The 72,089-nt window shown below is 48.2% G+C and overlaps 1 protein-coding gene across 1 annotated transcript; it reads right to left on the reverse strand.

Moving 5' to 3' along the window:
* Nucleotides 1-5,177: 5,177 nt before the first annotated feature.
* ptgir (prostaglandin I2 receptor) lies at nt 5,178-59,066 on the reverse strand. The gene is made up of 2 exons (XM_078533085.1): nt 58,227-59,066; nt 5,178-5,416 (listed from the first exon to the last, which is right to left on the reverse strand). Exons 1-2 carry the CDS (start codon nt 59,064-59,066, stop codon nt 5,189-5,191), a joined length of 1,068 nt encoding a protein of 355 aa, XP_078389211.1. The 3' UTR covers nt 5,178-5,188.
* Between the last annotated feature and the right edge of the window lie 13,023 nt (nt 59,067-72,089).

Genomic DNA, 72,089 nt, shown 5'->3' on the forward strand with positions numbered 1-72,089 from the left:
CCACCTGAGAGGGTAACAGGGGCTTCAAGTTAACGTCTCATCCAAAAGACGGCACTTCCAGTAGTGCAGCAGTCCCTCAGCACTGTACTGGAATGTCAGTCTAGATAACATGGTACAGCCTTTAATCATGTTTCCCCATTTTTTTTCCTCCTCCCTGCTGATACCCAAACGCTGGAATGTAGAACATAGGAAACATTGTTCAGTATGGAAGTTACGGTGATATAGGGAGGTTAGACAGTGGGGCAGCGATGGGAAAGCTAGTGTGTGTGTGAGGGACCTTCTGAATGTCAGTAGATGCCATCTGTGCATATCTCTCCCAGTGAGGGGTAGCGCTTGGCAGCAGTGCCCAGTTCCCAAAATTAACCCGACAAATATGGAGCATCGAATTGTCCAGGGGTCTCTAGGATGGAAAGACACATCCCCCAGGTTTTGCTCCCAGTAACTTGGGGACTTTGTGCCTCTGGCCTGTGCCTGGGGTTCTTGCCTGTGGGTTTTGCCCATCGTTTGTGTTACGCAATAAAACCCTCTAGAAACCTTCACAAGCTCTGGCAGCCTGGCATGTTTGGTTGATATGCTAAATTAACTCCACTGTGTTAATGAATTCAACCTGATCCAAAATTCAAGCCAAGGCCTTTCCATCCTTCTCCGCTGTGTGGTGATTGACCTACCCTGTCCCCAAACACTTCCATGGCAGAATTCTCCTTCCGCATTGAAATCCCTCCATGGCCCTGCCCCCTTCCTGTCTCCGTAACCTCCTCCAGCCCTACAACCCGCTGAGATTCCCATGTTCCTCCGATTCTGGCTTCCCGCCTCTTACCGATTTCCTTCACCGCACCTTTAGCTGCCTAGATCCCAAGCTCCGGAATTCCCTCCCTAAACCTCTCCGCCTCTTTCTCCTCCTTTTAAAAACCTATCTCATTGATGGAGCTGGTCCTAATGTCTGAGATAAAAGCAAAATACTGCAGATGCTGGAAATCTGAATGACAAACAGAAAATGATGGAAAAACTCAGCAGGTCACTGAGAGGCTAGACGCACAGTCACTGAGAGACCAGACACACAGTCACTGAGACACCAGACACAGAGTCACTGAGAGACCAGACACACAGTCACTGAGACACCTGACACACAGTCACTGAGAGACCAGACACACAGTCACTGAGACACCAGACACACAGTCACTGAGAGACTAGACATCACATCACAGTCACTGAGAGACCAGACGCACAGTTACTGAGAGACCAGACACACTGTCACTGAGAGACCAGACACACTGTCACTGAGAGACCAGACATGCATCACAGTCACTGAGAGACCAGACACACAGTCACTGAGAGACCAGACACACAGTCGCTGATAGACCAGACACACAGTCACTGAGAGACCAGACACACAGTCACTGAGAGACCAGACACACAGTCACTGAGAGACCAGACACATATCAATGCAGAGATGTCCACAGATGTTGCCAGACCTGCTGAGTTTTTCCAGCATTGTCTGTCCAATGTCTCCTATTTTGGCTTAGGGGTTGCCAACCCTCCAGGGTTGGTCTGGAGTCTCCAGGAATTGAAGATCAATCTCCAGCACTGGAGTGCTACCCTGGAGAAAAATCATGGGGACATTAAAAAAGATTGAATTTTTAATGTAATTTTCTTTGAACGTTTCTTTTTACCAGATATAAAAATATTGAAAATGGGGGAGAAAAAGCCTGTTTGGCTGACAGTCAAACATTTGGGTAATGAGTCTTTTTGCTTCCCAATTGGCGTAGGAAGGCCGTACGTCACAAGGATGGACGTGTTGGCCGACTAATGGCTGGAGCGTGGGGGGCGAGTCATGTGATGGAACCTCCAGGAATACATTTAGCCGCAGTTGGCAACCCTACTTTGGCTTGGTGTCAATTTTTTTATCTGATTTCTGGGAAGTACTTTGGGGCATTTTAGTAAATGAAAGGCGCTGCAAGAACCACAGGTCACTGTAGGGTTTGGAGTTTGCTGTGGGATGACCTCCACGTACAGAATCTCGAGAAACAGTAGGGCCGCTGTCGTTTCTGCTTCGAATTTGGATTGAATTGCTCCTCTCTGACTCAGCTTCGATAAAGTGGACAGTGCCTTCTCAAATCACATCACATCGGGTACAAGAGCAGCCAGGTAACAATGTACACGCACTGTCTGCTACACAAACACAGGTAGGCCAAGGCCAAGAAATGACTGTACATTCACACCGTCCATTAACCTCGACTCTCTGCAAAGATGAGGGTAATGTTTCGGAAGAGCAGGTTGGAATGACTGCACATCTCTTCCGGTCCGTGCCAGCTCACTTTGCCTGTACAGAGTTAAGCATTTCCTGAACAGAAGGTTCAATAAATTGAGGGTTCAAACAATAGCAAAAAAACATTTTAACATTAATTTAAATATAAATAGTTCAAATTATTCCTCGACTTCTTAGCTTTTACTCCGGCGCGAGATAAAGGGAAGAAATCGATAGTTTTGACATCATTTTCTGTAAACGAGAAAGCACTTACTCCTCGTCCAACACAGATGACAATACATCACAGTCACTGATAGACCAGACACACAGTCACTGAGAGACCAGACATCATATCACAGTCACTGAGAGACCAGACACACAGTCACTGAGAGACCAGACACACGGTCACTGAGAGACCAGACACACAGTCACTGATAGACCAGACACACAGTCACTGACAGATTAGACACACAGTCACTGACAGACTAGACACACAGTCACTGAGACCAGACACACAGTCACTGAGAGACTAGACACACAGTGACTGAGAGACCAAACATCATATCACAGTCACTGACAGACTAGACACACAGTCACCGAGACCAGACACACAGTCATTGAGAGACTAGACACATAGTCACTGAGAGGCCAGACATCACATCACAGTCACTAAGAGGCTAGACACACAGTCACTGAGAGACCAGACACACAGTCACTGAGACACCAGACACACAGTCACTGAGAGACCAGACACACAGTGACTGACAGACCAGACACACAGTCACTGACAGACTAGACACAAAGTCACCGAGACCAGACACACAGTCACTGAGAGACTAGACACACAGTGACTGAGAGACCAGACACACAGTCACTGACAGACTAGACACAAAGTCACCGAGACCAGACACACAGTCACTGAGAGACCAGACACACAGTCACTGAGAGATCAGACAGTCACTGAGAGACCAGACACACAGTCACTGAGAGACCAGACACACAGTCACTGAGAGACGAGACATCACATACACTGCATGCAGCAATACATCTTTGGTGCCGCTGGATGGAGGTGCTGTTTTGCTCACTCACTGAGGCCCTCGAGTGCCAGGCATGATGGAAAAGGCTCTTCTCCAAAGCAGGAAATTACAAAGGAAGTGCAACAAAAAACATGCAATAAACTGTCAATATTTCAGAATCATTCCGATCATCATGCTGTTAAAGCTCAGACTTTAGAAAATTAAGCTCCTTGTGTCTTACATCTTGATAGGATACAATGGATCTAGTAAGCATATAGTCTAACACAAAGAGAGATGGTTGTCTTTATGGTAGTACAATCATTTCAGATCCAGGAGTTCCTCAGGGTAGTGTCTTAGGTCAAGGCACCTTCAGCTGTTTCATCAATGACCTTCTCTCCATCATACAGTCAAAAGTGGGGGTGCTCGCTAGCGACTGGAGTATTCAGCACCATTCATGACTCCTCAGATACTGAAGCAGTCTGTGTCCAAATGCAGCAAGACCTGGCAACATTCAGGCTTGGGTTGATAAGTGGCAAGTAACATTTGCGCCACACAAGTGCCAGGCAATGACCATCTCCAACAAAAGAGAATCTAACCATCTTCCCCATAACACTCAATGGCATTAACATTGCTGAATCCCTCACTATCAACATCCTGGAGGTTACAATTGACCAGAAACTGGACTGGACCAGCCATATAAATTCTGTGGCTACAAGAGCAGGTCAGAGGCTGGGAATTCTGCGGTGAGAAACTCACCTCCTGACTCCCCAAAGCCTGTCCACCATCTACAAGGCACAAGTCAGGAGTGTGATGGGATACTCTCCACTTGCCTGGATGAGTGCAGCTCCCACAACACTCAAGAAGCTTGATACCATCCAGGGCAAAGCAGCCTGCTTGATTGACACCCCATCCACCACATTAGACACTCACTCCCTCCACCACCGACGCACAGTGGCAGCAGTGTGTGTACCATCTACAAGATGCACTGCAGCAACTCACCAAGGCTCCTTCGACAGCACCTTCCAAACTTGTGAGCTCTAACACCTAGAAGGACAAGGGCAGCAGACAGATGGGGAACACCACCACTTGCAAGTTCCCCATCAAGCCACACACCATCCTGACTTGGAAATATATCGGCGTTCCTTCACTGTCGCTGGGTCAAAATCCTGGAACTCCATCCCGAAAAGCACTACAAGAGCGCCTTTGCAAGATGGACTGCAGCGGTTCAAGAAGGCAGCTCACCATCACCTTCTCAAGGGGCAATTAGGGATGGGCAATAAATGCTGGCCCAGCCAGCGACACCCACATCCCGTGAACAAATAAAAAAAAAAAAAATCTTTATAAGATAACAAAGCATCATAATATTTTCCAGCAAAAGTGCTCAGGACATCATTTTATATATATGTTATTAACAACACCTCCCCAGTCCAATTATAAATTAATTCACTCTGATCAGCGCTTAGTTCAATAGATTAATCCCAATTTTCGGGTTAAAACAAAAAGAAAAGACGCTGGAATCCATGGTGAGCCTGGGTTAATGCTGATCAATTTGTCTGAAAGGCTCACTCTGTGAGGCTAAGGGATGGAGTGAGGGGCCAGGTGAGGTGTCTATTGATGCATTCAGAATCCACCCTCCGCACCCCCCTTTTTTTTTAAAAAGAGGGTCAAAGTTCGTTCCTGTCAAGGCGGGAAGTGAAACAAAAGTCATAGGCGTCAGTGAATGCCGGGTGAAGCACTAATCTCCTTTCTTAACGGGGCTTTGTTGAATACCTGCCGTCTACCCCACCGCCAACTTAGCGACCACCACTGCCTTAGTGACAACGCTTGCTGGGCGCTGTGCCAGTCTCTTCGTCAGTCATCTGGACTGCCTGCACTGACCCCTTCCCCCTCCCCCGCCCCCCAACCCACCTCTCCAACCAGCCCTTAGTCAACATAAGGAGATGCTCTGCTGTTTTAATGGCTCTTGGAAGGCACTGTTGTTGAGCGACATGGAGAAACGGCAGCAAAGGACCTGCTGAATGTTCCGGAAGACGGACTTCCGCAGTATGATGAAGAGCCAGGGGTCGACGATGGGGTTGAAGGCGTACAAGCGGAAGGCCATGAGGTCCCCCTTGTCGTCGTTGTCAGGTGTGATGGCGTTGATGAATCCGCGAATCTGTGGCAAGGGGTGAGGGTGGGGGGAGAGAAACAGAGAGAGGTGAACAATAATTTTCAGCTCTACATCGCTGGCTGCAACAGAGATATATAAATCACATCAGAAGCGATGAATGGCAGATCGTTAAATTTTCAACGTGCACTCAGTCCTGAAGGGTATGGTAGCAGAGAGGTTATATGGGGAGCTGGACTGAGAATATGAGTTCAAAATCCCACTCAAGTATCTGGTGAATTAGCATTTTTTTTGTGGAGAATAGAAAACTATTATCAGCAATGACGATTGCCTAACTATTAGATTGTTGCAAAAACCACATCGGGTTCGCTCATGCCCTTTAGGGAAGGAAATCTGCCGTCTTTAGCTGGTCTGGCCTACATGTGACTCCAGACCCACAGCAATGTGGCTGACTCTTAACCCCCTTCCAGCAAGCCACTCAGATGTGCAATAAATGGTCAGAGCACGTGAATAGATTAAAAAAGAAGGTACCAGTCGGATGTCTCCAACATGGTGGGGGTCTGGACCCTGGGGTGCAGGCTCTTCCACTCCCTAGGCCGTGGAAATGTCTTCCTCAGTTCCAGTCTTTCTCTTAATTTACTTGACGTGGGGTGGCAAAATCAAAAATTTAGACCTAACCCAGCCCCCACTTTTAAAGCACACATTCCGGCTTTATTTCCCTGTGGTGCTTTGGCAGAACTTGAGGTAAGCAGGGAGTTAGTTCGCATGTATAATAATTTTCTCTGCAGTAAGGCTGGGGACCTCGGAGATGCGAACCAAGGTGCTACAATGCCCTCACTGGCTGGAGGATGTAACTGCAGTGTGACAATTTACATAGTGTCATGAGCACTGAACGTTACAAGATGGTTATATTCTAAAATGTCCCCTCAAACTTAAGGGGAAACAGATGGTTCTGAAAAGGTGGAGCTATGATAAAACACCTCTGCTTGGAGACGTGCCCATGTGATCTGGTTGCCATGAGCAAGAAACTCAATCAGAAACCTACAGAAATGCCAAGTGATGGTCTCAACACCTTTACATATTGTCTCAAAGAATAAGGACAGCTGCTTTTTGAGAGAGACAAAGAATATACTGCTGTGGAGAAGCACAGAAGGAGTGTTTTGTGTTAACAACCCAAGCAGGATGCTGGTGAGTGTTCATTTTATGTTCAAAAGGAAGGCAACAGAACAGTTGGGGGACTTTTGGTTGGAAATTTAAGGAACAGAGTCACCAAGGTGTCCCTTGCTGGTGATAATTGGATCCAGAAAACTTGGGCTGAGTGGAATGATTGTGGAAGTTTCAACCTAGTGTGGCAGGGTGAAGTGAGCCTTTTGGAGAGCTGGTTGGGACTGGGGACCATCTTTCCCACCCGCTGTGGAGGCTAGAACTAGGGGACACAGTTTAAGGATAAGAGACCTCTTTGCTAAGATGGAGATGAGGAGAATTTTTTCCTCTCACTGGGTGGTTCACCTGTGGAACTCTCTTCCCCAGGAAGCAGTGGAGGCTGGGCCATTAAACTTATTCAAGGCTGAGTTAGATAGACAAAGAGATCCAGAAGCGGGAAAAGTGGAGTTGAGGCCACAACCAGGTCTGCCATGATCTTATTGAATGGCGGAGCAGGCTCGAGGGGCCGAATGGCCTACTGCTGCTCATAACGAACATACATACGGACATGCAAAGCAAGGGTCCTAAGTCCTAAGTTCCTAAGCCCTATGTTCCTGTGTAACAATGCACACAAAGATTTAAGACAGGAAAAAGCAGAACTTTTAATATGTTATGTAGGCTTGTTCAGAAAAACCAGTTCCTCCCCTCTCTCCTCTGCAGTATTATATAACAGCTAACCATTACTGATTAGGAAGCATTATAATACATGGGGGTCCATGGTGGGGCTTGTTAGTTTACAGCTACAACAACAACAACTTGCACTTACATAAGGCCCTCAACACAGTAAAACTCACTCGGCTCTTCACAGGGACACAATCAGGCAAGAGTTGGCACTGGTCCAACGTGAGGAGAGGGTGGGGCTCAGGGTTTTAAGGAGGGTCACGAGGGAGGAGAGAGGGGTGGACAGGTTCAGAAGGGGGAGTCCCAGAGCTCGGGGGCCCCAGGCAGCTGAAGGCTCCCGGTCGCCACTGGTGGAGCGATTAAAACTGGGTTGTCTGAGAGGCCAGCATGGGAGAAGCGCCGGGATTTTTGGAGTGTTTTGGGAGTGGAAAGAAATTTTGAAAACAGGCTGAACTAAAACCTCCATAAAAAATCTCTCCCAACCTCCTCATAAAATACGCACATTGTATTTTTAGCCTTTATTTACAGCTTAGTGGTAATTTGAACACTCCATTAGAAGCTCCAAAAGGCTTTATTTCAGGTAAGTATTCATTCCTTCAACAGGAGTCAAAAGAACAATTGGTTTGAACATGAGAACAGCTTAAAAGCTGTTTATTTTTCCACACTAATAAAGCTAGCTCAAAGTATTATGGGCCAATTACGTCTAATAAAAATGGGTTTCTTTAACTGTTATTTCCTATTTATGTCGCTGCTTGTCAAAGATAATATTGTTATGAGGCATCCTGAACAGTCTCTGTCAAATGAGATGAGCCCTTATCTCTGTTTTGCTTCTCTGTGAACTCTGCGCATTACAAGTGAGAAATGCTAATATTGATTAATCAAACGGTTTCCTAATTCACATATCAAATATCAGCATCAGACACTTAGCAGTTTTTTAAAATATTCACAGAGTGTGGGCGTTGCTGGCTGAGGCAACATTTATTACCCATCCTGTTAGTGAGGAAGTTCCAGCATTTTGACCCAACAACAGTAAAGCAACGGTGATACAGTTCCAAGGGGAGCGGCTTGGAGGGGAACTTCCAGGTGGTGGTGTTCCCATGTGTCTGCTGCCCTTGTCCCTCTAGATGGTAGATAGTAGTACAGGGTTAGATACAGAGTAAAACTCCCTTTACACTGTCCCCATCAAACACTCCCAGGGCAGGTACAGCACGGGGTTAGATACAGAGTAAAGCTCCCTCTACACTGTCCCCATCAAACACTCCCAGGGCAGGTACAGCACGGGGTTAGATACAGAGTAAAGCTCCCTCTACACTGTCCCCATCAAACACTCCCGGGGCAGGTACAGCACAGAGTTAGATACAGAGTAAAACTCCCTTTACACTGTCCCCATCAAACACTCCCAGGGCAGGTACAGCACGGGGTTAGATACAGAGTAAAACTCCCTTTACACTGTCCCCATCAAACACTCCCAGGACAGGTACAGCACGGGGTTAGATACAGAGTAAAGCTCCCTCCACACTGTCCCCATCAAACACTCCCAGTGCAGGTACAGCACGGGGTTAGATACAGAGTAAAGCTCCCTCCACACTGTCCCCATCAAACACTCCCAGGACAGGTACAGCACGGGGTTAGATACAGAGTAAAGCTCCCTCTACACTGTCCCCATCAAACACTCCCAGGAAAGGTACAGCACGGTGTTAGATACAGAGTAAAGCTCCCTCTACACTGTCCCCATCAAACACTCCCAGGGCAGGTACAGCACGGGGTTAGATACAGAGTAAAGCTCCCTCTACACTGTCCCCATCAAACACTCCCAGGAAAGGTACAGCACGGTGTTAGATACAGAGTAAAGCTCCCTCTACACTGTCCCCATCAAACACTCCCAGGGCAGGTACAGCACGGGGTTAGATACAGAATAAAGCTCCCTCTACACTGTCCCCATCAAACACTCCCGGGGCAGGTACAGCACAGAGTTAGATACAGAGTAAAATTCCCTTTACACTGTCCCCATCAAACACTCCCAGGGCAGGTACAGCACGGGGTTAGATACAGAGTAAAGCTCCCTCTACACTGTCCCCATCAAACACTCCCAGTGCAGGTACAGCACGGGGTTAGATACAGAGTAAAGCTCCCTCCACACTGTCCCCATCAAACACTCCCAGGACAGGTACAGCACGGGGTTAGATACAGAGTAAAGCTCCCTCTACACTGTCCCCATCAAACACTCCCAGGAAAGGTACAGCACGGTGTTAGATACAGAGTAAAGCTCCCTCTACACTGTCCCCATCAAACACTCCCAGTGCAGGTACAGCACAGAGTTAGATACAGAGTAAAGCTCCCTCCACACTGTCCCCATCAAACACTCCCAGGACAGGTACAGCACGGGGTTAGATACAGAGTAAAGCTCCCTCTACACTGTCCCCATCAAACACTCCCAGGAAAGGTACAGCACGGTGTTAGATACAGAGTAAAGCTCCCTCTACACTGTCCCCATCAAACACTCCCAGTGCAGGTACAGCACGGGGTTAGATACAGAGTAAAGCTCCCTCCACACTGTCCCCATCAAACACTCCCAGGGCAGGTACAGCACGGGGTTAGATACAGAGTAAAACTCCCTTTACACTGTCCCCATCAAACACTCCCAGGACAGGTACAGCACGGGGTTAGATACAGAGTAAAGCTCCCTCTACACTGTCCCCATCAAACACTCCCAGTGCAGGTACAGCACGGGGTTAGATACAGAGTAAAGCTCCCTCTACACTGTCCCCATCAAACACTCCCAGGACAGGTACAGCACGGGGTTAGATACAGAGTAAAGCTCCCTCTACACTGTCCCCATCAAACACTCCCAGGAAAGGTACAGCACGGTGTTAGATACAGAGTAAAGCTCCCTCTACACTGTCCCCATCAAACACTCCCAGGGCAGGTACAGCACGGGGTTAGATACAGAGTAAAGCTCCCTCTACACTGTCCCCATCAAACACTCCCAGGAAAGGTACAGCACGGTGTTAGATACAGAGTAAATCTCCCTCTACACTGTCCCCATCAAACACTCCCAGGACAGGTACAGCACGGGGTTAGATACAGAGTAAAGCTGCCTCTACATTGTCCCAACTCTTCTTGGAGGGGTCTGCTGTGCGGCCCTGAATTGGGGCTGGATTGGGAGACGGATCCTCTTTGGACACCGTTTCTGAAGAAATGTGAAGAAAGTAAAAATTACTTCAAGATTTCAGTCTGGGACAATCTTGGCCATCCAGCTACCAGGACAGGGTTCCAGAATTTTAATGCTGTTCTGAAGTTTTATCTTAGTCCAAACATGAGATGTCTGTGTCCCCGGGCAATGGAATATTGAGGGCACAACATAACATTTCACTTTGCTTTTTATGCTAAACTCACATGCCACAACATCTGATAAATATTATTCTGACCAAATAATTCAGAGACACTCTCCCAATATTAGAACCATATGCTAATCATCGCAGCTCTGAAACAACATGTTTCTGGAGGTGTTTACATTGTTTCTCGGCAATAGGTGTCTTGATGTTCATTTAAAGTTTGTTTTTTACTCCAGCCGCATTTTATTAGCACTCTCATGGGCTGGCAAAGGGCAGGGATAAGACCCGATGTTGCTGATCTTACTGAGCACCGTGTCCAGCTCCGGTCACCATATTATAAGAACCAAAAAGAGGCACTGGAGAGGGGTGCGGAGAAGATTAATAAGGATGATCCCAGGAAGGTGAGGGTACACGTATCAGGAAAGGATTGACAGGCTGGGTCTCTTCTCTCTTGAAAAAAAGAGGGCTGAGGTGGTGACCTAATCGAGATCTTTAGAATGCTGCAAGGTTCGGATAGAGTGGATCCAGATGGAATGTTTCCTCTTGCGGGGAAGAGCAGAACGAGAGGCCGTCAGTATAAGATAGTCCCCAAGAAATCCAATTGGGAATTCTGAAGAAATTCCTTTACCCAGAGAGTGGTGAGAGTGGTGAAATCCTTTCTGCTTTCGTGGGATGTGGGCGTCGCTGGCAAGGCCAGCGTTTGTTGCCCATCCCTAATTACCCTTCAACTGTGTGGCTTGCTCGGCCATTTCAGGGGGCAGTTAAGAGTCAACCACATTGCGGTGTGGGTCTGGAGTCACATGTAGGCCAGACCCGGTGAAGTTGGCAGATTTCCTTCCCTAAAAGGACATTAGTGAACCGGATGGGTTTTTACAACAATCGATGATAAGTTTATGGTCACCGTTACTGACTCTTGCTTTCGATATAGGTTGGGCCTGTATAAAAGATACATGTGTTAAATGTATTTTTTTTTAAAAATCAATATATAAGACCCTGAGGAGACTTGACAGGGTGGATGCTGAGTGGATGTTTTCCCTCGCGGGCCAGTCTAGAACTAGGGGACACTGTTTAAAAATAAGGGGTCTCCCATTTAAGATAGAGACAAGGAGACGTTTTTTCTCTCTGGGGGCTGAGGGCCTGTGGGACTCTCTGCCCCAGCAGAGACGGGGTCATTGAACATCTTTAAGGCCAAGCCAGGCAATTATTGATGAACAAGGGAGTCAAAGGTTAACAGGGGTATGCTGTCACAATCAGATCAGCCATGATCTTATTGACTGGCACAGCAGGCTCGAGGGGCCGAATGGCCCACTTCTACTCCTAATTCACATATTTGTATTGTTAGTTAATTCAATTTAAAACCTACCGTGGTGGGATTTGAACCCATGTCCCCAGAGCATTAGCCTGGGCCCCAGAGTTATTAGTCCAGCAATGTTACCACTACACCACGGTGCCCCCGGGTGCCTAAAACTCTATGCCATGCTCAAAAGGAAGGAAGAGGGGAGCAACTCTTTCCTTCCCGTTATAAACTCTTCCCCCTGGGGCAGGGCAATTCAGATTGGGGTTGATGTCAGCCGATGGGCCCAACTTTTCCTGCAGCCCCCAATGGGCGAGAGGTAGTGTGGAGTTGACGGGTGAAGAGGGAAGAAGAAATAGAAGATCTTGCATTTATATAGCACCTTGCATGTCCTCAGGAAGTTCCAAAGGTCTTTACAGCCAATAACATCCTTCTAAAGTGTAGTGTAAATAAGCCAACCAATTTGTAGAAGCAAAGCGAGTTCTCCCTGTGGGAACACCGCCACCTGGAAGTTCCCCTCCAAGCCACACACCACCCTGACTTGGAAATATATCTCCGTTCCTTCACTGTCGCTGGGTCAAAAATCCTGGAACTCCCTCCCTAACAGCACAGTGGGTGTACCTACACCACACGGACTGCAGTGGTTCAAGGTGGTGGCTCACCCCCACCTTCTCAAGGGGCAATTAGGGATGGGCAATAAATGCTGGCCCAGCCAGCGACGCCCACACCCCAGAAACAAATGAATAAAAGGCCCCTCAAACAGCTGTGAGATAAATGACCAGTTAATCTGTTTCGTGGTGGTCAAGATGAATGTTGGCCAAGGCAACTCTTTGCTCTTTCATTCAAAAAATTGCCATGGGATCTTTAATGCCCACTTGAACAGGCAGATAGGAAGCCACTTCAAATGCCTCACTCAGCAAGCAGTACCTTTGACAAGGCTAGATTCAAGCCTTCAGTCCTGCACTAATGTCAGCCCTTACCCATTGCAGGCTAACAGCAGGGGTCTCTCGGCCTACCAACCCAGCCTCACTTGCTGTGGGAGGGGGAGCAAGCCTGGATCCAGTGCTGTTCTCAAGGAGAAGCGTCAGCACAGTCTCCGGATGAGGGACCCAGTTAGGGTTGCCAACTGTGATTAAATGTATTCCTGGAGGTCTCATCACATGACTCGCCCCCTCACGCTCCAGCCGTTAGTCGGCCAACACGTCCATCCTTGTGACGTACGGCCTTCCTACGCCAATCGGAAAGCAAAAAGACTCATTACCCAATTGGATGATGTTTGACTGTCAGTCAAACAGCCTTTTCCCCCCCTCATTTTCAATATTTTTATATCTGGTAGAGAGAAACGTTCAAAGAAAATGACATAAAAGAAACAATCTCTTTTAATGTCCCGATGATTTCTCTCCAGGGCTGCACACTGCAGTGTCCCGGAGATCGATCTTCAACCCGAGCCCCAGTGTAAGGAAGCCATCTGATGAAATGATTGCAGCTTCAAAGTCTTCTTCCTGCCAGGAAGACAACTGGCTCCCCACTTGGCCAAGGCAACCAATAAATAGGCCTGCGGGAGAGACCAGCCAAGCTGTCCAAACAAGACCAGATCTCTGCCCGCACGCTCTCCTGTAAACAACAGTCACCCGGACACCAGCAAGGGTCTTAACGTTTAAACACCAGGATTGCTTCTTGCAAGCGTTCTCAGGATCAGAGGGTGGAATTCCACGGCCTCTCCCGCCGTTGGGATCTTCTTGACCCGCCGAAACCCAACAGCTACATTTCAGTGGCGCCTTCAACGCATTTTTAAAAAAAAAATCCCAAGGCTTCACGGGAACAATTAGTAAATAAAATTTGACACCGAGCCACTTAAGGGGGTATCGGGATGGGTCAAAAGCTTAGACAAAGACATAGGGTTTAAGAAGCGTCTTAGACGAGGAAAGAGAGGGAGTGTCAGAGAGGCTTGGGAATAGAATTCCAAAGTTTTTAGCCCTCTCCGAGGTGCGCTGCATAGAACTGAATGAATGAAAGTGACAGTGTTCAGCTTTGAGCGATCTGTGCTCTTAAAAGGGTGTTGCTGTTTCCTTGATCCTATCTCAAGGTTAGCCACCTTTGAATCCTTGTTACTTCGTCATAAAGGCTAAAATAAACAAGGTTGGAGAATGATCGTGTGGCCGATCGCTGCCTGATGGCAACAAATAAGCCTGCGGCGAGTGTCCCCAGCCTCACACTCATTGATCATCCCAGTTGCGGCAATCTCATCGAAACTTTGACTGGTGACCCAGAAAGAGAGGGGTACTCTCTCCCCCTGCTCTGTGCAGCCAGAGCACCACCCAGAACACTGCAGATGTTCAGCTTCAAAAGTGGTCATAAAGGGGAAGTGACACCTCTTACTCAAACCGTTGCAACACGTCTGTACCAGCCCGAAGTCCGCCCTGATTTTAATCGCTCCACCAGTGGCCCTTGTCAGCCTAAACCCTAACCTCCCGGCTTCTCTCTCCTGCAAAAGAGAAAGACTCGCATTTATATAGCGCTCCTCACGACCACCAAATGTCTCAAGGTGCTTTACAGTCAATGAAATGAAGTGTAGTGACTGTTGTAATGTAGGAAACACAGCAGCCAATTTGCGCACAGCAAGCTCCCACAAACAGCAATGTGATTGTGACCAGGCCTTTTTTTTTATTGTCATGTTGATTAAGGGGTAAGTAGTGGGCCGAATGCCCCTGCTTGTCTTTGAACTATTGCCAGCAGATCTTCTACATCCACCCAAGGAGGCAGATGGGGACTTTGTTTAACGGCTCAGCCGAAAGATGGCACTTCTGACAGCGCAGCACTCCCCCAGCACTGCACGGGAGCGGCAACCCCAATTTTTATACTGAATTCCTGGAGTGGGGCTTGAATCCAGAACCTTATGATTCAGATCCTACCCACTGAGCCACAGGTGAGGCACACCAATGCCAACTTGCATTTATATAGCACCTTTAATGTAGTAAAACATCCCACCGTGCTTCACAGAAATGTCATCAGACAGAAGGAGATAGCAGGGCAGGTGGCAAAATGCTTGGCCAAAAAAATAGATTAAGACAATGGTCTTAAAAGAGGGCAGAGAGACAGATAGACAGACGGTTAGACAGACGGATAGACAGACAGACGGATAGACAGACAGACAGACAGATAGACAGACAGATGGATAGACAGACAGACAGACGGATAGACAGACAGACAGACAGTTAGACAGACAGACAGACAGATAGACAGACAGATGGATAGACAGACAGACAGACAGATAGACAGGCAGACGGATAGACAGACAGACAGACGGATAGACAGACAGACAGACAGATGGATAGACAGACAGACAGACAGATGGATAGACAGACAGACGGATAGATGGATAGATAAAAAGAAAGAGGGGGGTGGTTTAGAGAGGGAATTCAAGAGCTTAATATTAATATCTTATGAATTATATTATTAAGAGTCCTTAATGTTAATTACATTGTGAAGATTAAGAGAAACAGGTGATGGGCATTAGTTTTCTTTGAGTACATATAAATTGGCAATTGCCCCACCAGAGGCTGTCATCCCCATTAATTTGTTGTTTTATTGATTCACGGGCTTCTTAAAAAAACATATAAATAGGGGATAGCTGGGACACTGGGTTGAATGGGAAGAGAGATATGAGACAGAACAAGTCAATAAACTCTCTCGATTGAGAAAAGCTCTGTGTATTGCATTCAACTCCACCAACCAACTTGGATGCTATTCAACAGGTAAGACCCAAGAAAGGTGTAGGCACGTCTGTCAATAGTGGAACGATGAAGATCAGGAGGCCAGGATTGGCGGGTTGAAGCTTACAGAAGAAGCTCCAGAGAGCGGGAGAGGTGAGGCCACGGAGGGATTATAAAACATGGTGAGAATTTTAAAATTGAGGCTTTGCCGGACTGGGGAGCCTCAGAAGGTCAGCACTGGGTTGACGAGCGAACGGGATGTTATGCGAGGATGCGGCGGCAGAGTTTTGGGTGCATTTGGGTTTCTGGAGGATGCGAGGTGGTGGGGGCTGTCCAGGAGGGAGCTAATAAAGCAAGACAGCGACAGTAGAAAGTTGTACTTAAGTGGCACCTTCAACATCGAAAAATGTCAAAGTGAACGGCACAGGGATATGGTCAAAAAAGATGATGCGTTCAGCACAGAAAAAAGAAACATTTTCATTTATATAGCGCCTTTCATGATCACCGGGCCTCTCGAAGCACTTTGCAGTCAATGGAGTACTTTTGAAGTGATGTCACTGTTGTGAGAAACGCGGCAGCCAATTTGCACACAGCAAGCTCCCACAAACAGCGGTGACGATGGCCAGATTTAGTCTTTAGTCACGTTGATTAAGGGACACCGGGGAGAACTTCCCTCCCCTTCTTCGAAATACTGTTCAAGAGATTTTTTTACATCCACCCTAGCTGGCAGGTGGGGCCTCCGTCTGACATCTCATCCAAAAGACGGCGCCTCCAACAGAGCAGCACTCCCTCGGTACTGCACTTGAATGTCAGCCTGGATTCGTGCGCCCAAGCCCTGGAACCTTGGAACTCGGGGTGGGGGATGCCACCAGCGACCACGGCTGACAAGGAGGTGTCAATAAACACGACACAAAGCGATCGGCTTTATGGAGAGTCTTAAAGGAGGACAGGGGGTGGGGGTGGAGGGGCGGAGGTGTAATGGGAGGGAGTTCCAGAGCTTAGGTGGCTGACGAGCCGATCGTCAAATGTGGGGCAAAGAGAGGGGGCAAGAGTCAGTGGAAGGGGGTATTCGGGGGGAGGGGGGGAAGGGCTGGCGTAGCGCTGTGAGATGTTAAACAAGCCGGGAGAATGACAAAAGGGGCTTTTCCAAGCACAGCGCCCAATCTTAGGTTGCCTGCACCATTTCTAAGTGCGTGCATTGAAGCACCTCACTTAAGCTCAGCCCCCCTTCTCCGCTTTAAAGGGATGAGGAGGGAGACAGAGAGCCAAGCAGCAGCATTCCTTGTCGCTTTTTCCACAGGAAACGTCAGCTACCACGATACTTTGGCTGGGAAAGGCCAAGCACTGAATACCATGTTTGGAAATAGGGCAGATTGAATCTATTCAAGGGCATTCGGATGACCTCATCAGCCACAAGAGCGTGTGGCGGGGGGGTTCGTGTTGGTGGTGGTGGGGGGGGGGGATATTGGTGCCAGCAGATGAGTTTTGCTACTTCATTTAGACCGAATGATGTTGGACAGAGGATATGGAACTTTTAAGTACCGACGGGAGGATCGTGTTCTCTGGGTCTGTTCGACATCTCGATGGCTGTATCTGGCATGGTGCACGGGGGAAGGGAGTGAGGGTCACAAAACCCAAGGCAAGCTGACATTTACAATCACCGTCTGTCTCACCAGTTCGTTTGCTTATTGTCCCACTCACAAGCTTAGTAACGTCTTAGACAAAGACGAGCACCTTCAGATAAAACTGCCGGCAACTCCCCAGTTACAGAGAGTAACCCTGACCCTGCTGAACAAACAGAAACTCTACACAGTTACACAGCGAATAATCCTTACTCTGCTAAATAGCAGCAACTCTACATAGTCACACAGTGAGTAATCCTTACCCTGCTGAATACACATCGACACTGCAACTACACAGTGAATAATCCTTATTCTGCTAAACAGTAGCAACTCTGTACAGTTAAACAGTGAGTAATCGTTACCTTGCTAAATAAATATCAACACTGAAGAGTTATACAGAGAATCCTTATCCTGCTGCACTCCACACAGTTACACAGTGAGTAATATTTGCACTGCTGAATAAACAGTGACTCTGTATAGTTTATACAGTGAGTGATCCTTACCCTGTAGAATAAACTGAAACCCTACACAGTTACACAACGAATAATCCTTACCTGGCTGAATAAACAGTGACTCTTTACAATTACACAGTGAATGATCTTTACCCTGCTGAATAAACACTGACTCTATACAGTTACACTGCAAATAATCCTTACCCTGTTGAATAAACAGAGACTCTGTACAGTTACACAGTGACTAATCCTTACCCTGCTGAATAAACACTGACTCTGTACAGTTACACAGTGACTAATCCTTACCCTGCTGAATAAACACTGACTCTGTACAGCTACACAGTGACTAATCCTTACCCTGCTGAATAAACAGTGACTCTGTACAGTTACACAGTGAGTGATCCTTACACTGAATAAACACTGACTTTGTACAGTTACACAGTGACTAATCCTTACCCTGCTGAATAAACAGTGACTATACAGTTATATTACTGCAGCAATTATGCTTCCAAAGTACCTCACTGGCTGGAAGGCAATTGGAATGTCCTGAGGCGCTATATAAATGCAAGTTCTTCCTCTTTTCTTTAATTTCTGTGGATTTTAAGGGAAATGCTGAAGCAGTGTGAAAAACCAGCTGTTGCTTCCGGTCAATTCTTTAAATAAAACAAGGAAACCGCTGTTTGTTTTATCAGTTACTGGGCATAAATGGAAGAGAATCGTGTCCAAGAACAGATTAACCGGAGTTCAATCAGGCTTCTTTCCACAGAAGTCACATTTCTTTTCGCAATGAAATTTCTTTTTGAAACTGGTATGATATCCTTTGATGCTGTGAGGGATTGCTGTAAAACCACAGTATAAATATACCACTCAGTGTGAAACCCCTAAACTGTAGAGGCTAGGAAGGCCCAATCTGTGGTGAATAACCTAATTTCAGTCAGAGGAGGCGGCAAAGGTGTCATTGCCCTTGGGTTAGGCAGGGGAAAGAAGATGAAAATCCCATTAGACACTCCGGATTCCCAGTCACTGCTGTTGGATGTTGGATATTGGATTAGGCCATGTTTGAATAGGTGGCTGACTCTCTCTTGAGGAAGAGTGATGGACAATTTGCCATGCAAGCCCCCTTCAGCAGCACTTTCCAAACCCACAAACTCTACCACCCTAGAAGGGCAGAAACTGAACTGGACCAGCCATATAAATACAGTGGCCACAACAGCAGGTCAGAGGCTGGGAATTCTGCAGAGAGTAACTCACCTCCTCGCTCCCCAAAGCCTGTCCACCATCTACAAGGCACAAGTCCGGAGTGTGATGGAATACTCCCCACTTGCCTGGATGAGTGCAGCTCCCACAGCGCTCAAGGAGCTCAACACCGTCCAGGACAAAGCAGCCCTGCTTGATTGGCACCACATCCACAAACATTCACTCCCTCCACCACCGATGCACAGTAGCAGCAGTGTGTGTACCATCTACAAGATGCACCGCAGCAACTCACCAAGGCTCCTTTGACAGCACCTTCCAAACCCACGACCGCTACCATCTAGGAGGACAAGGGCAGCAGACACATGGGAACACCACCACCTGCAAGTTCCCCTCCAAGTCACTCACCATCCTGACTTGGAAATATATCGGCCGTTCCTTCACTGTCGCTGGGTCAAAATCCTGGAACTCCCTCCCTAACAGCGCTGTGCGTGTACCTACACCACATGTACTGCAGCGGTTCAAGAAGGCAGCTCACCCCCACCTTCTCAAGGGCAATTAGGGATGGGCAATAAATGCTGGCCCAGCCAGTGACACTCTCATCCCGTGAACCTTTGATCTTGTAGTAATATCACTTCATGGATTTACTACATTAACGAAAGGAGTTATATAACTGCAAGTTGTTATTTGTCAGTCAGAAACATGGAATAAATGCCCAGGGTAGATGTGGTGATAAAAATTCACTGATGTTGTTTAAGTTATGAATCTATGATAAGAGTTTTATGTCATTGTAATAATGAATATTTAACCAAGTATGTTTTGTCTAGATACAAGATTTTATTGTGTGTTCCTTTATGTTCTTAAGAGTGGGCGTTGTGTAATATTGTGCAAATCTTTTACAATCATTTTAAACAACGTGGAGCAGAACATTCCTGGTCAGATGACCTCTCCTTTCATGCTCCCACCATTGGTTGGTTACCAGGCCTATCCATGCAACTTTTTCTTTTATTTGTTCATGGGATGTCAGCGTCACTGGCTAGGCCAGCATTTATTGCCCATCCCTTGTTCGGAGGGCATTTTTAAGAGTCAACCACATTGCTGTGGGTCTAGGGTCACATTTAAGCCAGACCAGGTAAGGACAGCAGATTTCCTTCCCTAAAGGGGCATTATTGTGCCAGATGGGTTTCCATTGACAATGGTTTCATGGTCATCATTAGACTTTTTAATTGATATTGAATTCAAAATCCACCATCTGCAGTGGTGAGATTCGAACCCGGGTCCCCAGAGCATTACCCTAGGTCTCTGGATTACCAGCTCAGTGACAAGCCCACTACGCCACTGCCTCCCCACCCACAACCAAACTGATGATTTGATTGGATGATCCTTTACTCTTCATTAAACAACCTGTTTTTCCAACCACCAATATTTTTTCCATAATTACAGAATCACAGGGTTGTTATGGTGCTGAAGGAGGCCATTTGGCCCATCGTGGTCTGCGCCAGCTCTTCGAATGAGCAATTTACCGTGTACCATTTCCCCCACCTTCTCCCCATAACCCTGCACATTCCTCCTCTCCAGATGACAATCTGATTCCCTTCTGAATGCTTCGATTGACCCTGCCTCCACCACACCCTCAGGCCGTTCCAGATCCTAACCACTCGCTGCGTGAAAAAGTTTCTCCTCATATTACTTTTGCGTCTTTTACTAATTACTTTAAATCTGTGCCCTCTCGTTCTCGATCCTTTTACGAGTGGGAACAGTTTCTCTCTATCTACTCTCTCCAGACCCCTCACGGTTTTGAATACCTCTATCAAATCTCCTCCCAACCTTCTCTTCTCTGAGGAAAACAGTCACAACTTCTCCAATCTATCTAAGTAACTGAAGTTCCTCATCCCTGGAACCATTCTCATGAATATTTTCTGCACCCTCTCTAAAGCCTTCACATCTTTCCTAATCAATAATAGTAATAAACAACAGCAACCAGAGAAAATTATAACCCAACAATTTTATTTTTTATAAATTTCCCTATGATTTTGCTCCCTAAGTTTAATTGCAGCAACATCCAGAATTTTAATCTTAAATGGACGGCTCAGTTATCACTTCTATATGTTTGAAAGAGAGACTTGCATTTATATTGTTCTAAATAGAGGACGACTACAGAATTCCGAGGTGCAGAGGGATCTAGGTGTTCTAGTGCATGAGTCACAAAAAGTTAGTAAGCGGGTACAGTGAGTAATCAGGAAGGCTAATGGATGCTATTCTTTATTACGAGAGGAATTGAACATAAAAGTAAGGACTTTATGCTTCAGTTATACAGGGGCATTGGTGAGACCACATCTTGAATACCGCGTGCAATTTTGGTCTCCTTATTTAGGGAAGGATGTAAATGCGTTTGAGGTGGTTCAGAGGAGGTTTACCAGATTGATACCTGGAATGAGTGGGTTGTCTTATGAGGAAAGGTCGGACAGACTGGGCTTTGTTTCCACTGGAGTTTAGAAGAGTGAGGGGTGATTTGATTGAAGTTATACAAGATCCTGAACGGCCTTGACAAGGTGGACGTGAAAAGGATGTTTCCTCTTGTGGGTGAGTCCAGAACTAGGGGGCACTGGTTTAAAATTAGGGGTCACCCTTTTAGGACAGAGATGAGGAGAATTTTTTTCTCTCAGAGGGCTGTGCGATTTTGGAACTCTCTACCTCAGAAAGTGGTGGAATTGGTGCCACTGAATATTTTTAAGGCAGAGCTACATAGATTCTTGCTAGGCAAGGGAAACAAAGGTTATCGGGGGTAGAAGGGAATGTAGTAACACAGACAGATCAGTCATGATCTTATTGAATGGTGGAGCAGGCTCGAGGGGCCGAATGGCCTACTCCTGCTCCTATTTCGTATGGTTGTGTGTTTGTATGTTCATGGAGGCTGAAAGCACTTTACAACTAACTCAATGCTTTTCTGAAGTGTATTCCCTGTTGTAGTGTAGGAAGCATGGCAGCCAATTTGCACATAGCAAGCTCCCACAACGATGGCAATAATATGACAATGACCAGATAATCTGTTTTTCTGCAATGTTGATCACAGGATAAATATTGGCCAGGACACCGGGGAGAACTCCCCTGCTTTTTTTCCAACTGGGATCCCAATTAAGCTCTGGGAGAGCAGGCGGGGGCTCAGTTTGCCATCTCACCTGAAAGGCAACACCTTTGACAGTGCAGCACTCCCTCAGTACTGCACTGGCAATGTCCGCCTAGGTTTTTGCATTCCTGGTAACACAATCAGGGCACCGCTGCATGTAATAAGCTCCACACTTGGCACAAGACTAATATTTTATTAACTGCAAGCCTCCTTCACGCATAGTTCATATATTGCAAACCAGTCTCAACTTGCTTCTTACAAGAGAGGAAATGTTATACCTTATAAAACACAATACATTATTCCTTTGCTAAAATGTTTGGACTATCAAGCCTGCACTAAGCAAATTCATACAGAAGCCCACATGCATGGATCCTGGCCGAGATATTTTCTGGTTCTTAATATCTTCTTTGGAACTGAAGAGCTGCACCAGAGAATATGTGCAGCTAGACGTGTAATTTTCATAACATTTTTCAACATATAAAAACAAGAAAGACTTGCATTCTTATAGCACCTTTCATGAACTTCACATCCAATGAGCTACTTTTGGAGTATAGTAGCGTAGGCAAGCAGGAGGTCTTGTGGCACAGTGTCCCTGAGCTCTGGGTCTGAGTGCCACTCCAGGACGATCTGTGCAACTTGTTTTATTCATTCACAGGATTCGGGTGTCACTGGATAGGCCAGCATTTATTACCCATCCCTAATTGCCCTTGTTCAGAGTCAACCACATTGCTGTGGGTCTGGAGTTACATGTAGGCCAGATTGGGTAAGGATGGCAGATTTCCTTCCCTAAAGGGACATTAGTGAATCTGATGGGTTTTTACAACAATAGTTTCATCATTAGACTTTTAATTTCCATTGAATTTAAATTCCACCATCTGCCGTGGTGGGATTTGAACCCAGGTCCACAGAGCATCACCCTGGGTCTCTGGAATACTAGTCTGGTGACAATACCACTACATCATCGCCTTAAGGAAGATGCATTCATAACGCAGCCAAACAGGTTCAGTATCAACCTGCAAATCCTTCCAACACACACCAATGGCAGGTGGTAAGAGCGGGAGAGATTCCTGATCAACCATGTGATGGAAAGAGTTGCTGGAGCTTCTACCATCACTATCCATAGCTCCAGACTACAACATACATGTGAAGTGCACGTTGCCACAGCAACTTGGGATGGGTGGGGAGACCAGTTGGCTGGATGGTTGCTGTGGCCCAGATTGGTGCCAACAATCCCTGTTCATACTGGGGTAGATTCCTCTTTGCCCAGCCCGTGATGGCTCTGGATGAGACCTGCCTTAGTCTGAAGAAACGTAGGAAATGTGGCAGCCAATTTGTGCACAGCAAGCTCCCACAAACAGCGATGTGATAGTTATCAGATCATCTGTTTTAGCGATGTTGGTTGGTCGAGGGATAAGTATTGGCTTCGAAATATTGCCATGGGATCTTTTACGCCCACCAGAGAGGACACTTGATTAGCGTCTCATCTGAAAGACGGCACATCTGACAGCGTGGCACCCCCTCAGCACCGCATTGGAGCAGTTATTTTTTTTTTGTCAATTTTGTCTCTGGCGGGAGGCTTGATCCCACAATCTTCCAACTCAGATTGAGCGAGCTACTCATTGATTCACAGCTGACATGCGTACCGACGCTGATGGAGAAATAATTGGACGTCAATTATCTGGCCAAACATCCCTTGAAATCCGAATATTGGCGCAGTCCCTTGGCAGTTTGCCCCCATGTTTACGTGAACCGTCAATCTTACCATGAAGGAACGGGAGAGGCTGTGGCAAATTAGAAAGCTAAGGTTTCAAAGCAACTGTGGCCTCTTGGATTTGTCTTGCAAGAGCAAAGCTCGTAAAGGGCCAGGTATGTCTAGTGGCTGAATGTTTGCCTTTGAGATCCTTAAATTAATCATGATTAACAGCTCAGGCAGCACTTGTAAAAGTTCAGTTTCACTGGATTTTCTATAAAGTGGAGCTTTTGTGTCAACGTTTATTTTGTGACTGGGAGTCAGTTTATGGGGTTGGGAGATCTGTGTTGTTTATCACAAAAGAAACTGGGATTAACTCACACCTGAGACTGATTTACAAGCTGGTGGGTGTATTAATGGACTTCCCTCCTTTCCTCAATTTCCACTGTGCTCTTTGAGACAAGCATCGCTCTATTTCTAGATTTACAAACTTCCTGACAATCACATCCAGTGGGTGGCCCATTAGCCGTTTGAGAAGCAATAAAAGATCATTGCAGCACAATTAGTCAGTCACCATCCAAATAAAAAACCAAGGAGCCTTTTCTTGGAGGTCCACTCTGCCCAAATCGATTGGATGGGCGTTTCTCCTTGTGGGGAGGTCATAAATAAAGGATAGTCACTAATAAATGCAACAGGGAATTGAGGAAAATCTTTCTTTATCTAAAGGGTGGTTAGAATGTAGAACTGGCTGTAGCACAGAGTAGTTGGGATGGATAGCATGGCAGAGGGGAAGCGAGATAAGTACATGAGGGAGAAAGGAATAGAAAGTGCTGCGGATAGGGTTGGATGAAGCAGAGCGGGAGGAGGCTCGTGTGGGGCACAAGCACCAGCATCGGCCAGATGGGCCAAATGGCCTGTTTCTGTGCTGTAAAATTCACAGTATCTTTACAGTGCAGAGGGAGGCCATTCGGCCCATCGAGTCTGCACTGGCTCTCTGAAAGAGCATTCCACCTAGTCCCACTCCCCTACCCTATCCCCGTAACCTTGCACATTCTCTCTTTTCAGATAACAATCCAATTCCCTTTTGAATACCTCGATCGAACCTGCCTCCACCACCTTCTCAGGAAGTTCGTTCCAGGCTCCAACCACCCTCTGGGTGAAAAAAATTTCCCTCACATCACTTTTACTCCTTTTGCCCATTATTTTGAATTGATGTCCTCTTGAGTGGGAACATTTTCTCACTACTTACCCCGTCCATATCCCTCAGGACCTTATCAGGTCTCCTCTCAGCCTTCTTTTCTCCGAGGAAAACAGTCCCAACCTCTCCAATCTATCCCAATAGCTACAGTTCTTCATCCCTGGAATCATTCTTGTGAATCTCCTCTGTACTCTCTCCAATGATTCACACCCTTCCTCAAGTATGGCGCCCGGAACTGGATGCAGTACTCCAGATGAGGCCTAACTAGTGTCTTACACAAGTTCAACATGACCTCCTTACTCTTGTACTCAATGCCCCTATTAATAAAGCCTAAGATAACATATTAACTGCTCTCTCAAGTTGCCCTGCCATCTCCAATGACCTATGTACGTTTACACTGAGGTCCCTCTGTTCCTGCACCTCCTTTAGAAGCTCTCCCTTTATTTTATACTGTCTCGCCATATCTTTCCTGCCAAAATGAATTCTATACGATTGTGCAAATAAAACCTCTTCTCTGCTCCCCGTCCCCCACCAAGAACAGTGACCCACCCACTGATACAGAAGAACACCAACCCCAGTGAGCAACCCCCTACCCAAATCCCAGGCCCAACTGACTCCAAAAGACCAAGAACTAATTCCCTTTTAAGACGGAGGCGAGGGGAATTTTTTTTTCTCTCAGGGGGTCGTTATTCTGTGGAATTCCCTTCCCCAAAGACCAGTGGAGCCTGGGTCATCGAACTTATTCAAAGTTGAGTTGGACAGATGTTTTGATAGACGAGGGGGTCGAGGGTTACGGGGGGTGGGGGCAGATAGGAAAGTGGAGTTGAGGCCACAACCACATCAGCCATGATCTTATTGAGTGGTGGAGCAGGCTTGAGGGGCTGAATGGCCTACTCCAGCTCTACTATGTTCCCATGTCCTATGTTCTTACTTTCCCATATGCCTAAAGCTGCATTGAAAATACAGTCATGAAGAGGATCGTGAAAGTATCTCTGCATTTCCCAGTAAGTAACACTTATTTAAATGTCCGATGGTGCTATTATCTATATCTATAATACATTAGAACATCTATGGACACTTCCTGCCTACAAAACCATCTTTGCTGTTGTAAAGTTTCGGCCACACTCTTGTGTCAGTGTTTCTTATTATAAATTCCTGTCCACATTTATAAAAGGATTTTGCCTATGTCAACTTCTCATGCTGTAATTTCAACCTCCCAGCAGAGGTGGCACTCTAGCCCCCTCAGTTTTGGTACCTCTCAGTTACTTCATCAAATAGACTCCAATGAGCTTTACTTCTCTGCTTATCAAAATGGCGATGTTATTTGACTGTAAACAACGCAAACTCAAAGGATTAGTTAAAACCATGGGCAAAATGGTGACAGCCATAGAGCCACTTATGGAACAGAAGGAGGGGTTGTTAAGGGAGATCAGATCTGTAGGTGTAAATTATTGAGACAGAAAGATTGTCATGATGGATGTGTCACGATTTGCCACCAGTTCCTTGTTCCTGCAACCTCAACCACAGGAATTATATGCTTCAAACCCTAGTTTCCCACTGATGGATCAAGAATGACAGGGGGAAAAAAAACTGCCCTTTGGCCAAACGTTTCCTGAGCAGAGCCTAGCATAAGTGACCTTTGACCTTGCTCACGGTCAGCGATTGAGTGGGGTAGACTGGTTCAGGATGGGGTTGGTTGGCGAGATGGTAGAGTGTGGGGACAGCATGGATTCATTGAGATAAAAGCAAAATACTGCGGATGCTGTAAACCCGAAATAAAAGCAGAAAATGCCAGAAAAACTCAGCAGGTCTGGCAGCATCTCTGTGGAGAGAGAAACAGACTTAACGTTTCGAGTCCGTTTGACTCTTCTTCAGAGTTAAAAAAAGAATCATACAGACTGGGAACTTTAACTCTTTCTCTCTCCACAGATGCTGCCAGACCTGCTGAGTTTTTCCAGCATTTTCTGTTTCTGTTTTATATTAGTGCGGATTCATTCACTATAATGGCTGGGGTAGTTCTTGGAGCCTGACTCCCTCCCTTGCCCCATAGTGATATCACGGCTTGAGCTATAAGTAGCAACCATCAGACAATGAGGAGAGGAAAAGGGACTTGCAATTGTACAATGCCTTTCACAGCCAGCAGACATCTCAAAGAGATGCAGCCAATGCAGTAATTTTCGAAGTGTAGTCACTTATAATGTAGGAAACGTGGCAGGCAATGTGTGCACAGCAAGCTCCCACAGTCAACAATGTGATAATGACCAGATAATATGTTTTTGTGATGTTGATCGAGGGAGAAATATTGGCCAGGACACTGGGGAGAACTCACCTGCTCTTCTTTGAAATAATGCCATGGGATCTTTCACATCCACCTGTAGGCAGATGGGGTTTAATGTCTCATCCAAAAGACGGCACCTCCGACAGTGCAGCAGTCCCTCAGTACTGCATAGGAATGTCAACCTTGATTTTGGTGTGTGTGAGAGAGAGAGAGAGAGAAAGTGGGGGAAGAGAGAGAGGGAGAGAGGGAGGGGGGGAAGAGAGATCAAGATAAAAAGCGAGGGGGAGAGAGAGAAAGAGAAAGTGGGGGGGAAGAGAGGGGGGGGGAGGAAAGGGAGATCAAGATAGAGAGCGAGGGAGAGAGAGAGAGAGAAAGTGGGGGGAAGAGAGAGAGGGAGGGGGAGGAAAGGGAGATCAAGATAGAGAGTGAGAGGGAGAGAGAGAAAGAGAAAGTGGGGAGAAGAGAGAGTGGGGGGGAGGAAAGGGAGATCAAGATAGAGAGCGAGGGAGAGAGAGAGAAAGATAGAGAGAGAGGGAGGGAGAGACAGATAGAAGCAGAGAAAAAGAGGGGGAGAGTGAGATTGAGAGAGGCGGGGGAGAAGGAGCGATTGAGGGGGGGGTGAAGGAGAGAAGGGGGAGATAGAGAGGGAGAAAGACGGGGAGGGGGAGAGAGAGGGAGGAGGGGGAGGAGGGAGAGAGAGATGGGGGAGAGAGAGGGAGGAGGAGGGAAGAGGGGGACAGAGATCGAGAAAGACAGAGAGGGAAAGTGAGAGGGGAGAGAGAGAGAAAGAGAGAGCGAGGTGAAGGGGAGGAGGAGATTGCATGGAGGAAAGAGAGAGGGAGAGAGAGAGAGAGAGGGGGTAGAGTAGAGAGAAATTGAGAGAGAGCGATCAAGAGAGAGAGAGAGTCTCTTTAAGATGTTTGGGTCTATATTTGATACAATTCCTCTTTTGCTTTCTATCCAACTGTTTTTCAGCTGGACTCCACATGAAATGGAGATCTGAAAATTGTAAGGGTCAGCAGCTCCTCGGTGAATGGCCTTTCAAAGTTTGACATTCTCTATTCCACACATTTCTCAGGCCGGGATCTGCCTCCCTATCACTTCGGAATCTCGAACTTGCAGCCACCACAATCTCCGGATGCTGAATCGTACAATTTCCTAATTGATAAAATCCCTTATTTGTTCTGCTTCAGCGACTCACCAATTCAACTCGTGCCAAAGGAATTAGGCCTTTAGTACACCAAAAATAAAGGGCTGGCTAGGGGACGTGGTTATGACAGTGACCTTTCACCTTCTGACCAACACCCTGCCTCCCTCCCACCTCCCGCTTCATCCCCTCCCCCACCCACGCCCACACACATCAAATCCCAAACCCAGGCTGGGCTCAAAATGGGATTAAATTCTCCTCCCTCGAGAGGAAATGGGTTTGTGAGGTGATTAAACCCAACAGACAGGGACTATGGGGATGAGGCTGGTCTGTTGGACCCATCACTGTTTCCGGAGGACAATCAATAAAGTTGCTATTACTGAGCCCAGCTTCATGTTCCAGATATTTTATCAATTGGCCCTAGCAAGCCACGCAGTTCGAGGGCAATTAGGGATGGGCAACAAATGCTGGCCTTGCCAGTGATGCCCACATCCCATGAAAGAATAACAAAAAACAGAGACGGTTAAGGGGGATATTTGAAAAAGATGTTCAAAAGTATGGAGGGTCTGCAGAGAATGGATATTTCCAGTGGCAGGACAGTCAGTAAGCTAAGAATACAGGTTTAAGAAAATTAGCAAAAGAACCAAAGGGGCAGATGAGGAGATTTTTTTTTTTTAAGCACAGTGTTGTTGGAATCTGGAATAAAAACAGACAATGCTGGAAAAACTCAACAGCATTCCGCGGAGAGAGAAACAGTTAATATTTCGAGTCCATGTGACTCTCCTTCAGGGCTACAGAGAAAGTCGAAATGCGATGGATTTTGTACTGTTTAAGGCGGCGGGGGGGAGTGGAACGGGTGGGGCAAAACAGGAGTTCAGGGATAGGTGGGGGTTCAGGAGAAATTTGGCAAAGATGTCATGGACACAGGACAAAGGGAATGTTAATGGGTAGTGTTAAAGACCAAAGGAGGTGCTGATAGTGTCATGTTGTGATCTGGAACGTGCTGTCTGAAAGAGCGGTGGTAACAGATTCAATAGTAACTTTCAAAACGGCAATTGGGTAAATACTCGAAAAGGAGAATGGGCAAAACTAATTGGTTAGGTCTTTCAAAGAGACATGAGGGGCCAAATGGCCTCCTTCTGTGCTGTGGGATTCCATGTGTATCTAAGAACATAAGAAACAGCGTTAGGGGTGGGCCCCTGAACCTGCTCCACAATTCAATAAGATCTGGAAATATTTGAGAGGCCAATGTAGAACATGTTTGACTTGGTAGTTACTGGACCTCTGGACAATACTCTGGGTACAATCAGTGGGAAGGTGTTTCCTTGATGGCCAGTCTCTTCTTCAGCGAATGGGGTGTGGATGATCATTGAAAATGTCTCTCCATTCGAATAAAATAATATCTTTTATCTGTTAACTCGAGTGGCTGAGTCATGGGCTTCAGGACTGAGGGGCCCTTAAAATTCCAGAACTGGGCATGAGTTTCTACCCAACACTTTGACGGCCTAACAGATTGAGGCTGGCGGGACTTACCAGAAAGCTGCCTACGGAATCATCTCCAACGCTCGGCAGGCTTAAGAGAGGAAATGAAATGATCGGAAGGCACGGGTGGTAAATGGCGGGGGTGGGTTTGTACAGTTGGCTGGGCGGCTGGTTTGTGAGGCTGAGCGACGCCAACAGCGCGGGTTCGATTCCCGTCCCGGCTCAGGTCACCTACGAGGGCCTCGTCCCCTCACCTGAGCCGCGGTGACCCTCGGTTTAAACTCGCCACCAGGCCGTCTCCCCCTGACACTTGCACCCGGCCAACCAACAATGACTTGAAGCAACATCGCTGGCTGTGGCTTAACCACAGTTAATATGTCACGCAGCTGACAAACAGGATGTGCCGTGCATGTCTGTCTTGTATCTCCGAGAGTGAAACAAGTGGTACAAGCTTCCTTGTGGGTGGCAGAGTCATCAATTAGTGCCAGGACCCACCCATTCTGATTGCTTAGAGCTGATAGGTTTGCCCTTTGCTATCACTTGCATTTATCAATAGAGTTACTCAACAGGATGGCTATTATGGAGAAAAATTCACACGCACTGAATGCAACACAGGCCTGGGGTGGTATGTTGCTTTAGCAGCTTTCACTGGGATCCATGCCAAGCTTCCCTCCCTCCCCCACCGACCCCCATCTTCTGACTAATGGAAGTTTCCGTTTATTGCGGGATGGGATGGGATAGCGTTTGAGGTCAGTCGCTATCTATGGTTCAGCTCCAGAATCCAGGAGTTTTGTTCAGCCCGCCTCTCCGCCGATGGGGGAGACCTGATTCGTGAACGTTACCTCCAGTGATGTCACAACGCAGGGCAGGAGCAACTCTGCAACAACCCAGGGCCAACTCCCTGTTACACCCAGCATTTCAGAGAGAATGCAGAAAAGATTCATGAAAATAATTCTAGGGATGAGGAACTTCATTTTCATAGATTGGTAAAGTTCTCCTTTATTCATTCCTAGGATTCGGGTTTCACTGGCTAAGCCAGCATTTGTTGCCCATCCCTAATTGCCCCTTGAGAAGGTGGTGGTGAGCTGCCTTCTTGAACCACTGCAGTCCATGTGGTGTAGGTACGCCCACCGTGCTGTTAGGGAGGGAGTTCCAGGATTTTGACCCGGCACCAATGAGGGAATGCTGATATATTTCCAAGTCAGGATGGTGAGTGACTTGGAGGGGAACTTCCAGCTGGTGCTGTTCCTATGTGTCTGCTGCCCTTGTCCTTCTAGATGGTAGCGGTCGTGGGTTTGGAAGGTGCTGCGAATGGTAGATTGGTAAATTGCTGCAGTGAATCTTGTAAATGGTACACACTGCTGCTACTGTGGTGGAGGGAGTGAATGTTTGTGGATGGGGTGCCAATCAAGCGGACTGCTTTGTCCTGGATGGTGTCGAGCTTCTTAAGTGTTGTTGGAGCTGCACTCATCCAGACAAGTGGGGAGTATTCCATCACACTCCTGACTTGTGCCTTGTGGACAGGCTTTGGGGAGTCAGGAGGTGAGTTACTCATCGCAGGATTCCCAGCCTCTGGCCTGCTCTTGTAGCCACAGTATTTATAAGGCTCATCCTGTTGGGACTGTTCTCCTTGGCGAAGGAGAAGTTGAGAGAAGGTTTGATAGAGGTGTTCTGAATCATGAGGAGTCTGGACAGAGTACATGGGGAGAAACTGTTCCCATTGGTGGAAGGATCAAGAATGAGAAGGCACAGATTTAAGGCAATTGGCAAGAGAAGCAACGGTGACATGAGGAGAAACTTTTTCACGCAGCGAGTGGTTAGGATCTGGAAAGCATTGCTGGAGAGTGTAGTGGAAGAAGGTTCAATGGAGGTTTTCAAAAGAGAATTGGATTATTATCTGAAAAGGAAGAATGTGTAGGGTAACAGGGAGAAAGTGAGGAGTGGCACTGGTTAAATTGCTCCTTTGGAGAGCCATCACAGACACGACGGGCAGAATGGACTCTGTCTGTGCTGTTATGCCACAGCAGTTGGTGAATGTTGAGTTATTTAAATCCCAGAGGGAAACTGAACAACTGTCATTACCTATATTTTCAATTGGTATGTTTGAGATGCAGCTCTGAATCCAGGAATACGACCACCCAGCCTCAACAGGTTTTTTTAATATAAAACTAAATTAAACGTTTATTAATTTAACAACAAATTAAACACATACACATGTCTACAAATTACTAACATAATAAACTTTTACACAAATCCCCAAATGAATCAGTCCCAGGTAAATCTTCACCAAGCCAACAATAACCCATAGACTTTAAACAGACATCAGGCAAAGCACATTTGACCTTACGAATTCAAAATGAGGTTCCTTGCAATTTGGTCCCTTCGCAGACACAGTTGCAGGCTTAAAGGCTGGTTAGACCTTAAATGTCTCTGACTTCCACACACAAACTCCCTTCTGTTTATACCTAGCTTTTCCTTTGAATGCAAATTTTCATCGTATCCTGGGCTTTTAATGCCACATCTTCTAACAATAACATTTTCATCCCACTAATTTTATTAATAATATAAACACATGGCTTGGCATCTCCCGGCTAGGTATAAGATTTCACCCATTCTTTTGAATGGTTTATTTAAAAATGCAAATTGCCCTCTTGAGACCTATGTTTCTAAACTTCCCCATGTTTACCTAATTACCATTTCAAACCTACTTCTTTCTATGCATCAAAGCACCCAGACCAGCTGCCTTTAACCCAATTAAGACATACGCAGACAGGCACCAAACTACAATTCTATTTAAAAAATAATTTCCAATATCTTTATAGACATTAATATCTCTTCATGACACCATTTGGTGATTCTGTGGTCCCTTTACTCTTAAAAGACAACTTGTGCATAAATTGACATGCAGCCACTGGTGTTTGGAGGGGGTTATGTCATATCGGTGGAAGAGCGTAGAGGGAGCTTTACTCTGTATCTAACCCCGTGCTGTACCTGCCCTGGGAGTGTTTGATGGGGACGGTGTAGAGGGAGCTTTACTCTGTATCTAACCCCGTGCTGTACCTGTCCTGGGAGTGTTTGATGGGGACAGTGTAGAGGGAGCTTAACTCTGTATCTAACCCCGTGCTGTCCTTGCCCTGGGAGTGTTTGATGGGGACAGTGTAGAGGGAGATTTACTCTGTATCTAACCCGGTGCTGTACCAGTGCTGGGAGTGTTTGATGGGGACGGTGTAGAGGGAGCTTTATTCTGTATCTAACCCGGTGCTGTACCTGTCCTGGGAGTGTTTGATGGGGACAGTGTAGAGGGAGCTTTACTCTGTATCTAACCCCGGGCTGTATCTGCACTGGGAGTGTTTGATGGGACAATGTACAGAGAGATATAGTCTGCACTAAAAATGGTGGAAAAATAAAGCAGATTCTCCCTGTGGTTTCCAACATGTCAGATGTCATTAAACCCACAAAAATGTAGGGGGGATATTTTTGAACTGGGAGTGTAGATGTTCCAGAAGAGCCGAAGGACCAGTAACCACTGTAACGTCAGACACCGACTTTACACAATGGCTGATTCCAAAGAGCCCGAACTCTAATATTAAAAGCAAAAATGGGCCCTCTTGCCTGTGATGACTTTGGTGGGCATCCTCTGGACGGCTTTCCTTGGGTCTCCTGCTCAGAGGCAGGTGCACTGATGGGGTCACAGGCAGAGGCGATTGGGAATACCTTGACACACTTGGAGTGCCGTGGACGGATGTCCCGGGGTGTCCACCTGATGCTCCCCCTCCCTTAGGGTGCCCGAGGGCCCCTCCCTGACTCCTTGAGGGGAAGGGGCAACTGGAGGGAGGTCAAGGTGCCTCGTTCCCCTCTCGCCTAATGACAGCTGAAGCTCACCCATGGAGTGCAGGTCCGAGCGCACATCCAACAGGAACTGTGCGTTCTGCTGGACCTGTGTCTCCATGGCGTCTGCCATCCTCCCCATGGAGACTTCCAGGCGCTAATCTGCCAGAGCCACAACATCAGATGGCAGGCTCACCAAGATGACATGAAAATGGGCGGTGTGGTAAATAGCGAGGAGAACAGCCTTAGACTACAGGACGATACAGATGGGCTGGCCAGATGGGCAGAACAGTGGCAAATGGAGTTTAATCCTGAAAAGTGTGAGGTGTTGCATTTTGGGAGGACTAACAAGGCAAGGGAGTACACAATGAATGGTAAGACCCTAGGAAGTACAGAGGATCAGAGGGACCTTGGTTGATAAGGTGGTTAAGTAGGCATATGGGATACTTGCCTTTATTAGTTGAGGCACAGGATACAAGAGCAGGGAGGTTATGTTGGAGATGGATAAAACGCTAGTTAGGCTACAGCTGGAGTACTGTGTGCAGTTCTGGTCGCCACACTATAGGAAGGATGTGATTGCACTGGAGAGGGTGCAGAGGAGATTTACGAGAATGGTTCCAGGGATGAGGGATTTCGGTTACATGGATGGATTGGTGAAGCTGGGGCTGTTCTCCTTCAGAAAGGGAAAGTTGAGCGGAGATTTGAGAAGCGTGCAAAATCATGAGGGGTCTCGACAGAGTTAACAGGAAGAAGCTGTTCCTGTTGGTGTAAAGGTTGAGAACCAGAGGACACTGATTCAGGGTGATTGGCAAAGAGGTCGCGTGAGGAAAATCTTATTCACACAGCGAGCGGTTAGGATCTGCAGTGTGCTGCCTGAGGGTGTGGTGGAGGCAGATTCAATTGTGGCTTTCCAAAGGGAACTGGATGACTAGCGGAAGAGAAAAAAATTTCTAGGGCTATGGGGTAAAATGGCGGGCGAGTAGGACTACAGTTGGGTTTCTCTTACAGGGAGCTGGCATGGACACAATGGGCTGAATGGCCTCCTGTGCTCTAACCATTCCATGGTTCCAATCAATATGTCACCCTGCAATGTGTTAATTTGCTAAGGCTGCCTGCTGAACAATTGCATTGTATCTTTAAGATCTGGATTTTGTCAGGCCAGGGTAATCTTTTAACAAGATCTGCAAATCATGCCCAGCTAAATGTAGAGACAGCAGAAAACAATCTGTATTGAATTACGTATAATCCAAGTAGCTCTAATTCTGGTAGCTGTCAATCTTACTGCACAAAAGCCCAAACAGTTACATCCTCTTAAATCGTGCTAACAAGGAATGAGGTTTGTGAATCTGTTGACAGCACCTTCAACTCCAGAGTACAGTGTACCCGCAGGAGAATCGTTCACTTGTTTTACAATCTAAACTTGCCACACCAGGGTAAGAGGCAGGCTGAAACTGGGCGCGAGACTGCCCTCTCTGCCTTTCCATTAATGGGAAAATTCAAAGACGGGCTGGTGAGGGCAGTGGCGTTTGGGGTGGGTTTGGGCAGGAAGGGGCTCTCGCGGCACACTATACGGCATCAATACTTGGGCCCTGTTGGCAGGGCAACCCGTGCCCACAGGTCAGGCGGTCAGGTTCATTAACAGAGGTAAAAGCAAAATACTGCTGGGAATCCGAAATAAAACCAGAAAAATGCCGGAAAAACTGAGAGAGAGAAACAGAGGATAACATTTCAAGTCCGTATGACTCTTTCTCAGCTCCATTCCCACAATTACCTAGAGCCACTGGTGTATAGAATGGCAAGAAGCCTTTGCACAATAGCAGCTGGCCTATCTGCTAAAGCTTTTTCCAGACAACCTTTTTGCTCTCTCTTCTTTTTGGAGAAAAGAATAGTTTTCTTTCTCCCACCCTCCCCCCTCCCCCCCCACCCCATGCCCTTTTTTTTTGTGGTTGCCATGCAACAGCGGCCATCTTTATCAGGGAAGGCTTTTACCCATCATCTAGGCCCCTGGCAGAACCACAGGAAGAGGGAGAGGTCTTTCAGCACCCAAGCCTCTTCTATCAATTAGATCATGGTTAGCCTGTAACTCGACTCCATCTGCCCATCTTGGTTCGGTAGCCTTTATGACGCTTGCCTAATAAAGACCTGTCAATGTCGGTTTTGGAATTTTCAATTGACCCCCTCAGGCTTTTTGGGAGAGAGTTCCCGATTTCCACTATTACGTCTAAGATTAGCGGGTTTTTGTTAGCCAAAGGTATTAAAGGATATGGGGCAAAAGCGGGGATATGGAGTTAGGCATCACCCCCTGAATGGTCTAGTTCTAATTTTAATGTTATGTCCCCTGGTTCTGTGTTCCCCGTCCAGCGAAAACGGTTTCTCCCTGTCTACCCGACCAACTGCTTTCATCATCTTGAACATCGCAATCAGATCACCCTTCTGTACTCGAGGGAATACAATCTGCCCTCATAATTCAACAAATTCTTGAATGAAACCATTTGCTGTATAACAGAATTGTTACAGCACAGAAGGAGGCCATTCGGCCCATCGTGTCTGCGCCGGCTCTCCCGATGAGCAATGCGCCTGGTGCCACTCCCCCGCCTTCTCCCCCACATCCCGCACATCCTTCCTTTTCAGATAACAATCCAATTCCCTCTTGAATGCCTCAGTTGAGCCTGCCTCCACCACACCCTCAGGCAGCGCATCCCAGATCCTCACCGCTCGTTGAGTGAAAGCGTTTCTCTCCACCCTCTTCAAAATAGTGCAATGGAACCCACCTGTGAGGGCAGGCTTGGTTTAAACATCTCACCCAAACAAAGTCATCTCCAATGGTGCAGCACTCCCCCAGCCTAGTATTTTGCGCTTAAGGATCTGGAATAGGATTTAACCCCACAGCCTTCTGACTCAGGGTCAAGAGTGCTACCCTCTGAGCCACAGCAGACACTATCCTGATACTCCCCAACCAGCAGAAATAATTCCTCTCTATCTACCCATCAGTTCTCCCCCAATATCTTGAACCTTCAATCAAATCACACCTTCTTTAATCCAGGGAGCCCAACGCTCGGGTGTGTAATATGGAACATCGAGAATTTAAAGTCTCCACCTGTGACACAACCTGCACTTTTCTCAGCGGGTGTATTGCATTTCTGCAACGTTGCTTTATCAATGGCTCCTTTGTCATCATCAATCAATGAGCTGGCACCATAAACTGGCCAGGTTACACGTGGCAAGCTAGGTAAATGCCTCAGATAAGAAATGCCTCAGATTAGGTGAACTACCTAATGAACACATCAAGAAACAGAAGAAAAAAATGTACAGAGACGGACTGGCTGCCTTAACCTCAGGGTCACCACTCAGCAGGAATGTGGATTTTCCAGTCACTCCACCACACACGCCCTCCGGAAGCTTTCTTCAAAATTTTGGTTTCGTAGTTTTGCTTTCCTCCATCACCTTCTTTCATCCTTCCTTCCCTTTGGCCGTTTTTCTCGCCTTCAATCGTTCCCTCTCTTCCTTACATGACAGCGGACACTAAAGCGGTTCATTGGATGTGGGGTGCTTTGGGACGTGCTGAGAATGTGATACAATGTTAGATAATTGCAAACTTATTCTACCCTTCCATCTTCCCTCAACTTGTCTCTCTATCTGTATCTTGTAGCATTAAAAGGGTCAAAGTTAAATATGTAAATATACATTCTACATCATCAGTGACATAAGATCACATGACAATGGAGCATGGAGGGAGATAGTTCTATGTAGAGCCTCATGCTGAGTCTGTGTTGCAGAGTTACTATAATGCTCAATAAAAAGTACAGTTTGCCAACAGCCTTGCCTTCAGCAGTATCTATAAGTCAAGATCATGAACAACCCCATCTAAGACCCAGAACGATGATAAGAGATATCTTAGCTATCTGTGTGGACATGTGTGCTTGTCTGTTCTTCTCTCGCTGCCTTTTTCCATGTGTCTGTGTATCTCTCACTCTTCCTTTGGCTCTGTCTACCCCCCTGTCTTTCTCAGCATGTTGCCTCTTTCTTCTCTATGTCTGTGGGTGAATTTTTCCATGGTGTGTTTCCATCTCCATCTACCTGAACTAAGTCTCCCTGTCTTGTCTTCAATGTCTCTCTGTCAGTCTGTATCTCTCTCTCTCTATCTGTGCCGCTCAGTTTGACCGCAGTGCCCCTGTCTCTATAATCTGTGTCTGTCTCGTTCTCCGTATCCCTGCATGTATTTCAGCCTGTGTAACTCTGTCTGTCGCTCTGACCAGTCGACAGGGAGACGCAGGCAAAGTTGCCTGACTTATACTTAGCGTTTTTGACAATTGGGTAAAATACAGAGCAGGTTGCTCACTGGAAGAGGCTGGTATGTGCAAAGAGGCAGGGGAGGGGCAGAGATAACATGAACCTGAGCCAGAAGAAACAAGATATTGATTGATTTATATTTAAATTGAGGGTTAGCTAGTGAGAAAGGGATCAACAACTTCAGGCAATAAACAGTTTATCTTTAATTTAGATGATAAAGGAGCCACATCAGCAGTGGTGGGGAGAGGGGGTGGAGTTTGTAATTTGTGGTTTAAGGCTGAGCGATTCTGATCGATTTGACCCCAAGTTCCAACAACCAAGTTTCTTGAGGCTTGGCCTGGTGTCCCCAGCAATTGAGGATTCATCTCCAGGTCACTACAAACCCAGGAGAAAAGTCATAGAGAGCATCGAAGGCACTGTTTGTTATTTTTAAAATTTCATTGAATAATCTGGTTCAGCAGCTATAAAAATATTGCAGATGTGAAAAAATGCTGTTTGAACAGTGTGAGGTCAAATGATGAAATCTGCCGGAATAAATGCAGCCAGACTTGGCATCCCCTCCTGTCTTTATCTGGTATTTTGTGTGTATTTAATTACTGATGTTGCGCAATCTCCTTTTGTTGGATAAACTCAGAATTTGCTGTTCAACAGGGAGTGAGGGATTAATGTCAGTGCTGGATATTTCTATATGAGAAACTCCCAGGAGAGGGGCAACATGGGGTTTGACACAGAGTAAAGCTCCCTCTACACCGTCCCCATCAAACATCCCCAGGGCAGGTACAGCACGGGATTAGATACAGAGTAAAGCTCCCTCTACACCGTCTCCATCAAACACTCCCAGGATAGGTACAGCACGGGGTTAGATACAGAGTAAAGCACCCTCTACACCGTCCCCATCAAACACTCCCAGGACAGGTACAGCACAGGGTTAGATACAGAGTAAAGCTCCCTCTACAATGTCCCCATCAAACACTCCCAGGACAGGTACAGCACGGGGTTAGATACAGAGTAAAGCTCCCTCTACACTGTCCCCATCAAACACTCCCAGGACAGGTACAGCACGGGGTTAGATACAGAGTAAAGCTCCCTCTACACTGTCCCCATCAAACACTCCCAGCTCAGGTACAGCACGGGGTTAGATACAGAGTAAAGCTCCCTCTACACCGTCCCCATCAAACACTCCCAGGACAGGTACAGCATGGGGTTAGATACAGAGTAAAGCTCCCTCTACAATGTCCCCATCAAACACTCCCAGGACAGGTACAGCACGGGGTTAGATACAGGGTAAAGCTCCCTCTACACTGTCCTCATCAAATGCTCCCAGGGCAGGTACAGCACGGGGTTAGACACAGAGTAAAGCTCCCTCTACACCGTCCCCATCAAACACTCCCAGGACAGGTACAGCACAGGAATCCTCATCCCAGCATAATGAGTCAATACCTTCATGATGGGAGGAGAAAAAAAATTAGTTCTTCACTCCTAAAAATAGCAATAAGTTTACGCAAAACCTCCTGATTAATCTGATCATCCAGAGAACGCAGTATTCCGACTAGGACCTAATAAGTGTCTGGAATCCAATGAGCAGCTCTCGCTGATTGATGCATGGTCAGGGGCCAGGGGTGGGGTACGAGGGTGTGTGCCACACTATAAAAACTGCTTTGATGCTTGAGTACATGTTGTACAGAGTATTCATGGGGAGGTACAGGCTCTCGCAACACTGTTCATCTGTTAAAATACCAACTGGGGCCAAAGTCTCTCATTGTCTTGAAAAGGCTGTTCTAAATATGTGAAAAACTTACAGTGAGACACACCATATGGAGGTTGTTAAATATCAAACAGTTGCTAGGAAGGGTCATTGAAGTTAAAGTTGTTCTGTTTGCCATGGCTTCCTGTGTGATTGTTTTTTTTAAATTAGTTTACTTAAACATCGAGTGCTTCATATCATAATTTGGGCTTCTAAATCACCGAGGTCTAATGTTGCGACAGAACTGGCGCAGGAACGGTGGGTCATATGGGGACTCTGAGCTTCCGAATAGATCGTGAGGGGCTTCTCGAGCCCAACCCACCTCCCCACCCAAAATCAGCTGATCCCAGTTACAGGGCTGAGGCCTTGTAGCCTGGGTTAAGGTGTCGGCCCTGGTTCAGTTGGTAGCACTCTTGCCTCCCTGGGTCAGAAGGTTGTGGGTTCAAATCACGCTCGAGATTTGAGCAGGGAAATCAAGGCTGACACCCCAGTGTCGTGCTGAGGGAGTGCTGCACTGTCGGAGGTGCTGTCTTTCAGTTGAGATCTTAAGCTGAGGCCCTGCTGTTCTCTCAGGGTGACAGGGACTACGCTTAATTGCCAAGAAGCATTTTGGGACATCTTGTGGTGGCGTATGGCGCTATATAAATACACAGTTCCCCTCCAAGCCACTCACCATCCTGACTTGGAAATACATTGGCTGTTCCTTCACTGGGTCAAAATCCTGGAACTCCCTCCCTAACAGCCCGGTGGGTGTACCTACACCACATGGACTGCAGCGGCTCAAGAAGGCGGCTCACCACCACCTTCTCAAGGGGGCAGTTAGGGCTGGGTGATAAATGCTGACCTAGCCAGCAATGCCCACATCCCGTGAAATGAATTAAAAACACTTCTTCCTTCTGTCCAAAAGACTCTTCAGCACTATTCTAAAGAAGAGATCTCCTCAGTAACCTCGCCAATATTTGACCAACCTTATTAAAATGGGTTACCTCGCTCAGGGAGCTTGCTGCGCGCGAATTGGTTGCCGCATTTTCTACATTACAGCAGCGACAACACCCCAAAAGCACTTGGCCGCAAAGCCCTGTTGGACGTCCTGCGGTTGTGAAAGGCGCTATATCAATGCGAGTTCTTTTCTAATGATGCTCTGCCCGCCCTGAGCTCAGAGGCGGCTAACCAATCTTATTTTCCTTGGCACTCGGCTCTCCTTCAAACATCTGGTCTTTCCCTGCAGGTTCTTGCCAATTCTGCCCAAGTCACTTACAAACATCCCGTGTCTCTCCATGGGGCATAGCTCAGGTCTGCCTCGTTAATTAGATATTCTACACTTGTTGCGCTGAGATGGTTTGAAGATTTACCTTGAGGCTTCTCCTTGCCGCTGCCTCTGTCTCGCATGTTAAATGTGTGTAATTACTGAATGACTTAGAACTCAGCCAGAGACTCCAGGCAAGAGCAATATAACAGATATTTCAATATGTCATCAGTATCTGCTCCACAAGCTGCTTATTATCATGATGATTTGCGGATGTTGTCATCTTGTTTACTAATCTTGCATGTTTTCTCCCTCGCACCCACCCCCCCTCTGAGCCTCTTGCGCATTATCACAAGCTAAGTACCACTTCCAGGACTGGATTGTTCCTGTATTTATGAGCTCCCCGCTGTGAAGTGGGTGAGGAGGTCAGTCATGGTACGTTGTACCAAACTAGGATCTGTGGAGGGGCAGAGAGATTTAGACCCCCACATTCAGAAACCAGGAAGCGCTGGCGGACGGGCTTTTCTTAATCCTTTCATGGGATGTGGCCGGGCCCAGCATTTATTGCCCATCCCTAATTGCCCCTTGAGGAGGTGGTGGTGAGCCGCCTTCTTGAACCGCTGCAGCCCCTGCGGTGTAGGTACACCCAGAGTTTTTTTATATTTGTTTCATAGGATGAGCTGACATCACTGGCGAGGCCAAGCATTTGTTGCCCATCCCTAATTGCCCTCGAACTGAGTGTCTTGCTCGGCCATTTCAGAGGGGCGGTTAAGAGTCAACCCCGTTGCTGTGGGTCTGGAGTCACGTGTAGGCCAGACTGGGTAAGGACGGCAGATTTCCCTCCCCTAAAGAAGCATTAGTGAACCAGATGGGTTTTTATGACAATCGATTATGGTTGTCATGGTCACCATCACTGAGACTAGCTTTTTTTTTCAAAAACAAAAATTCAAATTAATTGAATTTAAATTCCATCAGCTGCTGTGGTGGGATTTGAACCCATATCCCCAGGGCAACAGTGGGCTGGGCCTCTAAGTGACAATGACATTTACCACTACACCACCATCACTCCATGTGCTGTTAGGCAGGGAGGGTACAGGCATAATTGAAGAGGACTAATGGAATGTCGGCCTCCATCCCAAGGGGACTGGAATACAAAGGGGTTGAAACTGTGTTCCAGTCGTGCCGAGCTCTGGTTAGACTACATCTGGTGCACCATGATCAGTTCTGGCTGTTTAATAGGTGGATATCCATTTACTAAATAAGGCTGCAGATGACATTCTGTGAATCACAACCGTGTTATTGTTAAAATATAGTTCAGCGCTAATACCAGCTTCCACTCTTCCTTTCTGGATCCTCTCCCTGTCCAGAAGCAGCACCCCCCACAACTACTACAGAAAAACCCCGCTCTTAGGTCCAATCTTCACCCACTCTCAATTCGCTCTGAAACTTGTGCTGGTTTACTCTTAAAGGGACCAGCATTTCTAACAATGTCACCGGGCGCCGCACCTCAGGAAGGCCTTGGAGTGGGTGCAGCTCACGACTCACCAGAATGTTCTGGAGCTTAGCGGGTTACCTCACGTTCCAGCTCAGCCTTCGGCCCACTGAGGGGAAGAGTATTTGGGGACCAGATCCCGAACCCAAGGCTATGGTCACAGTTTACCGGGCAGCAGAATTCCCGCGTTCCGATACACTTCGGAGACTTGGACTACCCACAGCGGGAGCCTCAAAGCGCTGGAGGAGTACCACCAGCAGTCCCTTCGCAAACCCGGTGACCCTCTCCCAAGCCAACATGCCCAGCATCGAGGCACTCACTGAAAACCAGCTCCACTGGGCAGGACTCATCTATCGTTCGTATGCCCTGACACCAGGTTCCCAAAGTGACTGTTCCACTCGGAACTCAGTAGTGGCAAGAGGGCTCCCAGGAGGAGGTTCAGGAGGGTTCAAACACCCCATCAATTCAACGGTCTCCCTGACTGATGATCGGCCAAAACGGAGAAGGTTACAGCGGGAAGACACCGAGCACAGAAAGGGATTTTAATCGGGAAGGTGCAGAGGCGAAGTTGAGATGTCGGAGGGGAACGCACAAACCTCCAAGCAACTCGTTCACCTGAGCCTTCGAGCAGCGCCTACCCCGTATGGGGCAGAGTCCGCGGGTCACACATTGGGGTTATCATCCATCACCGGACCCCATCGAACCGGAGTGGAGCCAATCACCCTCGATCCCGAGGGACTGCCTCGGAGAAGATGATCTCATGAAGACACGTTTTGTGGTCTAGGCTTATACTCTCTTGAGTGTAGAAGATTAAGGGGTCATCTGACAAGTAACTTAAGATGATTAAAGGATTTGATAGGGTAGATAGAGAGAAATTACTTTCTCTGATTGGGTGTTATTCAGGGAGGTTTTGTGGCACAGTGGGTGGCGTACCTACCTCTGGGCCAAATGCTCTGGGTTTGAGTCGCATTTCAGGACTTGATGGTCATAATGTGGTCAAACAGATTCATTACCAGCCTGTAAATCCTGATAGCAGGCGAGAGAGGAAGAGTTTCCTGGTCAGCCATACAGCAGAAGGCAACTGCAAACCACTGCAGTACTTTGCCCAGCATAATCATGGACGAGTCCATGGTTACCTATGGCCTCTTAGGGCCTGGTACCAGGAGGAAGGGGGTGGAATCTTAAAGCTACAGCTAGAATGGTCAGGAGTGACATCAGGAAGCACTTCTTCACGCAAAGACTAGTGGAAATCTGGAGCACCCTTGCCCCAAAAAGTTCTTGAGAGACTGTGGATCAACTGAAAACTTCAAACCGAGATCGGATAGGGTTTTTGTTAACAAAGGACCTTACAGCTTATGGAACCAAGGCAGATAAACGGAGTTGAGGTACAGATCAGCCATGATCTACTTGAAAGGCAGAATAGGCTCGAGGGGCTGAATGGCCTCCTCCTGTTCCCATGTTGCACTTACAACAAACAGCAGGATACTTATGGAAACCTTTCTCTTGTTAGGACCGCTTTGACAATCCAACTGGAAGACACTTTGGTGCACTAGGGTCCCATATGGGAATGGGAATGATTTGTTTGGGTTCTATAGAATAAGAGTGAATGGTACAGATTTGTATGGAATGGGAGTGAACAGAAAGGTTTGGCCGAGTGGGATTCTACCCAATGAAACTGAATGGGAAGAGGGGTGATTTCTTAGTGAGAACCATGGGATTGACTGGGAAGGAATTTGTTCCACTAAACAATGGAACTGAGTGGATGGGTTTAGATCCACTGGGATTAAGTGTAATAAGAATGAATGGGAAGGGGATCGGCCTCTTGGGATTCTATAATTGAGAAAAAGTTTACTCCTTTGGGGATCTGCTTCTATTAATCTTTAACTTTGGTCAAAGTGACTGGCAGGGATACAGGCAATTGGTGTCCTCGATATTAAGGCCAAAAATGTATTTTTGTATACATCAAAGCTCAACTCTTCAAAACAATCTCACTCGGGCCAATTTCTCTTCTGTTCTCTCTTGGTGACACTGCCTTTTTCTAGTTTCACAAGGAACAGCTAATTCCTTTGTGTTTTTCACACGCCTAGCAATTTGCTTTGTGCAACTCCAGGCTGTGAGCACTCTTAACTATTTGGGCCTAAAAACTTAGTGTCAGGCAATGGCTCAAGGGACTAACGCTCTTGTCTCCGAGCCAGAGGTTCAGAGTTGAAGTCCCGAAGGTTTGAATCCAAAATCTGAGCTGTCACTCCCTGGATTAGTATTGAGTTTGACATGAACCATCTACCCAGCTCACTGGATGTCAGTTGAGCTCAATCCCTCACACCACCCCTACCCCCACCCCAGGCTACTTTCTTTGATTCCCCGCCCTCTAACCCCGCCTCCCAAACGCAGGGGCAATGGGACCAATAACCATGAGCCCACCACCACTGCTCCTGGGGACTGCAGTCTCTGTGCAAACCCAGAATTAACCCTGGGATCTTCTGCATGACTCAGTACCTCCTTGGACAATAACCACTGAAGCAATGGGGTGGAGAGCAGAAGTGTGTGTTTTATTACATAGGATCACGAGGTCTTCCTCCATCATTTTGCCCACACTGGTTCCTGACACTCGCCTGTTCCCCGAGTTGCCTTCTTCTCCCCCAGATCGACAACCACTCACTTTTTGGGAGTCCTTTATTGCCTGTCCTCTCTAATGTGTTCGGCCCATTGCTGACAATGGGCCCTTATGCTCCTGGTTCCTGTAAAGAAGATTAATTCTACTATTTTGCTCTGAGCTATAAATAAAAGTTTCCAAAGCTGTACATCATTATACCATGAAATGTTTTACGATGATGCAGTCCCACAGCTATTAACCTGAAGCTCAGGCCAGGGAAACGGAAAATTGTGTGGCTGTTTGGTGTCACTGAACAAATTGATAATTGGAAAGGATTTCTTTTACCTCTCTGTAAAGGCCAAAACAAATTCCTAATAAAGTCTCTGTTTTCTCATGCACTGCCTCGGCGGCTAAGACATCAAGAGAGGTTGGCAGAAGGTGGCACTTGTCTGGAAGTAATTTTGACTGGCGTGTAGAGGAATTGAGTTCCTGTTCAAGCCATGGTGGCTGTGCATAAACAAGCAGGAACCTCGGGCTGGTTGAAGGAGAAGGGTGTGGTCTGAGACGAGGGTTTCAAACAAGTGCAGTCTAATGGGGTCAATGTCTCCTCAATTGGTTCCTTGAGAGGTCCAACATGCTTTTGAACTTCCGGCAGTTTCTATCCAGCTCATTGGGTCCAAGCTGCAAAGTTAGCCCAACGTTGGCGTCATTTCAGTCAGGGTTTGCCGAATGTGGGAAAATTAAAGAAAAAATATGGGACAGTGTAGAGGGAGCTTTACTCTGTATCTAACCCCGTGCTGTACCTGTCCTGGGAGTGTTTGATGGGGACAGTGTAGAGGGAGCTTTACTCTGTATCTAACCCCGTGCTGTACCTGTCCTGGGAGTGTTTGATGGGGACAGTGTAGAGGGAGCTTTACTCTGTATCTAACCCCGTGCTGTACCTGTCCTGGGGTGTTTGATGGGGACAGTGTAGAGGGAGCTTTACTCTGTATCTAATCCCGTGCTGTACCTGTCCTGGGAGTGTTTGATGGGGACAGTGTAGAGGGAGCTTTACTCTGTATCTAACCCCGTGCTGTACCTGTCCTGGGAGTGTTTGATGGGGACAGTGTAGAGGGAGCTTTACTCTGTATCTAATCCCGTGCTGTACCTGTCCTGGGAGTGTTTGATGGGGACAGTGTAGAGGGAGATTTACTCTGTATCTAAGCCTGTGCTGTACCTGCCCTGGGAGTGTTTGATGGGGACAGTGTAGAGGGAGCTTTACTCTGTATCTAACCCCATGCTGTACCTGTCCTGGGAGTGTTTGATGGGGACAGTGTAGAGGGAGATTTACTCTGTATCTAAGCCTGTGCTGTACCTGTCCTGGGAGTGTTTGATGGGGACAGTGTAGAGGGAGCTTTACTCTGTATCTAACCCCGTGCTGTACATGTCCTGGGAGTGTTTGATGGGGACAGTGTAGAGGGAGCTTTACTCTGTATCTAACCCCGTGCTGTAACTGTCCTGGGAGTGTTTGATAGGGACAGTGTAGAGGGAGCTTTACTCTGTATCTAACCCCGTGCTGTAATTGCCCTGGGAGTGTTTGATGGGGACAGTGTAGAGGGAGCTTTACTCTGTATCTAACCCCGTGCTGTACCTGTCCTGGGAGTGTTTGATGGGGACAGTGTAGAGGGAGCTTTACTCTGTATCTAACCCCGTGCTGTACCTGTCCTGGCAGTGTTTGATGGGGACAGTGTAGAGGGAGATTTACTCTGTATCTAACCCTGTGCTGTCCCTGACCTGGGAGTGTTTGATGGGGACAGTGTAGAGGGAGCTTTACTCTGTATCTAACCCCGTGCTGTACCTGTCCTGGGAGTGTTTGATGGGGACAGTGTAGAGGGAGCTTTACTCTGTATCTAACCCCATGCTGTACGTGCCCTGGGAGTGTTTGATGGGGACAGTGTAGAGGGAGCTTTACTCTGTATCTAACCCCGTGCTGTACCTGTCCTGGGAGTGTTTGATGGGGACGGTGTAGAGGGAGCTTTACTCTGTATCTAACCCCGTGCTGTACCTGTCCTGGGAGTGTTTGATGGGGACGGTGTAGAGGGAGCTTTACTCTGTATCTAACCCCGTGCTGTACCTGTCCTGGGAGTGTTTGATGGGGACAGTGTAGAGGGAGCTTTACTCTGTATCTAACCCCGTGCTGTACCTGCCCTGGGAGTGTTTGAATGGGACAGTGTAGAGGGAGCTTTACTCTGTATCTAACCCCGTGCTGTACCTGCCCTGGGAGTGTTTGAATGGGACAGTGTAGAGGGAGCTTTACTCTGTATCTAACCCCGTGCTGTAACTGCCCTGGGAGTGTTTGATAAGAGGAGTTTCACTTTTTCTCTCATTTCCTCAGAGATGTGTCTGACTCTTGTCAACTTTTACCCATTTTGGTTACCCTGAGAAAGTGAAGGGTTATTTTCTCAGATATTCTATTTATAAATTGGGTGGTTTCCTGGGTCCTTTGCAGGACAGTAAACAGCCAATGAGATAATGGGGAATTAGAGGCATGTAAAAGTCAGACTGAGTAGGAGCAGCTTTTTACCCGATAGCACGACTGACCCTGTTGAGTTCTTACACGGATCCATCAGCATTCATAATGCTAATTTTTCTCTCCCTACATGAACAGCACGGCTTTGATGATGCAGAATTCAAGTTTAATCGGCATTTAGCCCGTGTTGCACTTAATGACGAAGGCAGATGTTGAGTGAATCATTGGCTGTCGGTCACAGTTTAATACGTTCTTCGGCAAAACTGCTACTGATCCGACATAAATCAGGGATCGTTAAAATGGATCGGAAAGAAACAGCTGGCCTTACCTCAAGCTGCACTAGAGGGGACGAGTTTACGAGTGTTACTGGCAACTTAGCTCATACCAACCCAATGCTGTTTAACACACACAAACCACCCCCCCCCACAACTTGGCTTTCAATTGCAGCTTTCTCACTGACAGGAGGACATTAGTCTCCTGTCCCCTACTGATGATGTCACGCTCTTGGAGGAATCAACAGCAACCGACTTGCATTTCTATAGCACCCTTTACGCTAGTTAAATGTCCCAAGGTGCTTCACGGGGGTGTTGATAAGCACAACTTGACCCCGGGCCAGAGAAGGAGGCATTGGGACCAGTAACTGAAAGCTTGGCCCATGAGGTAGGTTTTAAGGAGCGCCTGAAAAGGAGGGAAGCGAGATACGGAGGTTTAGGGAGGGAACTCCGGAGCTTAGGAGCCAGACAGCTGAATGCACGGCCGCCAATAGTGGGGTTGAAGGAAGCTGGGGGGACAGACTACAGAATTGGAGGAATACTGTTACCTTGGGAGGTTGTGGGGTTAAAGGAAGTTACAGGGATGGGGAGGGGTGAGGGATTTGGAACACAAGCTTGAAAATGCTAAAATTGATGGTTTTGTTGGACCAGGAGACACTGTAAACCGGGGGGAAAGGTGGGGTGGGGGGACGGTGGTGATGGCTGAATGGGACAAATTAGCAGAGGGGTAGCAGAGTTTTAGATGAGCTCAATTTTTCAGAGAGGGAAAAGCGGGAGTCCTGCCAAGAGAGCACTGGAATAGTCCAGTCCTGATATGACATTTTCAACACAGAAGAAATCCCAAAGGTGGCTCTTAACCTTGTGTGAAATGGATGGATGATCTTGATATAAAATATAATGAGAGAAATAATTTGAGCTGATAACAAGGGCTGATTCACTCTCATCGGTCACAAGATTCACCCCACAGGGAGTTGATTGTAGGGTTGGGAAAAATTCAAAGTAATTAAAGCTTGAAATGTTGTTTACTTTTATTGAAGACATCACTTAGGAAAAGGAGTGCTATGTGTCAATTGGCTTGAGTCCCTCAGGTGTGCACACAACAGTTGGTGAGAAAGCAAGATTAATATTTGTTGAACTAGTTTTATTTTGGGCTCATCATGATCACAGATCGCAGTGGTACATAAACTTTCTAGTTTGGCATCCAGTGACACCATCAAACACTCCTAGGACAGGTACAGCACGGGGTTAGATACAGAGTAAAGCCCCCTCTACACTGTCCCCATCAAACACACCCAGGGCAGGTACAGCACAGGGTTAGATACAGAGTAAAGCTCCCTCTACACTGTCCCCATCAAACACTCCCAGGGCAGGTACAGCACGGGGTTAGATACAGAGTAAAGCTCCCTCTACACTGTCCCCATCAAACACTCCCAGGACAGGTACAGCACGGGGTTAGATACAGAGTAAAGCTCCCTCTACACTGTCCCCATCAAACACTCCCAGGGCAGGTACAGCACGGGGTTAGATACAGAGTAAAGCTCCCTCTACACTGTCCCCATCAAACACTCCCAGGGCAGGTACAGCACAGGGTTAGATACAGAGTAAAGCTCCCTCTACACTGTCCCCATCAAACACTCCCAGGGCAGGTACAGCACAGGGTTAGATACAGAGTAAAGCTCTCCCTATGCTGCAGAAGCCCAATAAGATGGCTGTCCTATTGGAGGGTTGTCACGATCTCCTGCTGGAGTTACACTGAACACCAACAGAATCGCTGCGGAGGTTCAGTTCCAGTAGCCCTTGGAGCCAGCGAGGTTGACCTGGGTGAAGGGAGCTGATTTAACAGGATGGCTCAAATAATGTTGGAGACATGTTGCTGCCTCCTGCTGGGGACAGACTGCATTGCATGCCCGAGTCTAAAAGTGCACCATCATTTAAATACTTGAAACATGAAATCCACAGCTCGTGTCTACTAACCATTGTGAACTGGAGATATGCCGAGATCACCCCAGTGCTCTGCTCTGTGGCTGATTACCTCTCTTTATTGCTTAATAAATGATTCAATAAACTATATTCGTTCACTCAGGTTCACTGCAGGTGAAAAATTAGGCAATCTTTTATTACTGGGGCACATTGTACGTGCACACAGCCCCTTTAAACTTTCAGTGCGGTTCTCCCTGCTTTGCATCTTGACACATGATGTCTGCTCTAACTCAGTGGGTAGCACGCTCGACTCTGAGTCAGCCGGTCGTAGGTTCAAGTCTCACTCCAGAGACTCAAACACAGAATTCAGCCCGACACTCCCAATGCAGTGCCGAGGGGAACCCTGTGGACCAGAGGTTAAACCCACCTGCCCTCTCGAGTGGATGTAAAGGACCCTACAGCACAATTCTGACAAAGAGTAGGGAGGCAATCACTGGCGTCCTTTATTTCATTTCATTTTATTTCTTGTATTTTCTTTCATGGGATGTGGGCGTCGCTGGCAAGGCCAGCATTTGCTGCCCATCCCTAATTGCCCTTGAGCTGAGTGGCTTGCTAGGCCATTTCAAGGGGCAGTTAAGAGTCAACCACATTGCTGTGGGTCTGGAGTCACATGTGGGCCAGACCGGGTAAGGACGGCAGATTTCCCTCCCTAAAGGGGCATTAGTGAACCGGATGGGGCTTTTACAACAATCGACAATGGCTTCATGTTTAACGCCAATCCTAGGGCATTCGATTACAATACTGATTTTGAGAAGCCGCGAGTGTTTCCCCGGCGACAGGGTCGTTTTGTCAGAATGCTCGGATTGAAAAACTCTTCCTCGTTCATGAGTGAGCTCGCGCTGTCTGACAGGGCTCCGGACCGGCCACACGTAACTGGGGACAATAATGTCTCTATGACAACCTGATCCAGCACAACATTCGTGGGGGAAAAAAAAAAAGGTCTCACAGCGGCATTGCAATTGTTGGGAAAAATAATAAGCAATGCGAAAGTCAAACTCACGAGCCAAGGAATGAGAGTCAGGTGGAGGAATAGCATGTGCACAACACAGGGGCTACAATCAGGTCCGCCAAGGTCTTACTGAGTGGCTCAAGAGGCCAAATGGCCAACTCCTGCTCCTATTTCTTATGTTTCTCATGCTCTGTGACTGAACCAAACAGATTAATAGCTGTGCTTAAACAACAGGGAGAAGGGCACGTGAATGTGGCAGGTATTTGATATCAGGAACACGGGCTTTAAGCCTTTGCCTGTTGTTAAACCTCCCCTGAAATATTCCCGGGCGATTTTCACATGACCTTGGAAGACTGAGATGCAAAAAAGGGCGTGGGGGGGGTGGGTGGTGGGCTTGGGCTGGCAGGGGTTGGGGGGTGGAAGGTTGGATGGTTGGGGGGCGGGGGGGGGTGGTGGTTGAGATGGCTGGGGTTGGGGGGTAGGGGAGTGAGAGGGTTGGGGTGGCGAGGGTTGGGGGGGGTTGGAGAGGGGGGTTGGGAGGTGGGAGGTTGGGGTGGTTGGAGGGGGGCTTGGGGGTGGGGTTGGAGTGGCGGGTGTGGGGGCGCGGAAGGGGAGGTTGGGGGTGTTGGGCGGTGGGAGGATGGAGAGTTTGGAGGGGGGCTTGGGGTGGGGCATTTGGAGGGTGGGGTGTTTGACGGGGATGGGGATGGGACTGAGGTGTTTGGAGGTGGGGGTGGGGCGGTTGGAGGGTGGGGTGTTTGGCGGGGGATGGGGATGGGGTGGTTGGAGGTGGGGGTGGGGTGGTTGGAGGGTGGGGTATTTGGCGGGGGATGGGGATGGGGTGTTTGGAGGTGGGGGTGGGGCGGTTGGAGGGTGGGATATTTGGCGGAGGATAGGGATGGGGTGTTTGGAGGTGGGTGTTGGGGTTGGAGGGTGGTGGGTGGTGGGGTTGGAGGGCGGGGTGTTTGGCAGGGGATGGGGATGGGGTGTTTGGAGGTGGGTGGGGGTGGGGTGGTGGGTGTTGGGGTTGGAGGGTGGGGTGTTTGGCAGGGGATGGGGATGGGGTGTTTGGAGGTGGGTGGGGGTGGGGTGGTGGGTGTTGGGGTTGGACGGTGGGGTGTTTGGCAGGGGATGGGGATGGGGCGTTTGGAGGTGGGTGGGGGTGGGGTGGTTGGAGGGTAGGGTGTTTGGCGGGGGATGGGGATGGGGTGTTTGGAGGTGGGTGGGGATGGGCTGTTTGGAGGTGAGTGGGTGGTGGGATTGGAGGGTGGTGGGTGTTGGGGTTGGTGGGTGGTGGGGAGATGAATGCAGTGTGGAAAATCCCCAGAGTTCAAGACCTTCCACCTCTCTGACCTCAGCTTCCTGAGGCTGAAGTAACTTGACTCATTTACAAAAATTCAACTCTCATCGGAGATACCTTGGATACACAAGAAGGCGTGTGTAGGTGTCTGCTCCCCTACTCCTTTATCTCCCCTTATCTGCATATACATCTAGTATTTTCTCACTCATGTGTTTATCTAACTTCCTCTTAAATCTATCTATGCTACAAGCCTCAGCCTCCTAAAGTGGTGACGAGGCCCACATTCTGACCACTCTGGTAAATTCCCGATTTGTTTCATTACTGTAAAAATTCTCCCTAATTTACTCGATATTATCTGACTAATCGTAAAGATCTCTGTCAGATCACCTCTTAGTCTTTTCTTTTCAAGAAAGCAAGCTCCAGTCTGATAGTTACGTCCACAGTTCTGGTTTCGTTCTGTAAATAGTTTTCGAATTTAAAGCCAGCTCTATCTTTCAGAAGGTCAGCAGTTCCGCTGTTGGATGACAGGGACTGTGGCTTGGGTGGTGGGAGGTAGTCCACAAACTCTGGCAATCCAAACTAACCTGCCTGAATATGTATGGATTCACTACAGGGCTCTGGGGAACTCAACTGGCTCCTGAGGGAAAACTTAAACTGTGCCTCAGTAGCACTCTCACCCCTGAATCAGAACATTGTGGGTTTAAGCCCTACTCCAGAGACGTGAGCACATCAGTCAGGCCAAGAGACAAGAAATGGGAGCAGGAGTAGGCCATTCGGCCCCTCGAGCCTGCTCCGCCATTCAATACGATCATGGCTGATCTTCTTGTGTTTCAATTTCCACATTCCCATCTACCCCCGATAACCTTTGAAGGGGGGAGTGCTGCACTGTTGGGGGCGTTGTCTTTCGGTTGAGATGTTAAACCATCTCCATGCTGGACATTGAAGCTCTCATTATGAAGAAGGGCAGGTAATTTCTCCCCGGTGCCCTGTCCAATAGTTATCCCTTAATACCGTATGTGGGAGCTTGCTGTGCGCAAATTGGCTGCCACAACACAGCAATGACCACACTTTCAAAAGTGCTTCGGCTGAAAAGCGCTGTGTGACATCCTGAGGTCGTGCAAGGTGCCATAGAAATGCAAGTCCTTTCTTTCGTAAAGGAGGAGAGCTCCTGGGTCTTTGATTGTTGCCACCAGGAATCAGAGTGGAATTTTCCAGATTTTTTCCCAAATTGGCTGCGCCTGGAGGTGGGTCACTGGTGTCCGAGGAATGGCCTTTTTGCATGTTGAGGCCAGGAGGAGATGTAATACAGGTTTCTTTATTTAATGATGTGAATGGTTTTAATTGCTTGTCCCTCTACACCCTGTTTCCTATGGTTGAGGATGGGTCATCAATGTAAAGTTGGAAAGGGAAAGGTTAAGAGGAATTTCTTGGGACAAAAGGTTGTTGGAGCCTGGAATTTTTATTCGCAGGCAGTAGATGAGGCAGAGGCCAAAGTATCTCTTCATGGGAAAAGAAGTCTATAGTACGGATGCACTGATTGATACTGGGCTATGGGGAGAGTGGGGCAGTGGGATTAGTTTGGGATTGATACAGGGCTAGGGGGGGAGAGTGGGACAGTGGGATTAGTTTGGGATTGATACAGGATTATGGGGAAAGATCAGGACAGTGGAATTAGTTTGGGATTGATACAGGGCTATGGGGAGAGTGGGGCAGTGGGATTAGTTTGGGATTGATACAGGGTTATGGGGAGGGAGTGGGGCAATGGGATTAGTTTGGGATTGATACAGGATTATGGGGAGGGAGTGGGGCAGTAGGATTAGTTTGGGATTGATACAGGATTATGGGGAGGGAGTGGGGCAGTAGGATTAGTTTGGGATTGATACAGGGTTATGGGGAGAGAGTGGGGCAGTGGGATTAGTTTGGGATTGATACAGGGTTATGGGGAGGGAGTGGGGCAGTGGGATTAGTTTGGGATTGATATAGGGTTATGGGGAGAGAGTGGGGCAGTGGGATTAGTTTGGGATTGATATAGGGTTATGGGGAGGGAGTGGGGCAGTGGGATTAGTTTGGGATTGATACAGGGTTATGGGGAGAGAGTGGGGCAGTGGGATTAGTTTGGGATTGATACAGGGTTATGGGGAGAGAGTGGGGCAGTGGGATTAGTTTGGGATTGATACAGTGTTCTCTTCAGGATAGCCAGTTAATGAAGGATTGTACTGGACCCAATCTTTACTTAATTCTATATTTATTTAGAGTAAAACATTATAAGCATACAGCTCCTAACTCAACTGCACACAATTTCAACGTGTCTTTTTGTTTGTGCTCAAGTGAAACCCATATTAATGTCCACTGTTCCTTACGTGTTGTGAACTTGCATAGCTCAAGAATTCAGTGCTGTTATTTGCATTAATCCATGTCATTGTTTCACATTCCCAATGGCAAGATTCAGTGGTCAGGTACTGCGATACAGCAGCTCATTACCAAGTGATAAACACAGCCAGGTCGAGCAGAGAGAAGGGATGTCAGCTGGGCTGCACTTGACTGCAAAGAAATTCCTTATTATCTAATTACAATTGTTCACAAAAGCCAATTAACCCATCAGCAAGGTCCACCAATTTCATTTAACCTTGTTGCTTAGTTTGCCAACTGCCTCAGTCTGGTAACTGCATCCAACGATTGTGAGGTGGGTCATTCTTATTTAACATCGGTTGAATAATCTCTTCTTTGCAGTCAGTGGAAAAATATTATTGGAGAAGGCTTTGCATTAACAAGCACTTCGAACCCAGTGAAACATTCCAATGCGCTTTATAGGAAAGAGAGACTTGCATTTATATAGCAATTCATGACCTCAGGACGTCCCAAAGTGTTTACTGCCAATGAAGTACTTTTAAGTCACTGTTGTAATGGGGGAAACACAGCAGCCAAATCTGTGCACAGCAAGATCCCACAAGTGTGATAACGACTAGATAATGTGTTTTCGTGATGCTGATCGGGGGGATAAATATTGGGCAGGACACCGGGCAGAACTCTCCTGCTCCTCTTCGAGACAGTGCCATAGAATTAATGCCTGAAAAGAGCAGGCAGGGCTTCAGCTGAACTCATTTGAAAGATGGCGCACCTGACAGTGCGACACTCCCTCAGTACCGCACTGGCATGCCCGCCCAGATCGCCGTGGCTTCAGATCTCCGGAGCGGGGGCGTGAACCCACAATCTTCCGATTGCGCAGGTGAGAATCTGAATCGGCAGATCCACGGCTGACAAGTTCTCAAGCAAGACTTGACACTGAGCTACATAAGACGATGTGAGGAACAGGTGGCCAAAAGCTTGGTTCAAGGAGGTAGCAGGTTTTAAGGAGAACCTCAAGGGGAGAGGAGAGAGAGAGCTAGAAAGACAGGGAGGTTTAAGGCGGGACTGCCAGACTTGAGGGACAAGTCAGCCAATGGAAACGGTGGAGCAATTAAAATTGGGGGTGCCCGAGAGGCCAGAATTCGAGGGACGCAGGGATCGTGGTGGATTTTGAGGCTGGGGGAGATTACAGAGTTGAGGCCATGGAGGAATTTGAAAAAGTAGCGTGCAAATTTTACAATGGAAGCATTGACAAGCAGTTTCAAACTGACTTAAACAGACCTGTACAGTCCTCTAGCTTGTACCAAGGTAGCTGGTCTGAGCTGAGCAGCACTCAAAATGGGGCTTTACTTAAGGGAAAGGGAGCGGGCGGGGGGAGAATCGGCCAAGGCTTTCCTTCCCCTGTTATTATGTCCAGTGTCTCCTGCCTGACAGTCCAATGTTTGTGGGGACCATGGTCCAGTCTGACGCCACATCACATCCCAGCCAACCGAAGTGCTTTACAACCAAAGGAGCACTTTTGGGGCGTTGTCAAGGTTTGAGTGGGTCAGTGGGTGGCATTCTTATGGTTCTAATGTTCAAGTCCCGCTCCGGGGCTTGAGCACAAAAGTCAAGGATGGCACCCCGATGCAGTACCCCGAGGGAGTGCCGCACTGTCGGAGGTGCTGCTTTTGAATGAGAGGCCCCAGCTGAGAGATTTAAAAAAAAATCCCAAGTCGCTATTTTGAAGAAGAACTGGGGAAGTTCTCCCCGGTCTCCTGGCCAATGTTTAACCCTCAATCAACATCACAAAATAAAGAACCAGATTGCCTGGGTCATTATCACAGTGTTATTTGCAGGATCTTGCTGTGCACAAATCGGCTGCTGTGTTTCCTGCATCACGACAGTGATCACACTTCATGAAGGACTTCGTTGGCTGTAAAGCGCTGCGAGATATCCGGTGGTCATGAAAGACGCGATGTAATTGGGAGACTTTCCTTAAACGCGGGAAATGCAGCAGCCGGATTGTGCACAGCAAGATCCCACAAACAGCCAATGGGGATCATGAACAGATAACCTGTGTGTGTGTCACATTGGCGGAAGGATAAGTATTGGCCGGGACACCGGGGAGAGCTCAGTCTGCTCTTCCTCAAAATAGTGCCGCGGGAGCATTACACCTATCCGAGAGGGCAGGCGATGGCACCTCTGACAGTGTAGCACTCCCTCAGTACTGCACTGGGGGTTTGAGCAGGCTGGGGTCAGCGGTGGTGGTGGGGGGGGAGGGGGGGGGGTGGTGGGTCACCCTAGCACTTTCTGGACTGGGACGCAAACTCACAACCTATTGTACCACATACATGGATTTTATAGCACAGGTCGCCAGACCCCTGTTGGGTGAGTTTACCTTAAGCCCCTCAGACCTCCAGCCAAGTACCACAGGATAAAAGATTCCACAAATGACCAAAAGTGTTTGTCCTGAGTCAAAGCTTTTTGAAAATACATTACAAGTTTATCTCCTCGGGACTTTACAACTTGGAAATAAGCTCTAGACGTTAGTAAAGATTGTCAGGGGAAGCAGCATTTTAAAGAGGCACCAACTTCATGTTGAAGTCGGAGGGGCAGAGTAGTTTGTCACAGAAGTTTTGACAACATGTTCTGACATGAACAGGATTCACACATCGTCTCATCGCATTGCAAAAAATGCCTGATGGACTCTCACATGCACGGAGTTATATTAGCAACGGAACAATAGCTCAGAGAGAGTGTTAAATCCTGTTTTAACGTTAGAGCGCACGCTCTAGTCAATTGCTGAAAAGGTTAAGCTAAAACTTTTCATATTAATTCTCTGGATGTGGGTGTCACAGACAAGGTAACTCTTTCAAGTACATTCACAGTTCTTGACTTTTTTTTTTGTTCAAAGTCCTGGAAACTCTTTCGAGTTATCAACAGTCACAGATTGCAACTCTTTCAAGTACAATCACAGTTCTTGGTTTCCGGGAGTGGGACATGAACCCACAACCTTCTGACTCAAAGGTGAGGGTGCTATGAACTGAGCCATAGCTGACACCTCACGGACAAGGTACTGGGACTGATTGCCCTGAGCCCTCATTGCCATCGCCGAGTGGCTCGCCGGACCACTCCAGAGGGGAATGGAGAGTCAGAGTGGGACTGGAGTCACATAGTGGCCAGACCAGATCAGGGTGACCAGTTCCCTTCCCTAAAGGACAGACCAGTGGGCGACCTGGGGCGGGGGCTGCTAGATTTCAGGCAATCCAACCGCTATTGTGGGGGGTGGTCACATCAAAGCAAAACCCTGCAGATGCTGTCAATGTGGAATAAAAACAGAAAAGGCTGGGAAAACTCAGTCGGTCTTGGCAGCGTCTGTGGAGAGAGAGAAACAGAGCGAACATGAGTCCTGTCTGCGGGTTACCCCTCCACGCCAGTGCTTTCTCTGTCCAGAGGCTAACTGGGTCCAAAATTCTCAAACTGCCAATGGGGGGGGTGGGAATTTCAACCTAGAGTGTCTCGATTCTCTGTAATAAGTTGTGGGTGGGGGGGGTGGAAATATGCAATGGGTGAATTCACCTCAAGCTCTTTAAAAAAATCCAGCTGAGCTTTGCAGGTTTCGGAAATGACTGAAAGTGACTCTTCGGAGTTAAAGCATTGGGGACAGCACAACTATATGTCACACACCTTCACAAGACCGGGGCTGTGTTTCCCAGAAGTAAAAGGCAGCAAGGCTTGGGCAATGGGGTGGGGCAGGGGGAAAGGGATACCAGTGAAACTTGTCCAAACTGGGCTTCTGTGCCTTAACATGGAATTCCAGTGCTACTGGTTTTTACTGGGACTGGAACATTTTTCAACTGGTTTTTTTTTTCCTCCTGGAGAGAGGGGAGGGGGAGAGATGCATGGGAATAAATCCTTGTGTTTTTGCCAGTGACCCAGATATTGAAAGGGTTTGAAAATCTCGGGCTTACCGTCAGTGGCAGGGAGCAGATGGCGAAGATAGTGGTCATGGCGGCCAGGAGGATCAGATGGTCCACCTCTTCTTCCCTCTGGCCGAACCAGCTCTTTCTCCTCCTCTGGGAGGAGAGGACGGATCCCCTCCTGGTCCTCTGGTTCCGGTGCATCTTGCACAGGCTGACAATGACCGAGCCGTTGCACAGGAGGATGGCCACGATGAGGAAGGCGATGAGGGTGGCGTAGAGCAGGGAGAAGCCCACCACAGCCGAATTGCTGGACTCCATGTCCAGGAAGCACCAGGTGCCCGGGCAGTACTGCCGGTACTCCCCGAAGCCTGCCAGGGGCATGATGCAGAACAAGGCGGCGAAAGCGTAGGTGGCCGGCAAGGCGAACTTGGCGAAGCTCCTGCCGATGTGCTGCGAGTAGAAGTAGGGGTGGCTGATGGCCATGCAGCGCTCTACGGCCATGGCGAAGAGGATGAGGGTGGACGCCACTCCGAAGAAGGTCATGGCGAAGGAGAAGAAGTCACAGAGGGTGTGCACGCCCACCAGGCCGATCAGGGACTTCTTCTGGGCGTAAGAGACGAAGACCACCGGGCTGAGGAAGCAAGTGCCCATCAGGTCGGTGACAGCCAGCCCCGTCACCAAGATGCAGAAGACCGAGGATTTAGTCCGGACCTCCTTCCTGTGGACCCCCAGCAGGACCAGGGCCAACACGTTGCCCACCAGCCCAGCTGAGAACATCAGGATGCTCACCACGGGTCTGCTGTCCTCTGGGATCTTCAATGTGGTCCCGCAGGTTCTGTTGACCTCCTGCCTTTCAGCCAGGTCCTCAGAGGCAACAGAGTGATCCATTCTCCCTCCCTCCCTCCCTCTCTCTCACACTCACACACTCACAGAGAGAGAAAAGTTTCTCCAAGTTCAGGCTAGTGATGCCCTGTCCCTATCTGCCCCTCTTCACTCTCATGTTGACTCCTCAAAGGGTTTGTTGGCATTGAGGGTGGCAGAGATCTCCACTCCCTCCCATCCTCAGTCACACACACACTCTCTCTCTCTCCTTGATATATGTGAACTGGGAGTTCCTCGTTCATTCGTGTCGGAGTTTGGAGGCGGGACTCCGGTCACTAACATCTGTAGCCAACCAGAGAGAGACTTCCCCAAACCCTTAAAGCTGTACCGTCTCCTCGTATATGAACCAGCCCACAAAGCGAGTGGGGTCTAAAACTGGACAGAGTGAGGTTACAGAGTACACAGCAAGCACTTCATCAGCTCTAAAGCAGCCTTCGCCCTCCTGAGGCCGTGGAAGGTGCTACATAAATGCAAGTCTGTCTCTCATTTTGTGCATCCACTCTTAAACACACTCGTTGCCCAGTTGGCACTCTGCATGACGGCAGGTCAGTCTGTACCTCGTCCTGCAGGGCAGGTGTGTGTCACTCTCCACAGGATTACAGAATTGTGACAGTGCAGAAGGAGGCCATTCAGCCCATCGTGTCTCCGAATGAGCAATGCACCGAGTGCCATTCCCTTCGCCTTCTCCCCGTAACTCCTGCACATTCTTCCTTTTTTGGATAACTGCCTCGTTCCCTTTTCGAGCCTGCCTCCATCACTCCCCTGGGGTTGGAGGAGCGCAGAGATCTCGGAGGGTTGCAGGCCTGAAGTGCAGAGGCATCACAGTCCATGATGTTACTGGACTGATGTTACAACAGTCACCTCTCCTGGAAGCAATCACCTTCGTACGAACCTATGCAGTGAGCTATTTGACCGGGTGAGGCATCATCTTCCAACCACACCCATCCCCTCCCCCGATGCTCAGAAGTCAGTGGTTGGTAAAAGCACAGGCAGATGTTCAATGGAGCACCAACTGAGGGGTCCTGGCTTGCATCTCACTCAGGGGCTGAGTTGACCTGGACGCCATGCACATTGTGATCTGGGGCTATGGATAGTGATGGTAGAGGCTCCAACATCCTTTCCACCACATGGGACCAGGAATCTCTCCCACTCCTACTGCCTGCCATTGGCCTGCGTTGGAAGGTTGACACTCAACCTGTTTTGGCCATGTCATAAACACACCTTTCAAAACACTCCTTCCAAGTGAAGCAACATTTCACTTGCACTTCCCTCAATTTAGTCTACTGCATTCGCTGCCCCCAATGCGGTTTCCTCTACATTGGAGAGACCAAACGCAGACTGGGTGACCGCTTTGCGGAACACCTTCGGTCTGTCCGCAAGCATGACCCAGACCTCCCTGTCGCTTGCCATTTCAACACTCCACCCTGCTCTCTTGCCCACATGTCCGTCCTTGGCCTGCTGCAATGTTCCAGTGAAGCTCAACGCAAACTGGAGGAACAGCACCTCATCTTCCGACTAGGCACTTTACAGCCTTCCGGACTGAATATTGAGTTCAACAACTTTAGATCATGAACTCTCTCCTCCATCACCACCCCCTTTCTGATCCCCCCCCTTTTTCCCCAATAATTTATATAGATTTTTCTTTTCCCGCCTATTTACATTATTTTTAAATGTATTTCCAGCCATTATTTATCTCTACCTTTTAGTCTATTTCGATCCCTTCCCCCCACCCGCCCACTAGGCCTATCTGTACCTTGCTCGTCCTGCTTTCTACCCTTAATGTCACCTATTAGCACATTCCTTAAATAATATCACCACTGTCAACACCTCTTTGTTCTTTAGCTAATGACATCTTTTGGCAATCTCCACCTATCACTGGCCCCTAATCCAGCTCTACCTGCCCCACCCCCCCTTAAACCAGTTTATATTTCACCTCTTTTCTATTTTTCCTTAGTTCTGTTGAAGAGTCATACGGACTCGAAACGTTAACTGTGTTCCTCTCCGCAGATGCTGCCAGACCTGCTGAGTTTTTCCAGGTACTTTTATTTTTGTTTTGGATTTCCAGCACCTGCAGTTTTTTGCTTTTATAAACACACCTTCCTTAGTTGTCAAGTCCTGGGGTGGGACTTAAACCTGGAGCATTTCAGGTTTAAGAGACCAGGGGTACTACCCACTGCACCACATGACCAGATCACCTCTGACATGCTGCTGTGAGTAGGTTGAGCTTCCACCCCTATAAAGAAGTAAGTTTTCAGTCAAATCCTCCACTAATGCAATAGTTGCAGCATTGTCCTTGGTTTCCCAGTACACTACACACACTTATTGGAAGACAGTGGCATAGGGGTAATGTCACTAGTCTTATAACCCAGAAATCCCAGGCTAATGCTCAGGGACCATGGGTTCAAATCCCACTGTGAATTTAGATGGATAAAATCCAGAATTGTAAGCCAGTCTCAGTGAGGGTGGTGGTGATCAGTAGAGCTATCATTGATTACTGTGAATCTGCCATCCTTACATGGTCTGGCTTGTGTGTGACTGTAGACCCACAGCCATGTGGTTGACTCTCTCTTAACTGCCCTCTGAAATGGCTGAGCAAGAGTGACTAGGGGTGGGCAACAAATGCCAGCAACACCCACATCCCCAGAATGACATAGAAGCAAGTTCTTGAAAGCATTGTGGATGGTGAGGGTGATAGTGGTGAGCTTCAAGAGGACATAGACAGGCTGGTGAAAGATGTGGCAGATAAAATTTAATACAGTGAAATATGAAATGATCCATTCTGGTAGAAAGAACAAGGAGAGGCCATATAAAATAAAGGGCACTATCCTAAATTGTGCAGGAGCAGATAGGGACCTGGGTGTGTATTCTGTTGAGTATAAACCAAATCAAGAAGAGTCAGACAGACTGGAAACAGTTGACCCTGTTTCTCTCACCACAGACGCTGCCAGACCTGCTGAGTTTTCCCAGCATTCTCTGTTTTTATTTCAGATTTCCAGATCTGCAGTATTTTGCTTCAAAATAAAGTGCCGGCCACTTAAAGGGGCAGTGTAACAAAAAATGTGTTTTTAAAGTAAGCTTTTCGAATTTAATTTAAAATGCTATTTGAGGGGGAAATGATGCACTCCCATCCCCATCCCCATACCCTGGTCTCGGAAGGCCTCAAACATCCTAGCGGACATGGTACCCTCCCTCTCCAGGGACATCCACACGCAGGCATAACCACGGATGAGGGGCAGGCACTATAGTTGAATGACCCGCCTCACCCCTCCTTCGACCGCCTGGTGCCTGGACCTATTAATGGCCACCTTGGCCAGGCACCCAGGAGCAGGCTGCCCAAGAGGTCCTCCACCCTGCCCACCACCCACCACCCCCACCCCCAACCCCCAGCCTCCGCACCAGCTGGTCAAAGGACAGGAATGTGGGGCTACAGCGCAACCAAAATGTGCAGGGCAGCCCCTTCAAACGGCGGAAGAGGGGGCCGCAACCTCGGGCAGCCTGTGTGCACATGGAACGCGGGACCCCTCAAAGCCGCAGGGGATACAGGCCACCTGGGGAGTCCGGGAACCACCTTAACCCTCCTGTCGCATGGGGCTGCTGCATGTAACACCCTCCACACCGAATCCTCAGTGGGAAAAAGAGGGGACTCGCGTGTAGAGAGCCTCCCACCGAGACCCTTCCCACCCCCCCTAACCCCCAACCACCACCTTAAGACAACAGAGCGGAATAAGACCATAAGACCATAAGACATAGGAGCAGAAATTAGGCCACTCGGCCCATCGAGTCTGCTCCGCCATTCAATCATGGCTGATAAGTTTCTCAACCCCATTCTCCCGCTTTCTCCCCGTAACCTTTGATCCCCTTACCAATCAAGAACCGATCTATCTCGGTCTTAAATGCACTCAATGACCTGGCCTCCACAGCCTTCTGTGGCAATGAATTCCATAGATTCACCACTCTCTGGCTAAAGAAGTTTCACAGCATGTCCAGATGAGGAGCTGCACCAGCCATTGAAGGTGGTAGGGCAGGTCGAGAGTGTGGTTACTAAAGCAAACTGGATATTGAGCTTTATAAATAGGGCCCTAAAGTATAGAGGCAAGGGAGTTATGCTGAATCTGTACAAACACCTGGTTCAGCCTCAGCTGCAGTGTTGTGTCCAGTTCTGGGCACCGCACTTGAGGAAGGGTGTGAAGGAATTGGAGAGAAGACTCACAAGAATGGTTCCAGGCATGAAGAGCCTCAGTTCCGTGGATAGATTGGAGAAGCTGGGGCTGTTCTCCTTGGAGAAGAGAAGGCTGAGAGGAGATTGGATGGAGGTGTTCGAGATCATGAGGGGTCTGGACAGAGCAGGTAGGGAGAAGCTGCACCCATTGGTGGAAGGGATCGAGAACCAGAGGGCACCGATTTAAGATGATCGGTGAAAGAAGCAGCTTTGACGTGAGGAATTTTTATTTTTACGCAGCGAGTGGCTGAGGATCTGGAATGTACTGCCTGACAATGCGGTGGAGATTCACTCAAGACATTCAAAAAGGAATCGAATTCTTATCTGAAGAGAAAAAGGGTTTGCAGGGGCTGCTGGGATAAGGTGGGGGGAGTGGGAGTAGGTTCTTGCAGCAAGCCGGTACAGACATGATGGGCCTAATGGCCTCTTCCTGTGCAGTATGATGCGATGAAATTCAGAACAGAAGCAATTGGAGCGTATTGCTGAAGCGCTTCAGCAATGTGGGGTGTTTAAGGACCTATTTGTGTGCAGGACAGGATGAGAATAATCCTGGTCAAATGGCCAAATGGAATTCATGGAATGGTGGTAAACTGAGAACCTGAAGTTAGTTCTTCCATTACCTTCCGACTGGGTGAAATTCCTTCTGGCTCTTTGTCCCTTGATATGGCTACTGAGGGCGTAGAAATGCCAACAAAGCAATGGGGTTCATTTCTTGAGGAATAGAATTGAAAAGCAGAGGAATGGTTTTTAGAATTATATAGGACCGCGGTTGGACCATGCTTAGAGTATTGAGCAGAGTTCTGGTCTCCATATTACAAAGAAAAGTATAAAGAGTGTTTGCAGAAGGTGTAAGAAACAGATTTGCAAGATTGATACCAGGGAGAAGGTAGCAGAGAGAAGCCTGAAGACGCTGGAGCTCCTTTCTCTAGAAAAGTGAAAGCTGATGGGTGGCCTATTCGAGGTGTTTGAAGAGATTTGATTGGGGTAGAGAAGGAGAAAAACCTTAGAATGATGCAACACAGAAGGCCATTCAGCCCATTGTGCCTGTACTGCTTGTGGGCGAATTTGGCCCTAAACATAAGAAGGTCACTAATAAATCCAATCGGGAATTCAGGAGAAACTTCTTTGCCCAGGGAGTGTTGAGAATGGGGAACTCACCACCACGGGGAGTAATTGAGGTGAATAACAGAGGTGCATTTAAAAGGAAGCTGGATAGAGACATGAGGGAATAAGGAATAGATGGGTACGCTGATGGATTTAGATGAAGTGGGAGTGGGTGCTGACTCATGTTGAGCCTCAATACTGGCCCACTGGCCAACTTCTAAGTAAATCTAAGTAATTTCTAAATTCTTTTAGGTCAGCATTTATTGCCCACCCCTAGTTGCCCTTGAGAAGGTGGTGGTGAGCTGCCTTCTTGAACCGCTGCAGTCCATGTGGTGTAGGTACACCCACAGTGCTGTTAGGGAGGGAGTTCCAGGATTTTGACCCAGCGACAGTGAAGGAACGGCTGATATATTTCCAACTCAGGATGATGAGTGGCTTGGAGGGGAACTTCCAGGTAGTGGTGTTCCCATGTGTCTGCTGCCCTTGTCCTTCTAGGTGGTAGAGGTCGTGGGTTTGGAAGGTGCTGCAGTGCATCTTGTAGATGGTACACACTACTGCTACTGCGCGTTGCTGGTGGAGGGAGTGAATGTTTGTGGATAGGGTGCCAATCAATCAGGGCTGCTTTGACCTGGATGGTGTCAAGCTTCTTGAGTGTGGTGGGAGCTGCACGTATCCAGGCAAGTGGAGAATATTCCATTACACTCCTGGCTTACGTAACTGTTATCTGCAGACACTCAACCCCTCAGACAGTTTTCAAAGATGGTCTTACTCTTGCCAAAGCATGTTCAGACTCACAACCAACAACATTAAATATATAGCAAGGAAGGTTGTTGTGTCTCCGTACAGGATTGTTGGGAATACAGTTTCCAGCTTTACTCTCCTTGTATGGTCGGGAATATGGAGACCCTGGGAACGGTTCCAATGAAGGCCAATAGAGTGGCCTTTAAACACCCTCAAAAACCATGACAGGCTGAGCGAGTTGGTTCATTTTAATCTAGATAAGATGCACTTTGTGATGATTTGCTTGAGGTATTTAACAGAATGAAAAGGCGGCACTCAGTTTATGTGGTGAGGCTTTTGAACCTTGGCAGTTTAGGGAGGATGATGAGGACATAAATATAAGTTAAAGTCTAGAACTAGGCTGGTTAACCAGAGGTACTTATATTCAGAGAGTTCTCGAATCCTCCACCAATGGGAACAGTTTCTCCCTACCTATTTTCCAAACCCCTCATCATTTTGAACACCCATATCAAATCTCCTGTCAATGCACTGCAACAACTCACCAAGGCTCCTTAGACAGCACCTTCAACTGCTACCATCTAGAAGGACAAGGGCAGCAGATAGATGGGAACACCTCCACCTGGAAGTTCCCCTCCAAGCCACTTACCATCCTGACTTGGAAATATATCGGCCATTCCTTCACTGTCGCTGGGTCAAAATCCTGGAACTCCCTCCCTAACAGCACTGTGGGTGTACCTACACCACATGGGCTGCAGCGATTCAAGAAGGCAGCTCACCCCCACCTTCTCAAGGGGCAATTAGGGATGGGCAATAAATGCTGGCCCAGCCAGCGAAGCCCACATCCCGTGAATGAATAAAACGAAATCTTCTCCAAGGAGAATAGCCCCAGCTTCTCCAATCCATCCACGGAACTGAAATTTCTCATCCCTGGAGCCATTCTCGTGAAACTTTCCTGCGCCCTCTCTAAAGCCTTTGTAACCTTCCTCAAGTGCGGTGCGCAGAGCTGGACATAATGTCGACACACTGGACCTCATCCATTTTCCCTTTCATGGCGTGACATCCTCCATATCAGCATCTCACATTCTCAGCATCTTGTTCCAGAGGTCAATGACTCTCTGAATACTGTATAAGTACGTCTAGTCATCCAGGATAGTTGCATGCTTTCTTAACTTATACCGTCCTCCCAAAACTATTAAGCTTAAAAAGCCTTTGCTGCATAAACTTGTCTCACCTTTTCATTCTGCTAAACACCCCCATCAAATCCTCACAAAGACTGCATTTATCTGGGCTAAAATGACTCGCTTCTGCCTATTGTAGCGACATCGTTTAAAGACCATTCTACTGACCCTCAGTAGAATGACCCCAGTGTCTCCAGATTCCCAACCATGTGGGAAAAGCAAAACTGGAAACGGTGGCCGGGATTTTCCCGATGGCTTCCTGGCGGGAAATTTGGAGAGGCAGCCAAAAGTCCATTGGCTTTCGGTGGGACCGGAAAGCCCCACACCCAACCCAGCCTTGCACGGAGACAGAACTGCATTCCCCTTGATGCGTTTGTAATATCCTGGATGATGAGTCCTGGCAGGCATCATCGGGCAAGGGCAATGACCATCGCTGGAAACCACCTGCTGGAGAGAGAGAGGCTGAATGTCTGCAGAATACCACCTACGTAGAATTACTTAGAAATGAGAGCCCAGACGAGCTAGCCAGGCGGCCAGTGTTTGTGCTGATGCTGTTCGTTCAGGTGCATGAGCTGGTTGCTGCATTTCCCATACTACAACAGTGTAAAGACTTCAAAAAGTACTTCATTGGAAGCACTGGGAGATGCCCTGAGGTGGGTGAGATAAGCCTCCCAGTCAACTCACTCGTTTGAGTGTCTTGCAGCGTTGGAGTGAGAGTCTCCAGAGCTACGTTTTTTCATTATATTGGCCTCAGGCTCATCCCTGGGCTCTATGTCAGGTAGGTATTCTCATGGGTAGAGATTACTCCATGGCAGTAAAAGGCAGGCATGACTGACCAGCTGATCGTCACCAGGAATTTTTTTTGTTTGCTTGTAATTTCTGATTGAAGGAGGTAATTGATTGAATTGTGTTTCCTGTTTGCATAAAGCCCTGCAATATAATTTATCATCGTTTAGCCACTGAGGGACTTCAGTTACATGGATAGGCTGACTGGAGAAGCCGGGTCTGTTCTCCTGGAGATTGAAAGAGGGTTTGATCGAGATGTTCAAAATCATGAGGGGTCTGGACAGAGTAGATAGAAAGAAATGTGCTCATGGGTAGAGGGGGTTGAGAACCAGAGACAGACATCAATTTAAGATGGTTGGCAAAACAAAACAAGTGTGACATGAGGAAAGACTTTCCTACACAGCGAGTGGTTAGGATCTGGAATGCACTGCCTGAGAGGGTGGTGGGGGCAAAATCAATTGTGGCTTTCACCAGGGGATTGGATAAGAGCCTGAATAGAAATAAATTGCAGGAATTAGGGGAAAGGACTGGGAGGGTGGGGTGAGGGTGAGGGGATCTGCCCTTGCAAGTGCTGGCACAGGCTGGATGGGCCAAATGGCCTTCTTCAGTGCTGTAACCATTTGATGATTCTTTGAGTTTTTTATTACTTCCTCATCACAGCTATCCCCAAACCCCAAATCCCAAACCTCACACCCCAAACCCCACTCCCCAAACTCCAAACCCCAAACCCCACTCCCCAAACTCCAAACCCCAAACCCCAAACCCCACACAACAAACCCCACTCCGCAAACCCATCACCCCAAACCCCAAACCCCAAACCCCAGACCCCACTCCCCAAACTCCAAACCCCAAACCCCACACAACAAACCCCACTCCGCAAACCCATCACCCCAAACCCCAAACCCCAGACCCCACTCCCCAAACCCCAAACTCCAAACCCCAAATCCCACTCCCTACACCCCAAACCCCAAACCCCAGACCCCACTCCCCAAACCCCAAACTCCAAACCCCAGACCCCACTCCCCAAACCCCAAACTCCAAACCCCAAATCCCACTTCCCAAACCCCAAACCCCAAATCCCACTCCCCAAACCCCAAACCGCACTCCCCAAACCCCAATCCCCAAACCTCACAGCCCAAACCCCAAACCCCACACCCCCAACCCCAAACACCACATCCCACACCCCAAACCGCACACCCCACTCCCCCAAACCCCAAGCCCCAAACCCTACACCCCACACCCCACACCTCAAACCCCACTCCCCACTCCCCACACCCCAAACCCCAAACCCCAAACCTCAAACCCCACACCCCACACCCCAAACCCCAAACCACACACCCCAAACCCCACACCCCACACGCCAAACCCCAAACCCTATACCCCAAACCCCACTCCCCAAACCTCACTCCCCAAACCCCACTCCCCACACCCCAAACCCCGCACCCCAAACCCCAAACCCCACTCCCCAAACCCCAAACCCCACACCCCAAACCCCATTCCCCAAACCCCACTCCCCAAAGCCCACACCCCACACCGCAAACCCCATTCCCCAAACCCCAAACCCCACTCCCCAAACCCCACTCCCCACACCCGAAACCCCAAACCCCATTCCCCAAACCCCACTCCCCAAAGCCCACACCCCACACCGCAAACCCCATTCCCCAAACCCCACTCCCCAAACCCCACTCCCCACACCCGAAACCCCACACCGCAAACCCCACACCTCACACCGCAAACTCAACACCGCAAACCCCACTCCCCACACACCAAACCACACACCCCAAACGCCACACCCCACACCACAAACCACACACCCCAAACCACACACCTCACTCCCCACACCCCAAACCCAAAAACCCAAACCCCACACCCCACACCCCACACCCCAAACCCCATACCCCAAACCCCACACCCCAAACCCCACACCCCAAACCACACACCCCAAACCCCACACCACACACCCCAAACCACAGACCCCACTCCCCACTCCCCACACCCCAAACCCCACAGCCCACACCCCAAACCACACACCCCACTCCCCACTCTCCACACCCCAAACCCCAAATCCCAAATCCCAAACCCCCAACCCCAAACCTCAAACCCCCAAACCTCACAGCCCAAACCCCACACCCCAATCCCCAAACCTTACGCCCCAAACCCCAAATCCCAAACCCCAAACCCCAATCCCCAAACCTCACAGCCCAAACCCCACACCCCTAACCCCAAACACCACACCCCAAACCCCACACCCCAAACCGCACACCCCACACCCCAAATCCCAATCCCCAAACCGCAAACCCCAAACCCCAAACCTCACACCCCAAACCTCACACCCCAAACCCCAAACCACACACCCCAAAACCCAAATCCCAAACCCCAATCCCCAAACCTCACACCCCAAACCCGAAACCCCACACCGCAAACCCCATACCCCATACCCCAAACTGCAACCCCACACCCCAACCCCACACTCCAAACCCCACACCCCAAATCCCACACCTCAAACCCCACAGCCCAAATCCCAAATCCCAAATCCCACACCACAAACCCCAAACCCCACACCCCACAGCCCACACCCCAAACCCCACACCCCACACCCCAAACCTCACTCCCAAACCCCACACCCCACACCCCAAACCCCAAACCTCACACCCCAAACCCAAACCTCACACCCCAAACCCCAAACCCCACACCCCACACCCCACACCCCAAACCCCTAACCCCACTCCCCACTCCCACACCCCAAACCCCAAATCCTAATCCCCATACTGCAAACCCCAAATCTCACACCCCAAACCCCACACCACAAACTCCATACCCCAAATCCCAAACTCCAAACCTCAAACCCCAAACCTCAAATCTCACACCCCAAACCCCAAACCTCACACCCTAAACCCCAAACCCCACAGCCCACACCCCAAACCTCAAACCCCACACCCCAAACCCCAAACCCTACTCCCCACTCCCCACACCCCAAACCCCAAATCCCAATCCCCAAACTGCAAACCCCTAAACTCACACCCCAAACCCCAAACCTCACACCCCAAACCTCACACCCCAAACCCTAAACCCCAAACCCCACACCCCAAACCCCAAACCTCACACCCCAAACCTCACACCCCAAACCTCACACCCCAAACCCCACACCATATGCCCCATACGCTAAATCCCAAGGCCCAAATGCCAAACCCCACACCATAAATCCCATACCCTAAATCCCAAACCCCGGACCCTAATGGTCTCTTGACTCTAAACTGCTTGGGAGCAGTAATGCAGCAGATCAGCTAGTTTTGTAGAAATCCCAAGCTCTCTTGTGGAAATTGTGCAACACTGAAGCATGTTCCAGCTGATGGCTGGGTGTGCAATAATGATGCCCCTACTGAGAGTGACCACACAGGCTTAAACATGGTAAGTGCCCACTTCGAGGGGCCGCTGTGTCAACAGTGCTCATCGAACCTACATCCTCCTAACAGCCAGTTCTGCCATGAGAAACAGGGAAATCATTAGAAGGGGTCGGGGGTTCCAAACAAATAAAAAAGTCTTGAACTTTTTTTATTTGTTCTTGGATTATAAGTGTCGCTGGCTGGGCCAGCATTTATTGCCCATCCCTAATTGCCCTTGAGAAAGTGGTGGTGAGCCAACTTCTTGAGCTGCTGCAGTCCGTGTGGTGTAGGTACACCCACAGTGCTGTTAGGGAGAGAGTTCCAGGAATTTGACCCAGCGACAGTGAAGGAACGACCGATATATTTCCAAGTCAGGATGGTGTGTGGCTTGGAGGGGATCTTCCAGGCGGTGGTGTTCCCATGTATCTGCTGCCCTTCTAGGTGGTTGGGTGTTAGGGTTAGGGTGGTTCTGGGTGGTAGAGGTCATGGGTTTGGAAGGTGTTGTCTTGGCTAGCTGCTACGGTGCATCTTGTAGATGGCATATGATGAGCTGACAAGACTAATGCAAATTGACCACAACTTATCCTGAAGGGAGAATAACTTTTGACTGGGAAATAACAACAACCTGTCTCGTAGGATAAGCCAGAGATCAGATGAACGTACTGTGCTTATCAAAGTTCACCAACATGTCATTAAAACGTATTTCAAATTGTTTTTTGTTTGTGGGATGTGGGCATCGCTGGCTGGGCCAGCATTTATTACCCATCCCTAATTCCCCTTGAGAATGTGGTGATGAGCTGCCTTCTTGAACTGCTGCAGTCCCTGTGGTGTAGGTACACCCACAGTGCTGTTAGGAGGGAGTTCCAGGGTTTTGACCCAGCGACAGTAAAGGAACGGCGATATATTTCCAAGTCAGGATGATGACTGACTTGGAGGGGAACTTCCAGATGGTGGTGTTCCCATGTGTCTGCTGCCCTTGTCCTTCTAGAGGGTAGTGGTCATGGGTTTGGAAGGTGCTGTCAAAGGAGCCTTGGTGAGTTGCTGCAGTGCATCTTGTATATGGCACACACTGCTGCTACTGTGCGTCGGTGGTGGAGAGAGTGAATGTTAAAGGTGGTGGATGGGGTGCCAATCAAGTGGGCTGCTTTGTCCTGGATGGTGTCGAGCTTCTTGAGTGTTGTTGGAGCTGCACTCATCCAGGCAAGTGGGGAGTATTCCATCACACTCCTGACTTGTGCCTTGTAGATGGTGGACAGGCTTTGGGGAGTCAGGAAGTGAGTTACTCGCCACAGGATTCCCAGCCTCTGACCTGCTCTTGTAGCCACAGTTAAGTTTCTGGTCAATGGTAACCCCCAGATGTTGATGGTGGGGGATTCAGTGATGGTAATGCCATTGAATGTCAAGGAACAATGGTTAGATTCTCTCTTGTTGGAGATGGTCATTGCCTGGCACTTGTGTGGCACGAATGTTACTTGCCACTTGTCAGCCCAAGCCTGGATATTGTCCAGGTTTTGCTGCATTTGGACATGGACTGCTTCAGTATCTGAGGAGTCGCGAATGGTGCTGAACATTGTGCAATCATCAGCGAACATCCCCACTTCTGACCTTATGATGGAAG

The sequence above is a fragment of the Cetorhinus maximus genome, chromosome 32, assembly GCF_964194155.1.
Source record: "Cetorhinus maximus chromosome 32, sCetMax3.hap1.1, whole genome shotgun sequence".
Taxonomy (NCBI): Eukaryota; Metazoa; Chordata; class Chondrichthyes; order Lamniformes; family Cetorhinidae; genus Cetorhinus; species Cetorhinus maximus.

Coding starts and splice junctions, on each gene's coding strand:
- ptgir (XM_078533085.1), bottom strand. CDS start 59,066: ATGGATCACTCTGTTGCCTCTGAGGACCTGGCTGAAAGGCAGGAGGTC. Junction 5,417..58,226: donor TCTGCTCCCTGCCACTGACG/GTAAGCCCGAGA, acceptor CCCTTGCCACAG/ATTCGCGGATTCATCAACGC.